Below are 71,644 nucleotides of genomic sequence, written 5' to 3'. Positions count from 1 at the left end.
ATTGATGTTACTGCCGCCCTTTCTTTGATAATGGACCAACAATCAGCATCTGCCAAGAAATCCAATGCATGCCTATACGAACTAGGAGTCTCCATAATTGACGCTACTTCTTTGCTGCGAGTTGTGACAACAATAGCATTTCCATTGTTTCTATTAGTATTTACCAGACGATTCTTTAATTTATCCCACGTCTCACGCGCAACTTTCCACACATCATCAAGAACAAGTAGAAACTTTCTCCCCTCCAATTGCTTTTTAAGCTCTTTAAGTATTGCATCCATGTTGGTCACTCCACCCGTGTTTACATTGAAAGTTTGCAACATTTCCCCCAAAATTTTTTGTTCATTAAAGTTATCAGAAACGCAAACCCATATTTTGTCGTCAAAAAGATTTCTTTCTATAGCTTTATGACACACCAGTTTAGCTAAGGCTGTCTTTCCCAAACCGCCCATCCCCACTATGGGAACAACGGTTAGAACTCGTTGGTCATAGGAACTCAGCAAGTTCACCATTTCAGAGACATCAGCTTCCCTCCCCACAACTTGGTTGTCAAGGATCGAGTCTGTCATTCGATCCGAGTTGATTTGAGACATTATTCCATCTCTAAATAGGACTCAAAGTACAAAAGTGAAAGGAGATGCACGTTTTTCCAAACGTGTTGGACCCATCAAAAAGAGAAAGCGTATAATTTTAAATTCAGACTTATGCAAAATTCAACTATAATTTTAAGCATTGAGATTCCTTGGAAAAATTTCTGATAATGTCACGACCCAAAATTCTGAACTGTGACTAGCGCAAAATTCTTAAATCATGCAAGCTTTATCAGAGTATCTTGAATGAATATATTGTCACTTACTAATCCAAAAATAGACAAAATGCTGAATAAATATCATAAATATCTCATAAGTAAACTGCGGAGTCTCTACAGATTTCAAATAAAAACTTAAACTGTTCGATAAACTAAATTAATTATTAGCCCGAGAACACATGAATTCGGGCATACCATGAGAATAAATCAAAGTTGTCCCCCTCCAGAAAATGGACTGAATATTTGGATCACCGCAATTCTCCGATTCAAACAGATAATGCATGACAGAAAACGTGGTTTGAGCTAGATGCTCAGTGAATGATAATTATAGCACACAACGAAATAGGAACAGGAAGACGCTTGATTAATTTCATAATAAATTTTCTATTCAATAAAATCATGCTCATGCTGTCAAAATCATTAATAAAATAACTTCATAAAACATATATATAAAAGAAATTCATTCAATAAAAATTTTATGGTACAGTGCATCAGGGTGATGATACCCCACATCACCAAAGGCCAGATGGTAAGCGCGCTACCAGATATTAGATACCTTCCTCCTCCTTCACAGATATCAATGCATATGATAATAATGCAAGCCATAGACTGCAATAATGCATGACTCGATAATGCAACCTAATACCGTGATAGTCCACACGACGGCCGGATAATGTAAATGACATCGGGCACAGTACCAATTCAAAACAGAAAATCAATTTGCACAAATCAATCAAAATCAATAAAAAATTTCAGATAGCAAATAATAACTGATAGTGCAATTCCAATAGTGTATTTCAATAGTTTCAGAGAGTCAATTAAATCAAATCAATCTCAAATCAATTCAATAAAATCAAATCAATCTCAAATCAATTCAGTAACACATCGGTAAATTTTATAGTCAAATATCAATCAATATAAATATATTAAAGGCCTGTTCCAGGAATCCTAATGGGTCTAATGCATAGATAGTTGGCAAAATCAATTATTTAATCAAAATTGAAATAAAATTCAATAATAAAATAAAACTCTAGAAAATCACATATAAAATCATTGTTAAAATATTGATTTAAAATTTCATTTAATAACAAACTTAATGCTAAGAAATTTTTAAAGGGACAAAAATAAACTATGTACTATAATTACCACTCACCTGGAACCTTCAAAATAATAGCTAGATTTAATAAAAGAGAGACAATTTCAGTTGACAGAATAATTATTTGAATCTCCTACATATAAAAGAAAAATATTAAATAATAATAAAATATAATAATTCTTGTTTATATATATATATATATATATATATATATATATATATATATATATATATATATGGACGGGACGATGGGACGGGACGAACGAACAGTTATACTTTTGTGTGTATAATAATAATAATAATAATAATAATAATAATAATAATAATAATAAATTATTATTATCTAATAATAATTATGATCAATCCAATTTAATACTAATGATCGAAAATAAATTTTTAGAGTAGTTGTAACAGATCAAGAAAATTAAATTAAATTAAATTCACCCATTATTGAATAAGGAATGAGAATTCTTACCTTGAAAACAGAATCAAAGGTGATGAATAGAGAAGTAAAAATTTAGGAATTCTCTATTTGATAGAAAAATGAGGTGACAAACAGGTTTTGAGAGTAAAGTTTAGCAGAAGAGATGATTATGATATATATATATTTCAAGAGTTCTATTAGGTGTAGAATGTGATAAGAGTTATCATTGAACTGGGTTGTTCAGATTGCAGATATATATTTAATTTCAAAAATAATATATATATATCTAAAAATAAATAAGCAGACCATCTAATAAAATAAATATATTTTTTATAAATATATTAGATTATTATTAGCTAATTAAAATAAAATAATAATAAATAATAAATGTATATGGGTTTCCACAGATAATCTTTTCCCAATTTGCATTTTGTTTAGGGAATGAATTTGTTCTGTTTTGTCATTGCAAAGTTCTGTCACATTCAAAGCATTCAGGAGCTGCACAAGTTCTCATAATATCAACAATGGGTGTCAGTTTTTCCAAACCAAAATCACATGAAACAAAAATTCAAATTGAATACTGCAATCACTGCTTCAATGCTACACAATCCCCAATCTGAACTACAAGGAACTTCAAATGCAAGTTCAAACTTCAAGATAAACACTCTCAAGGAAACACACTAATACATTATTAGTGATTCTAACAGATGGGCTATGGACAAGTAAACAGAAGATTGATAACTGGAATTTGGATAAAATTTGCAGGAGCATTAAACATGACAAAACAGATAAGAGGCTTCCGCATCCATCTGCAATTGAATTGAATCATCTTCATGTTCCAACAATCAGTTTCATCCGACTAAATGGCATTTGATTTGTTTTACCCCACCAAACTGCCACACAGGGCTCCCATAAGCGAAATCACTCTGTCTACTGTACAAGAATTGCAATCATAATGTACTACCCATCAAATTAACCTGAACCATCAAAAAGTACAAAGCATCAAAATGTGTCAAATTTTTAGAAAGATGCTACTGCCTAACCTATCTGTAGGAAGATCATTCATTTCTTTACATCATTGCCTTGAAAATATGTGAGAGATGATAAAAGGCATAAGAAAGAGGCCAATATATGAGAATTTAAATTTCACTTCACATCCAACTATTATCTTACTTGACAATTACTTTTCAAAGTTCTTTTTCTTTCATCCGTCTTCTTCATTTCCTTTCTTCATGGAATCTAGCTATCCATTGGGTCAAGTAGAAGTTCACCATCTCAAGAAAGTATATCTAACATGGAAGGTGGATTGAGAAGTCCTGCTCAAGGTACATAATTTAAACTTAAAATGAACAAAGAAAACATTGTCAAAGAAAGTAACTATGGTACAAGAAACTCACATCTTCATCAATAACAAGCCAAGTCCTAACCCTGTTTGACTGACTATCTGGATTCACTCTGCCTTTCCTCTGCTGCAACCTAAACCAGTCAAAATAAAAAGTCAGCATATATAAAAAAACTCAAATTTTCAAAGTACAAGATAGGAAACTGGTATAAGAAAATAAATTGCCTCATTTGTATCAGAGAAAGCATTAAATGACCATTCTGTCAACTTCCAGTGTTGGAACACTTGAAGATTTGGATATGAAATTATCAAGGGTCGTGTCATCACAAGATCCATTTGGAACTAATTAGGTGTGTATTATGTAAAATGTAAATTATCAATGGAGGAGATATAAATGCAAGAGTTATCACTAATATGTTTTCTGTTACGGCTTGAACTCACTAATTCTCTTCCATCTTCTATCGACTCCAAAAAGTGAGACTGCTTGGTCCTACAGTCAGTTTTAGCTGAAGAAAATTGGCAATTTCAGGAGAACTGGAGGCTCAAAGCTCAAGCTGTTGATGTGGACTTATCTCTATTTCAGTTCAGTCTTATTGCTAGAACTCGAAATTCAGCAGGTGTAGTCTCTTGAGGAGCTAATACCAATCTCCAAAGATTTTTTTGTCTTCCACTTGGGACAATGTTGACAGCACAAAAGACAATCTGAAAACACAACAAGAAAACAGTTCCTTGTGTAACCTCTTCACTGTAAATGAAGTTGAAATGTCTATGGGAAATCAAATAGAATGTCTCATTACCTTTCTACCAGTTAAACAATGTTTTAGCTTTACCAACCGGCTCAAATGAAAGCAGAAAATTCCAGAGAAAACATTGCAGTTGTATTTGAAATTACCTTGCATCCTGCAGTCTCTAACAAATAATACGATTATCAGAATTGTTCAAAATATTAAGTTTATAACAAATAGTAATATATTCCCATTAATAATCCTAATCTTGCATACAAACTAGAAGCTTAAAATGTCCCAATTAGATGGAACTGAAGGAATTGAACTTTGAAATGAAATAGGAGACATTTTGAAAATTAAAGAAAAATGATATTACTCATGAAAGGAATTGAATTAGCTAAAAGAACGGATGATTGAGAGAAATTTATATTTGTTTCCATTTTGGAGTAAGAACTTTGTACTGAAATAAGAGACAATTTGCACATTCCTGCCAAAAATAATTAATTACAAATGTATCTACTTATTTGCTATGGTTATATTTGGGATCAGAGCAGTCTTGGACCACCCAGACAGCCACTACCCTCGGCACAATTGTTCTCGAGGAGGGAAAGTATAATATACAGAAATGTAAAATTAGAGAGGTAGGATCTCTTTTCTTTACCTTTTGCTAAATTTAAGAGACCACTCAATATAAAATGCTTCTCTTTTCTTTCAGTTAACAAAAAAACACATTGACTTGTTCTTATTTTTCAAGATAACACATTCAACATGCAATCTTACTCAATTTCAATCCTAAGACTAAGAATTGAAATGATCAACATTTTTAATTACTAATATATGATTCTCTATATTACCGACAGGAACAATGGATGTCAACAGATGGAAGGAGTTGAAATACCAGAGGGTTCACAAATAAAGCTAGTTCAGCGTGCACGACCAAAGAGGAGGACAAATAAAAGGTAATTACCAGTGTCCTGAAAAAGAAAACAGAAAGAATGTATCAATGGGGAAATTTAGAATTTTTTTTGTTTGTAGTAAAATTCATCAACATTGACAACTGAAAATATAAGAAATTTTATATATTTGTCCCAAAAAAATAGCTTAAATTAGTTTGGAAGTTTTGGAGGAGAAAGGAAAACAGATGATTGGTAAGCTTACATGTTTATACGTATGGGATATGTGAAATCTTGGAGCACTCAGAGCCACTTCCCTCTGTACAAGTTTCTCTAAGAAGGGGACAATGACCCATATCGAGCTTCCTTAATTTGGAGAGGTGTTGCATGGCTTGAGCTGTAGGTAGATACTTCAAATCCATACAAAATTGATAATTAATCTACTGATAATGTTTTCTTAATTTAATGGTGCTGCAAAATTCAATTGTTACAAACTTCAAATACCATTTTAATATAATTGAATTGAATCATCTCAATTGCCCCTCCTTAGAGATGCTCAATATAAAAATTCACTTTATAATTCCATGTGAATATGAATAGTTAATTTGGGAGAATTAATTGGCGTAAGTTGATTCTAATTTGTCTCCCAACAATAAATTTATGAGATATTTAAAAATACATTAAATTAAAATTTAAAAATTATGGGTGATTATATTTTATTTTTTTTGTTATAATAAAATTTTCTTCTTTTCATTCTATCCATAGATAGAAACTTTGCGGTGAAATTATGTTTTATTTTTTTTTTTTGAGAATGCGAAATTATGTTAAATATTATGTTATTTTTATTATTTTTTTATACGTACATAATCAAAGAGAAAACATAAAATAATTTAGCATATAATAAATTCAATATGCATGCAACTTTAAGCTAAATGACAAAATAACATTTTAATTTAATTTTACGATTATCTGATAATTATTTATTAATTTTAATTTATATTATAAAAATATTAAAAAAATTTTAATTTCATAATACCTAAAATTCTTTTAGTCAGATTTTATTGGGTATTTCAATAAAAAAAATATGTATATATAGATCAAACGTGATAAAAAAATATTCCTCTCATATATAAGGAATAATCTTTTTAATTGTGGTTGAAATAATAATGATAATTTTTTCATCACATATAATTTTTTTTTTATCTTTAAACATATCAAATCTTAATTATTTTTTATTATGTCTAATTTATCTAGGTATATTCAGATAAACTTTTGACGAAGTACTGATAAAATCTAGTTAGAATGATATCTAGTTAGATTTTCTAAAATCAAAAGTAGAAGCAGTTTATTGTTTCTTTAAAATAATGAAACAAGAAAATAAAAATGTTACTGAACGCAATGGCAATTGGCAACCTTTTGTTCAGTTCAGTACAATTGATCGCTGTTTCCTCTGTTCTTCTTCTGAGCTGAATCCGTTAATTAGGCTTGCCAATCTTGTTTAACAGTTTCCTTCTCTGGAGGATCTGGGTCCATGGGCTTAGGCCTTAAACACACAAATCTACAATTTCAAGGCCTTAATTTATCAGTCAATGAAGAAGGGAAACTGGTCAGGTCCGGTAGTCACTTGCTAACAAGGATGGTACATTGTCCAATTGTCCATCTTTAACAGACCCAGGATCAAGTTGGCGTTGGGCTTGCAGGTCCTGAAACCACTTGTTGGCAGTCTCTGGACAGTCCATATGCTTGGTCTGAACATGGAGGTGTTCGACGAATTGGTTTGCAAACTTGCGAGTTGAGGAGTTAATTAGTCTTGCTATCTACAAGTGACATGGAACATAGTGTTTCACAATCACAGTGTAGCACACTGAAAGAAATATGTGTAATATGTATTTTACAACTCATATCATTAGGTAAGAAGCAACAAAGTTTAGCATCATACATTATAGAATTCCATAATCAAGATTATCCTGAAAATACTGCAAAAATTGAATTACTTCACATCCTTCTCATATCTAACAATATATACAACAACTTTAACAAGGAAAGCCGCTTGTGCACTATGGACAAAGTCCTGTTCCATCTTCTAATGGTTCTTATTGCAAAGCCAGTTCAATTGTTCATTCGATCAATCTTTAATTGAAGGATGCTTTCAAAATGGGAGTTTAAAGCTCAAGTTTAACAAACAACAGTTATCAATAGTTTTCTTTGCTCTTACTGATTGAACTCACTAATTCTCTTCCATCATCTGTCATCTGATGATTCCAATTGCAAAGTGACATTTCTTGGTCCTCTAGTCAGTTTTAGCTGAAGGATGTTGGCAACATGATGAGAACTCGAGGCTCAAAGCTCGAGTGTTTATGTAAACTTATCTCTATTTCTGTTTAGGCTTACAGCTTGAACTCAAAATTTAGCAATCATAATCCTGTAAGGAGCTAATAAAGGGGCATGATATCGACCTCCAAAGCATTATTTTTTTGTCTTTCATTTGGGGCAAAGTCGATAGCTCCAAAGACATGCTGAAAGCACAACAAAAACAGTTCATTTGTGATAATTGAAATTAGAGAAACAATGATTGAAATTCAAATAATTATGGGAAATAAAATAGAAGTCTCATTTACCTTTCTACTCAATTTCTAAAATTATCTTGCATCTTGCAATCTCTGATAAATAGTAAGATTATCTGAATTGATCTACATACAAGAATCATATAGTATCCCATTAGTAATCCTAATCTCCTAGGATGGATGGAGTAATTTTAATTTCTTTTCTTGTATAGGTTTGTTCATTTGAGATTACTGATTTTCAAATTCAAAATATTAAGAAATTGTGAAAAAGGATTTTTTATTTCATGGAATAACTATGGTGCTTGTGGATACCTTGGAAAGGAGAAGGGTGAATATTGCTTGCATTCAGGAGACTAAATGGGTAGGAGAGAAAAGTAAGGAAGTGGGTAATTCAGGGTACAAATTGTGGTTTACCGGAAAGGAGAGAAACAAGAACGGAGTGGGTATAATCATAGACAGGACATTGAAAGACGCAGCAGTAGCTGTGAAAAGAGTAGGAGATAGAATTATACTAGTAAAGCTAGTACTAGACGGAGAAACAATAAATATAGTTAGTGCTTATGCCCCACAAATAGGACTAGACAGTGAGAGTAAACAAAGGTTTTGGGAAGATATGGATGATTTAATGCAAAGCATACCGAATGAAGAGAATGTTTTCATTGGTGGAGATTTGAATGGACATGTAGGAAGTGATAGGCAAGGTTATGAGAATGTTCATGGAGGTTTTGGTTTTGGCAGTCGAAATGAGGAGGGAAAAAGTATCATGGATTTTGCTATGGCATACGACCTAATACTAGCAAATACCTACTTTATAAAAAGAGAGTCACATTTAGTGACTTTCAAAAGTGGGCAACATAGAAGCCAAATCGACTTCCTCTTAACCAGGAAGACAATTAGAGCTCTATGCAAGGATTGCAAGGTAATTCCAGTAGAAGCTTTAACATGTCTACATAGGTTGGTGGTCTTGGATGTCAAGTTTAGGAATAATTCAAGTAAGGTCAAGAAATAGTGTAGCTCGAACAAAGTGGTGGGAGTTCAAAGGAGTAAAGCAAGTGAAGTTCAAAAATGAGCTTCTTGAGTCCAAGTATGGAAGCTAGATATGGAGGCCAATGATATGTGGATACAGATGGCATCAAAGATTAGAGAAGTAGCTAGAAAAGTACTTGGGGAGTCTAAAGGACATGGACCACCCTCAAAAGAGAGATGGTGGTGGAATGAGGAAGTACAAAAGGCAGTGAAGAGAAAAAGGGAATGGTATAAGAAATTACCTAAATGTGATAATAATGAGGCATATGAACAGTACAAGATAGCAAAGAAAGAGGCAAAAAAGGCAGTTAGCCAAGCAAGAGCACAGGCCTTTGAAAAGTTATATGAGAAACTTGGAACTAAAGAAGGGGAGAAAGATATTTATAGATTAGCAAGGAGTAGAGAAAGGAAATGTCAAGATCTCAATCAAGTTAGGTGCATTAAGGATAAAGAAGGAAAAGTGTTGGTGAAAGATGAGGACATTAAAGAAAGATGGAGAAATTATTTTAATACTCAACTCAACTCAACTCAACTAAGCCTTTATCCCAAAAATTTGGGGTCGGCTATATGGAGAAATTATTTTAATGATCTCTTTAATAATAGTCAAAATGGAAATAGCGTGAATAGAGATTATAGAACAATAGAAAAGAATGTAAATTATACTAGAAGGATTAGATCTTTAGAAGTAAAGGAAGCACTTAAGAGAATGAAAGTAGGTAAAGCCTGTGGACCCGATGAAATACCAATTGAAGTGTGGAAGTATTTGGGAGATATGGGAGTGGCATGGTTAACTAAATTATTTAATAAGATTCTAAACTCAAAGAAAATGCCTGATGAATGGAGGAAGAGTATTTTAGTACCTATTTTTAAAAATAAGGGAGACATACAGAGTTGCTCAAACTATAGGGGAATTAAACTCATGAGCCATACTATGAAGTTGTGGGAGAGAGTTGTGGAGCATCGACTACGTCATGATACTTCTATCTCTCTCAATCAATTTGGTTTCATGCCTGGTCGTTCAACTATGGAAGCGATCTTTCTCATTAGATGCTTGATGGAGAAATATAGAGATGGGAAGAAAGATCTACACATGGTTTTTATTGATTTGGAGAAGCCTTATGATAGTGTTCCAAGAGAGATCTTATGGAATGCGTTAGAACAAAAGAGGGTATCTATTAGGTATATACAAGTATTGAAAGATATGTATGAAGGAGCAACTACTATTGTGAGAACACAGGGAGGCGACACAAGAGATTTTCCCATCTCAAATGGATTACACCAAGGATCAGCCATAAGCACTTACCTTATACATTAGTTTTAGATGAACTGACGAAACATATACAAGAGAGTATTCCTTGGTGCATGATGTTTGCGGATGATATTGTTCTGATAGATGAGACACGAGAAGGAGTCAATAGGAAACTAGAACTTTGGAGAAGTACTCTAGAGTCAAAGGGTTTTAAGTTAAGTAGAACGAAGACAGAATACATGCATTGCAAGTTCAGTGAAGGCCAAACTGGTGATAGGGAAGGAGTTAGTTTGAATGGAGTGGCACTGTCCCAAAGTAATCACTTTAAATATCTAGGCTCAGTCCTTCAAGTAGATGGGGGATGTGAGGAGGATGTTAGTCATAGGATTAAAGCCGGATGGTTGAAGTGGAGACGTGCCACGGGAGTTTTATGTGATCGTAAGATTCCCAATAAATTAAAAGGAAAATTTTACCGTACAGCCATACGACCGGCTATGCTATATGGTAGTGAGTGTTGGGCACTGAAAGAGTCCTACGCATCTAAGATAAGAGTTGCAGAGATGAGAATGTTAAGGTGGATGAGTGGCCATACTAGACTAGATAAAGTCCATAATGAAAGTATTAGAGAAAAGGTAGGAGTGGTGCCAATTGAAGATAAGTTGAGAGAAGGGAGATTGAGGTGGTTTGGTCATGTGAAGCGTAGACATACGGAGGCTCCAGTTAGACAAGTAGAGCACATTAGGCTAGAGGATAGAAAGAAAAAAAGGGGTAGACCTAAATTGACTTGGAGGAGAGTAGTACAGCATGACTTAGAAGCATTACACATTTCTGAGGATTTAACCCAAAATCGTTCAGAGTGGAAAAAGCGAATCCATATAGCCGACCCCAAATTTTTGGGATAAAGGCTTAGTTGAGTTGAGTTGAGTTGAATAACTATGGTCTACAGCTATATGAATTACCTCATGAAGGACTATGTGGAGGGTCATCTTCCAACATTTCCTCTTCCTTAAGTTCCATAGCTGCCTTGTGAAGGAAATCACTGAAAAAAAGGAAGCGGAAATGGAGCCAGCAAATTTAATGCTGCAACAATGAACTGATTTTCCAAGTAAGATTGTTTAAATGAGAGCAAAAACAATTTGGCTAGTTATTAATAAGTATACCAGTCTAAAGTATCTTCAAGTGTGCACGAGCTACACATAGAATTTGCAATTGAGTGAAACCTTCCAAAATGAGATCTTTCCCTGTGGCATATATATCATATGAAGATTTAACACATATTTACAAGTCTCAAGATTTGCAAACAGGTCTACAACTTCTGCACGTGAGTTAGCATGATCTTCTGCCCTTTGCTATGCAAGACAATGTAGAGAATCTAGAAATTATATCCATTTTCAACACTGACCACAAATAAATGCAGCTCACCTTTTCTTTTCTATTCCTTTCCTGGTGCAGTAAACTTATTCTTTTCTGAGTCATCACCATTCTCATTATCTGTCTCATCATTGTAGGAAATATTGCCAAGTCTTGCTTAAGGTAGATGATACAAACTTAAAATGCTTCAAGAAAATACATTCATGCACATAGTTTTAAGTAAATAAAAGTTGATAAATGGGAGGCATGAATACTGCACATTATTTTGGTGGACTTTCTGCATTCCCTTTGCTAGCCAGTGCCAAAATGGATATAGAAAACTTAGAATTTTTTGAAGTACTGTTTTCGGAAAATACTCAAATTGGAAAAAGAGCAAATGAAGGACTAAATGAGCATATTGGGAGCCTTACTTCCTTTATTGGAATAACTGTGGCTCAGCATCTATCTACAATTGAATCATCTTCATATCTCAATGATAAGTTTCGTCTGACTAAATGGCATTTGATGTGCTTTAATTGACCAAACTGCTACACAATCAAGGCTCTCCTGAAGTGAATCCATCTTTCTCCTATACAAGAATTTCAATCATAATGCAATACCCATCAAATTAACATGGAACCATCAAAGTACAAAATACGTGAGAGCTAATAAACAGGCATAAGAAAGAGACAGAGACCAGTAAATAAGAATTTGAATTTCACTTCACATCAACTATTATCTTACTTGATAAATGCTTTTCAAAGTTCTTTTTTCTTTCATTCTTCTGCCTCATTTCCATTCTATTCATGGAATCTAGCCATCCAATGGATCAAGTAGAACTTCACTGTCACAAATCACAAGAAATTATATCTAACATGGTAACTGGTACTTTGAAGTCCTGCTCAAGGTAGATAAGTTAAAATGAATGAAGAAAAACTTGTCAGAGAAAGTAAATAATTGGAGTACAAGAAACTCACACCTTTTTCATCAATAACAAGCCCTGTCCTAAACCTGTTTGACAGACTATCTACATTCATTTTGCCTTTCTGCCGCTGCAACATGAGCCAATCAAAATAAAATGTCAGCATATATCAAAAAACTCCAACTTGCAAAGTACAAGATAGGAAACTGGCGCGAGAAAATAAATTGCCTGATTCACATTAGAGAAAGGATTAAATGAGCATCCTGGAGGGTCAACTTCCATTGTTAGAAACTTGAAGATTCAGATCTCAAATTATCAATGATCATTAGGTATGCATTATGTACAACGGTAAATTATCAGTGGAAGAGTTATCACTAATTATATTTGGTCTTACAGCTTGAACTCACTAATTCTCTTCCATCTTCTAATGATTCCCAAAAGTGATATTGCTTGGTCCTCTACTCAATTTTAGCTGAAGGATGTTGGCAATGTCAGGAGAACAGGAGGCTCAAAGCTCAAGTTGGTCATGTCTAATCTCTATTTCAGTTCAGTCTTATAGCTCAAACTCAAAATTTAGCATGCATAATCCCTTGAGGATTTAATAACAATCTTCAAAGCTTTTTTGTATTCCACTTGAGACAATGTTGACAGCATCAAAGACATTCGAAAAGCACAACAACCAACAGTTACTAATGCAACCTCTTTACTGTAAATGTGTTTTGTAATCAATGTCACAAATCAACCTCAATTAATTAATACTAATTAGAGTTTACCAATGATTGAAATTCAAATATCTATGGGAAATAAAATAGAATGTCTCATTACCTTTCTACTTAGCTCAACAATTTTTTTGTCTTTCCCATGCGGCTCAAATGAACGTAGAAAATTCCAGAGAAAATGTTGCAGAAGTGTATCTGAAATTATCTTGCATCCTACAATCTCTAAGAATTAGTAAGATTATCAGAACTGCACAAAATAGTAAGTTTTTAACAAACAGTAACATATCCGCATTAGTAATCCTAATCTTGCATATGAACTAGGAGCTTAAAATGTCCCTATCACATGGAATTGGAGTGACTGGAACTGAAGCCAGCAACGTAGATGATGTCATGAGGGATTTTATAACATGGAATTACAATGAAATTATGCAGAGAGCTATCTTCCAACATTTTCTCTTCCTAAAATTACAAAGCTACCTTGTGAAGAAATCACCTCGAGAGTGAGTGGAACTGGAGCTAGCAAATTTAATGCGGCAAAAATAAACATGAAGTGATCTTTCAAGTAAGACTGTTTAATTGATAGTAAGGACAATTGGATAGCTAGTAATAATGATACCAGTTAACAGTATCTTCTAGTGCATGAACTTGCAAATAATTAGGTGTTTCCCTGGAACATATATGTCATTAGAAACTTCACCACAAACTTACAAACCTCAGTATTTGTAAACATCTCTGCAAGTTCTGCACAAAGGTCAGTATGATCTTCTGCCCTCTGCTATCCAAGATAACATAGAGAATCTAGAAAACAAGCTTCTTTCAATACTGACCACAAATGAAGACATACTTGTCTTCTTTAGTTGCAAGTCTTTATCTGTTCCATCATAAACAAATAAATGAAGCTTGCGGTCTTTTCTTTCTTGGTGTAGTAAACCCATTCTTACTCAAAATCTCCTTTTGTATCTGCATCATTCCCGTTATCTGTCTCAAAAAATTATATAATATTGTAAAGTCTTTCTTAAGGTAGAAAATACAAACTTAAAATTATTAAAGAAAATACATTCATGCACATAGTTCTTAGCAAATCAAAGTAAATAAATGGTGGTATAAAGATCACATCTTCCTTTGATGGGCTTTATGTATTCCCTTTGCTAAAGCTTCAGCCAGTGAACCATGGACTAAAAGGAATATAAACCACTTCAATTTTGGGAAGTACTAGTTTTAGAAAAAAAAATGGATAGGAAAAAGAACCTGCTATTTCCTGGAAAATGTAAATTATCCAATGAGCAACAAATGAAAGATTAAATGAATATATAGGGGACCCTTTCTTCCTTGATCAATGATCATATATTTGAGGATTTGGATATCAAATTACCAGTGATCATATAATCATAAGGTCTATTAATCCTAAATTGAACGCCTTTGCATGTAATTGACTGCTAAGGATATAGGAACACTAGGTCATCTATATGAACATAACATTTGATAAAGTAAACATGCCAAGGAAAAATATCTGCATTTTCTCACATTGCAGCCATTCCCCATTGAATTTCAGAAAGAATTATCAGCCATGCCACCATCAATGGGAAAGGTTACATAAATGGAAGTTGGTAGAAATCACTATTGTACAATGAACCTATACTGTGCAGTTCGTGAAATTCTAAATCAATACAAAATTACATAAAGGGAATGTATTGTAAAATTATGGAAAAAGCACAGCGTATGAGTCAACAAGTCAAGTCACACCTACTTAGTACCAATGGAAATGAAAAACACATTAAGTGCAGGAGATGGTAACATGTGAACGGGTGGCAGAGCGATAGCCTATGTGCTGTCCATTTGATTGCTTTATAATCCAAAAGTGTCCATTTTCTTGGGAAATAACTGAAAAGAGAGAGATCCCAGAAACTCATTAAAGTATTGGTGGAGTGCCAAAATATAATCAATGAAAGCATGAGGAATAGAAAAATGAAAAACAAATAGTATTTCTCACCTAAACTCTCTCTTATAATCTTTCGATCAATGCAAACGACCCTTGTGTAGACTTCAAAAACCATAAGATGATCATTTATTACTAAACAACATCCTGTGAGAAAATTTAGCAGAACAAAAAGACCAGATTATTTTCGAAAATTAAGAAATGCACATGAAAGGAATTGAATAAGCTAAAACATGATTTCGAAGAAAAAATAGGTTCAGTGTCCACTATGGTGATATTGGGATCTCTTTTTTTGACCTTTTGCTAAATTTAAGATTAAGCTAAATTTGCAATACCAGACTGAAAAATACCAAACTGCTTCTCTTTTCTTTCAGTTAAAAAGAAAACAGAATGATTTGTTCCTATTTTTCAAGATAACACAGTCAACATTTAATCTTACTCAATTTCAATCCTAAGACTGAGAACTGAAATGATCAACATTTTTAATTAATAATATATGATTCTCTATATTACCGACAGGAACAATGGATGTCAACAGATGGAACGAGTTGAAATGGCTGAGAATTCACAAATACAACCGTCCTGAAAAAGAAAACAGAGAGAATGTATCAATGGGGAAAAAGTGTCCCAAAAAAATAGCGTAAAATTAGTTTGGAGGAAAAAGGAAAACAAATGATTGGTAAACTTACTTATTTCTACATTTGGGATATGAGAAATCTTGGACCACTCAGAGCCACTCCCCTGGGTACAATTTTCACTAAGGGGACAATAATTAATCTCGAGCTTCCTTAATTTGGAGAGGCGTTGCACGGCTGTAGCTGTAGGTAGATACTTCAAATTCTTACAAAACCGTAATTTCAGGGTTTGAAGAGACGAAAGGTTGCCCAACCACTCCGGCAAAGCTTCCACTGCATTGAAATACGATAAAGACAATGAGATTAGGGCAGTGAGGCTTTGAAGTTGATCTGGCAGATACTTTATTCTACCTCCATCAACCAAAAAATTACTGTCGCCATATATAGTTAAGGATTGAAGGGATGGGAGGTCTTGGATTGCAATCAGATAAGGGAAAGAATCCAACTCCTCCGAGAAATTACCAATTCTTATTTCCCTTAATCGGGTGAGGCCGCCTAGTATTGTCTCTGGAAAGTAACTCAACCTTTTACAGTGTGTTATTTCTAAAAGACGAAGAGAATGCAAATCTCCCAAATATTCGGGAACAGATATTAGGCGGTTGCAATCACTTATTACCAATGATTCCAGAGAAGTGAAGGATTTCAGTCCACCTGGAAGACATATTAATTTATGACACACTCTAATTGCAATGCTTTTAAGAGAGGGGAAGGAGTGTACTTGCAGTTCTTCAAATAAGTAACTCAATTCGTTACAATTTTCGATTTCCAATGTCACAAGCGATGAACTATCACTTAATGGAATTTTTGCCACCAGAGGACAATTCTTTATGCACAATTCTTCAAGGCAAGAAAATACAGATGTTTCGCCTCCTTCATCTACTGGTGGTGCCTTCCATTCAACTAAATTCCACATATAATTAAAAGATAATTTCTTTAATGCCGTAAACATTTTCCCTCCATTGCTTGTGCTTCCACTGTCAATGCCATAGAATTCGTTCCCTATACACCTTATCTTGTGCATTTCATAAAACCGAACTTCTTTAAGACGAGGAAGATGTCCAAGCCTTGGGAGTTCTACACATCTATCACAGTTTATCAATTGAAGTTCCACCAAATTATTGAATTCTGTGAAAGAATCACCTTCACTCAGAATTTTCATCCTATAAAGCCACAGCGGGAACTTTGTACCCATATAATTCCTTACCTTTATTCTCTCTATGTTTGAGTGAGGCTCAAGGCCTTCCAACACTTCCTCATCATTGATGTTGCTTTCTCTTTCAAAACTCCATTGAAATTCAAGGGCTTTCAATTTCATTTTCCCCTGTAGATTTGATTTCTTAGCCTCTTCCTTGTTTCTTACCTCCTCGAGTTGATTTATTTCCAACTCCTCGCTTAATTGGTTTAAGTATTCTAGTTCTTCAATGCCGCCTCCCCTATCTGCACCCACAGCAAACAAGGATAATCTTTCAAGACTGGCTAACTTCCCCACATTAGATGGCATATGCTTATCATAAGAAAATTCAATGTGCCTCAAGCTGATCAGATTGCATATTTTATTTCTAGGAAGCTCTTCGAGTGACTTGCACCTAAGGAATCTCAATGTTTGCAAATTGTATAGCTTGGTGATGGATTCAGGCAACACTTTGATTTTACTTTCTGAGATGTCAAGATATCTCAAATGTTTCAACTTGCCGATAGAAGATGGCACCTTTTCAATATTAGCACCTTTCAATTTTAGAGTGTGCAAGCTTTTCGACTTCCAAGAATCATCAAAGACAATACCATTCGTGTATAAACTACGCAGCTTCTTAGAACCACCTTTTGGAAATGCCACTGAAGTTGTTGCATTTTGACAATCCACATATAAACGACGAGCGGAAGATAAATCATCACTAGTTGAAAAAATTTTCAAAGTCAATGTTTCATACTTTGAAAGAGATAATGCAAGATCATGCACAAGATCATGCATTTTGCACCGTTTAATATCCCCGTATTCATCCCTTACCACATCTAGGAAAAAAGAATTTTGAAGTAAGGCATTGAAATACTTGTTGCCTTCATCTTCACTACAAGGCACAACAAAACCTTCAGCCATCCAAAGCCAAATTAATTCTTCCTTTTCAAACTCAAAATCTTTCGGAAACATCGAACAGTATGCAAAACATCGCTTCAAATTTGAAGGCAAGTGATCACAACTCAGTTTTAATATAGACTCAATATTTTCCTTCTTATGTGATGCATTCAAAACATTATTATTTTGAATTGACAACCATGCTTTCTTATCCCTTCTAAAACCCATCGTCCCGCCTAAAACTTGAGCAGCTAATGGCACTCCTCTACATTTTTTTGCAATCTCCTTTCCAATGCCCTCTAAGTTTGAGGGTATTGATGTTGCTCCACTCTCAAATGCCCCTTCCTTCATAATGGACCAACATTCATCATCAGACAACAAATGCAGTGTATGCCTATGATTAGTAGAAGTCTCCACTGTTGATGCCACTTCCTCGCTACGAGTCGTGACAACAATAGCATTTCCATTGTTTTGGCTAATTCTTACCAAACGAGTCTTTAAGTCATCCCACCTATTTGATACCTCATTCCTCTCATTCCACACATCATCAAGAACAAGAAGGAATTTTTTCCCCTCCAATGCCTTTCGGAGCTCTTCAAGCATTGCATCTCTGTTGGTCATTCCACCCGCATTTACATTGACGGTTTGCAACATTTCCCCCAAAATTCTTTGTTCATTAAAGTTATCAGAAACGCAGACCCATATTTTGACATCAAAAAGCTTTCTTTCTATAACTTGTTCACACAGTAATTTAGCCAATGCTGTCTTTCCGATACCGCCCATGCCCACTATGGGAACAATGGTAAGAACTCGGTCACAGGAACTCAGCAAGTTTACAATTTTAACGAAATCAGCTTCCCTCCCCACAACTGGATTGTCAAGGATCGAGTCTGTCATTCGATCCAAGTTGATTTGAGGCATTGTTCCATCTCTAGATAGGACTTGAAGCCCAAAACCCATAGCTTCATTCTTAATCTTATTCAACGATTCATTTATTTTCCTAACTTTGTGAAGCATTTTGATATGCAATGCAGCCTTTCTTGCGTAACGAGTGCCTTTAGAGAAAGAAACAAGGCTGCTTACCTCCCTTCCAAGTTGGTCTTGCATCTGAACCTTCCGTCGAAGATCCTCGTACGATACCTCATCAAACACTTCTTCAGCATCATCAGCTACATCTTTGAGCTCCTTCAGCCAACGCTTCACAGGTTCTCTCTTGGTTTGTTGTTCCTCTGCATCTTGCAGCACATCACGGATCATGGTGAGGGATTCCTGTAGACCTTTCAAGTCGTCCTTGAGATTCCAAGCACCGATGACTTCATCTGTGATGAGCGAAGCCACCCTAGACAGAGTTGCATCCACCAAAAAACTGAGGATCATTTTTTCAGCCATTTTCTCTTCTTGCAAAGATGAAAGATAAGAGTTGAAGCAAACAAGCAGGAACCATAAGATGATTGCGGGAATATTTAAGAGTGAAATCAAGTCTTGAGTAAATTAAATTATATAAAAAATTCATCATTTGCATTATTGATGGTTTTAATATTAGCAAATGCGTTGGAGACAGCTGACTTGAAAGCGATGATGTTCTTAATACATCAACTTGTTACTTTTCTATTCCTAAGCGATAAATCCATTTCTGCACGCGCTACCCATTGCTTAATAGTTTTCTTTTCTTTTTTGTTGAGTTCAATACAAGAGTTTATCGTCTGTTGATCACTGTTTCCTCTGTATTTCTTACTAAATGAAATGATTTGCCTCCCTAATTTAGTATGTAAACATGGAGGTGTTTCCCGAATTCAGTATGTAAATTTGCAAGTTTAGGAGTTAATCAGTCTTCCTATCTACAACTGACATAAACAGAATCATAATCAATTTTCAATTACAACAAAGAAAAAAAATGGAGGAGAATCAATTTGATGATACCGTATAAGCGACTCTAACTCAACATTTCCCATGACAAGATACTCAAACATATAGCAAACAGAGAAGAATGGATTCACATTGAAAAGTAGTTATTCAATTCAATCATCTAGCAGTGAAGTTTTAAATATATGCATTCCAAGGTTTAGATGTAAGAAGTAGAAATTTTATAAACATACAGATGAATAATTAAGAATCAATATTTTCCTGAAATGGTGCAAAAACTAAGGATATGCCAATAAAAGTGAAAGATTGAAATGGATTATTAGAAACTCTGACAAGGCCTGTAAAAAACTGCAAAATGGGATGCTACTTGTGCGCTATCAATAAGTCTTGTTCCATCTTCCGATTTGCAAAGCAGGCTCAGTTGGCCCTTTTGTCAATCTTCAATTCAAAGCTCAAATTGTTCAAGCAAAATTATCAAAAATGTAATTGTAAGAATAGTCCTTTTGTACTTGTTTGATAAGATTGCTGGCCATAAACACGCACAAAAGCTTATATCTTAATTTTATATTATATTTTCTATTTTTATAAATTTAATTTTTATTAAATCTTAATTTCAATTTAAAATTTTGCGTAAACGTAAAAATAAATTTATTTTTTATTAAAATTAATTTTAAAAATAAATTTTATTTATTCAAATTTTCTGTTTCTCGCTAGGCGCGCGCATAAAGTGTCTTCATGTTTAGTAGATCCGCCGGACCCACTTCTTCTACCTCCGTCCATCAATTTCACCGCCGCCAGAAAGGCAGGATCGTCTTCCCCTGGGCGTGGCAAAGACAAGATCCTGATTCACGAACTCGATGTTTTCGGTGACATCGAAGCCGGTCTCAACCTTTCCATGGGTGGACGACTCGTTAAGCGACACAGTCGACAAAATGCTGGAGTCGTGGATGTTTGAGGAATAATCGTAATACTGCAAAAGGGGAAGGCCCGGCGAGTCAACCCGGTTTGAGGAAAACAATCGGAGTGCCAGACTTTGACGCCTTTCATATTTTGTATCCATTTGTGATTGAAATACAAATAATTGGTTCCTATATTACCTAATTAAAAAGATAATTAAACCCAAATTGTTGATCTCTCTAAGCTCAATTTTGTTTTAAATCCATAAATAAATTCAGACTAATGCAAAATTCAACTATAATTTTAAGCATTGAGATTCCTTGGAAAAATTTCTGATAATCTTTTCCCAATTTGCATTTTGTTTAGGGAATGAATTTGTTCTGTTTTGTCATTGCCAAGTTCCGTTACATTCAAAGCATTCAGGATCTGCACAAGTTCTCCCAAGAGCAAAAATGGGCGTCAGTTTTTCCAAACCAGAATCACATGAAACAAAAATTCAAATTGAACTACAAGGAACTTCAAATACAAGTTCAAACTTCAAGCTAAGCGTTCACAACAGATGGGCTATGGACAAGTAAACAGAAGGTCAAAAACTGGAATTTGGATAAAATTTGCAGGAGCATTAAACATGACAAAACAGATAAGAGGCTTCTGCATCCATCTGCAATTGAATGGAATCATCTTCATGTCCCAACAATTAGTTTCATCCGACTAAATGGCATTTGATTTGTTTTACCCCACCAAACTGCTACACAGGGTCCCCATAAGTGAAATAACTCTCTCTCCTGTACATCAATTGCAATCATAATCTATCCATCAAATTAACCTGAACCATCAAAAAGCACAAAGCATCAAAATGTGTCAAATTTTTAGATAGATGCTACTACCTAGCCTATCAGTAGGAAAATCAATCATTTCTTTACATCATTGCCTTGAAAATATGTGAGAGATGATAAAAAGGCATAAGAAAGAGGCCAGTACATGAGAATTTAAATTTCACTTCACATCCAGCTATTATCTTACTTGACAATTCATTTCCTTTCTTCATGGAATCTAGCTATCCATTGGGTCAAGTAGAACTTCACCATCACAAGAAAGCATATCTAACATGGTAGCTGGTATTGAGAAGTCCTGCTCAAGGTACATAATTTAAACTTAAAATGAATAAAGAAAAAATTGTCAAAGAAAGTAACTATAGTACAGGAAACTCACATCTTCATCAATAACAAGCCAAGTCCTAACCCTGTTTGACTGACTATCTGCATTCACTCTGCCTTTCCTCTGCTGCAACCTAAACCAATCAAAATAAAAAGTCAGCATATATCAAAAAAACTCAAATTTTCAAAGTACAAGATAGAAAACTGGTCTAAGAAAATAAATTGCCTTATTTGTATCAGAGAAAGCATTAAATGAGCATCCTGGAGGGTCGACTTCCATCGCTGGAATACTTGAAGATTTGGATATCAAATTATCAAGGGTCATGTCATCACAAGGTCCATTAGAAACTAATTAGGTATGTATTATGCAAAATGTAAGTTATCAATGGAAGAGTTATGTAAGCAAGAGTTATCACTAATATGTTTTCTCTTACAACTTCAACTCACTAATTCTCTTCCATCTTCTATTGACTCCAAAAAGTGAGACTGCTTGGTCCTCTAGTCAGTTTTAGCCAAAGGAAGTTGACAATTTCAGGAGAATTGGAGGCTCAAAGCTCAAGCTCTTGATGGGGACTTATCTCTATTTCAGTTCAGTCTTATTGCTAGAACTTGAAATTCAGCAGGTGTAGTCCCTTGAGGAGCTAATAACAATCTCCAAAGATTTTTCTGTCTTCCACCTGGGACAATGTTGGCAGCACCAAAGACATTCTGAAAAAACAAGAAGAAAACAGTTCCTTGGGTAACCTCTTCATTGTCAATGAAGTTGAATGTCTATGAGAAATAAAATAGAATGTCTCATACCTTTCTACTCAGTTGAACAATTTTTTGGCTTTACCAATCGGCTCAAATGAAAGCAGAAAATTTCAGAGAAAACATTGCAGTTGTATCTGAAATTATCTTGCATCCTGCAATCTCTAACAAATGATAAGATTATCAGAATTGGTCAAATAGTAACTTTGTAACAAATAGTAACATATTCCCATTAATAATCCTAAATCTTGCATACAACCATAGGCCTAAAATGTCCCTGTTAGACAGAACTGAAGGAATTGAATTTTGAACTGAAATAGGAGACATTTTGAAAATTAAGAAAAAATGATATTACACATGAAAGAAATGGTGGAGCACCAAAATATAATCAATGAAACCATGAGGAATAGAAAAATGAAAAACAAATAGTATTTCTCACCTAAAATCTCTAATATATTCTTTAGATCAATGCAAACGACCCTTGTGTGGACTTCAAACACCATAAGATGATCATTTATTACTAAACAACATCCTGTGAGAAAATTTAGCAGAACAAAAAGACTTGATTATTTTCAAAAATTAAAAAAAAAAAATGATATTACATATGAAAGGAACTGAATTAGCTAAAACATGATTTCTAAGAAAAAATAGGTTCAGTGTCTGCAACCTGTAAGGGAAAAAGGTAATCTGATATAATTAGGAAAAGAATCAGAAAATAGAATGGATGATTGAGAGAAATATATATTTGTTTCTATCTGGACTAAGAACTTTGAACTGAAATAAGGGACATTTTGCATATTCCAACCGAAAATAATTAATTACAAATGTATCTACTCATTTGCTATGGTGATATTGGGATCTCTTTTCTTTACCTTTTGCTAAATTCTAAATTTGCAATACCAGACTGAAAAATACCAAACTGCTTCTCTTTTCTTTCAGTTAAAAACAAAACAGAATGATTTGTTCCTATTTTTCAAGAAAACACAGTCAACATGTAATCTTACTCAATTTCAATCCTAAGAGTAAGAAATGAACATTTTTAATTACTAATATATAATTCTCTACATTACCGACAGGAACAATGGATGTCAACAGATGGAAGGAGTTGAAATACCTGAGAATTCACAAATGAAGCCAGTCCACGGTGCGCGCCCAAAGAGGAGAAAAAAAATGGTAATTACCTGCGTCCTGAAAAAGAAAACAGAAAGAATGTATCAATGGGGAAAAAGTGACGAGAAATTTAGAATTATTATTGTTTGTAGTAAAATTCATCAACCCTGACTACTGAAAATACAAGAAATTTTATATACTTGTCCCCAAAAAATAGCTTAAATTAGTTTGGGGGAGAAAGGAAAACAGATGATTGGTAAACTTACTTATATCTACGTCTGGGATATGAGAAATCTTGGACCACTCAGAGCCACTCCCCTTGGTACAATTTTCTCTAAGAGGACAATATGTAATCTCGAGCTTCCTTAATTTGGAGAGGCGTTGCATGGCTGTAGCTGTAGGTAGACACTTCAATTTCATACAAGACTGTAATTTCAGGGTTTGAAGAGACGAAAGGTTGCCCAACCGAGTATAGACAATGAGTATAGGGCAGTGAGGCGTTGAAGTTGATCTGCAGATACTTTATTCTACTTCTCCAACCTCCACATATAGTTAAGGATTCAATGGATGAGAGGTCTTGGATTGAAGTCAGATAAGGGAAAGAATCCAACTCCTCCGACAGACCACCAATTCTTAATTCCCTTAATCGGGTGAGGCCTCCTAATATTGTCTCTGGAAAGTAACTTAAACTTCCACAGTATGTTACTTCTAAAAGACGAAGAGAATGCAATTCTCCTAAATATTCGGGAACAGATGTTAGGCCGTGGCAATACCTTATTACCAGTGATTCCAGAGAAGTGAAGGATTTCAGTCCACTTGGAAGACAAATTAATTTATGACACTCTCTAATTGTAATGCTTTTAAGAGAGGAGAAGGAGTGTACTTGTTGTTCTTCAAATAAGTAATTCAATTGGTTACAATAATCGATTTCCAATGTCACAAGCGATGAACTATCACTTAATGGAATTTTTGCCAACCGAGGAGAATTCTTTATGGACAATTCTTCAAGGCAAGAAAATACAGATGTTTCGCCTCCTTCATCTACTGGTGGTGCCTTCCATTCAACTAAACTCCTCATATCATAAAAATATAATTTCTTTAATGCTGGAAACAGTCTCCCTCCATTGCTTGTGCTTCCACTGTCAATGCCATAGAATTCGTTCCCTATACATCTTATCTTGCCCATTCTTATTATTTCGAGCGTTTTAAGACGAGGAAGATGTCAAGCCTTGGGAGTTCTTCACACCACTCACACTTCTCCAATACAAGTTCCACCAAATTATCAAATACAGTTAAAGAATCATCTTCACTCAGAATTTTCATCCTATATAGCCACAGCGGGAACTTTTTGCCCGAATAATTCTCTACCTTTATTCTCTTTATGTTTGAGTGAGGCTCAAGACCTTCCAACACTTCCTTATCATTGTTGTCGCTTGCTCTCGCTTGCTCTTCCAGAAAATCTCCATCCAAAATGAAGGGCTTTCAATTTCGTTTTCCCCTGTGGATTTGATTTCTTAGCTTCTTCTTTGTTTCTCACCCCCTCAAGATAAATTATCTCCAACTCCCCGCTTAGTTGGTGTAATCATTCTAGTTCTTTAATGCTACCTCCCCTATCTGCACCCACAGCAAACAAGGATAATCTTTCAAGACTGGCTAACCGTCCCACCTTAGATGGCATATGCTGATCGTTAGATATATTCAATATTTCTCAAGCTGATCAGATTGCATATTTTATTTCTAGGAAGCTCTTCAAGTGACTCTCACCTAAGGAATCTCAATGTTTGCAAATTGTAGAGCTTGGTGATGGATTCAGGCAACACTTTGATTGTAGTGTCTGAGATTTCAATGTTAGATATATTCAAATGCCGTATTATGTGGATCTTATACTTAGTCTTATACTTGTAGTTAATCTCTCTTGTTGTATACTATAAATATGTTAATTATTCATTAATAAAAAGTAAGGCAATTATTCCTCCCAATCTCAAATTCTCACATGGTATCAGAGCATTAGACTCCTTAAGAAAATATGTCTTCCTCTCCCTTCGAAACCTCTATCACTCCATCATCTTCAGCCGCTCCTCTTACTCCAACAATGGCCACTTTTCCTCTTCCACAAATTTTATCTACTCACTCTTTTGCCGTAAAACTCACTCCCAAAAATTCTTTAGCCTGGAAGACACAATTTATTCCCCTTTTAAACTATCAAAACCTCCATGGATTCATTAATGGATCTTTTCCTGCTCCATCAGTCACTGTACCATCTTCAATCGACCCTTCCATCCAATAACCTAATCCAGAATTTGAGAATTGGTTTCGCAAAGACCAGATGCTTCTTTCTTAGTTACTTTCTTCTCTCACAGAGGAGCTTTATCCATATATTATTGGACTTACTTCTTCCAAAGCTGTCTGGGATGCTCTTACTAATGCCTTCGGAGTAGTTTCACAAAACTGACAGCTACAACTGCATATTGAATTGCAGGAATTACAGAAATATGATCTTTCTGTTTCTCAATTTTTACAAAAGGCTAAAGCTCTAACAGATGAGCTTAGCACTGTTGGACGCCCAATTTCCCAAGCAAAATTTAGTACGATTATCTATCGCAATATTGGGTCAGAATACCATGGCTTAATCGCAGCACTCAATCTACGCCTTGAACTCGTATCTTTTAATGAGCTCTGTGGTCAATTAGTGGCTCATGAAATTCTTCTAAAAGGATCACTGGACCCAGTTGCTAATCTGGTGTTAAAAGGTAATTCACCTACTCCTGTCAATCAGTTTCGATTTAATAATTCTACTTTTACACCACAGCAACAACAGAGCAACAACAATTATGGCAAACATCGTCAACGTGGCCATGTCAAATCTGCGGATTGTCCAATCATTCTGCTATTACTTGCCGCCAAAGATACCAGCCACGGAATCAAGGCAATAACATGCAACAACAAACCTTTGTTGCGCAACCCGTGGCCAATTACTCCAATAACAATCCGCAGTCTACCATGAATCAACCTATCACGTGGTATCTAGATATAGGGGCCAATGTTCACTTAACTCCTGATATACAATCACTCATTACAGTTAATGAATATCCAGGAACTGACCAACTTGATGTAGGTAATGGTCAAGGTCTTTCAATCACTCACACTGGTATGACTACACTCCATTCTCATGATAAAAATTTTCACTTGCGAAATGCTTTATGTGTTCCTCAAATAGTTAAGAATTTACTGTCGGTTCAAAAGTTTACCACTGACAATAACTATTATTTTGAATTTTGGCCTAACCATTTTGTTCTAAAGGATCAACAAACACACAAAATTCTGATGCGCGGACCAAGTGAGGCAGGCTTATACAAGCTCCAGTCCATGACAAAAACAGCAATGGCAACATCTGTGCCAACCCTTGATGAGTGGCATCAGTCTCTTGGTCATCCGAATTCTAAAAAACTTAAGTCTCTTGTTCATAACAATTTATTGTCAACTTCTTCAAATAATGTTAGTCCTTGTTCTAGTTACATCTTAGGAAAACTTTCTCGTTTGTCATTAGCTTCAGTTGAGCATACTAGTACTACTCCTTTTCATATTATTCATTCAGATGTATGGGGACTCGCCCCAGTACTTTCATCAATGGGACATCATTTCTTTGTGTTATTCATCGATGATTTTACTCGATTTACATGGATTTATTTTCTCAAACACAAGAGTGATGTGTATGACATTTTTCTCAATTTTGAAAAATTGGTGGAACGGCAATTCAAAACTAAAATACAAGCTTTTCATTCAGATTGGAGGGGAGAGTATCAAAAACTGAACTAATATTTTAAACAGTCAGGCATTATTCATAGAATTGCGTGTCCCTACACACATGAACAAAATGGTCTCTCAGAAAGAAATGCCTTTAAAATATTGGAATTTTGCAATGGAACACAGTACAATTTCAATTAATATTTTACCATCAAATGTTCTTAAGCAAAAATCTCCTTATCAATTAATCTATCACAAAAATCCAAAATTTCTAGAGTTCAAACCGTTTGGCTGTTCCATATTTCCATTACTACGTCCTTACAATGCACACAAGTATCACTTTAGGTCCACTCCTTATGTATATCTTGGTCAAAGTCTGACACATAGTGCATATAGATGTCTAGATAAACACACTGGTAGGATATATTTAACACGGCATGTTAGGTTTATCACTACTCAATTTGATGAGGAGACGCCACCACCGGAGCCACTTCCATTGTTCAAGGGTTCAATTACAAGAGAAAGGGCAAGGGAGTTGTAAAGCTTGATTAATAAACTTTGGAGCCGCCAAGAGGAATAGATTGGGCTTGGGCTTGGGCTTTTGGAGGATAAATGGATCAGCTTCACACAATTGGACCTTGGAGCCTAACCTCTAGAATATTCTATTTTTGTTTCTTTATGCCATGTGGCAGATTAGTTACTTGTAACTCATATAAATACTTGTCTTCTATATCAAATGGGGGATAGCTAATATCAAATATTGATAGAGCATTGATTTTCGGCCATTGCCATCAATTGTGAGAGTTCTATGATTTCTTTCTTGTTTCTTGAATAGAACTTGGACTTAAGCAAATTGACCACTTGCTTATTTTATCTTTATAATCAAGGTGCTCTAGCCTAGTTACTATTGTGCCTTGATTGGTTATCAATTCTGCCTTGTTTGTTGTTAAAAGATCTAATTCCATCTTTAGATGTTATGTCTCTAATTTGAATATTGGGGGTGTTCATCATTTGGTATCAGAGCAATTGGGCATCAAACAAGGTATTTATTCTTAGATCTACTCTTTTAATTTTTACCTAGAATCCTTTGTTCACATTCTGTTTGTTTTTCATCATAATAGCATTCGGCTAAAGTGATTTTTCTATGATTTTTTGTAGTAGCTTCAAATCTGTCTGAATTTTTTTTCATGTGCTTGGCTGAATATTTCTTATTTCCTTAGTGATTTTTCATTCAAATCTGACATTAATACATTATAGCCGAACACTCTACATTGGGTTTTAGATTTGATTTTTGCTTGAAATTGAGTTTTGTGTGTTTGTCTTGGGGCTGTAATCATTAAAGCTAATCTGTTTGTTCTTGCTATCTTTTACTTCTTTGATTTGAATATCAAGCTTGAGAAAATTATTGATGATGCATCTGATGATTAGGAATTGATGTTGATTGTTGGATTGAATTAAAATCTGAGTTTGAACAAAAATATGTGCTATTTGGCTGTATTTGGTTTGTGATTGTTACTGTTTGGCTGGAATTGGAAGATTGTGATAAGTTGCTTGCATTGATTTCTGGGGTTATACTTAGCTGCTGATTTTAAAATTTAATCTGTGATATTTTGAGGTATTTGGGACGTCACATATCAATTTTGGGGGGTAGATGATGCTGTTTGGCTATTGAATCAAATTTTACTCACAAACTGACTAATTTTTGGTTCACATAGTAAACCCATCCAGAAAAATATGAATATTTTCCCACTATTTAGATACTATCTCAGTAGCCTACAGATAAAATTTCAGCTTGAAATTCCATCATTTGGGTTGGAAACAAAATTTTTTGACACAAACTGGTCATTTTCTGGTTTATATAGTAAACCCATCCAGAAAAATCTGAAAATTTTTTCACTATTTAGATACCATTTTAGTAGCCTCCAAATAAAATTTCAGCCTTAAATTCCACCATTTAGGTTAGAAACAAAATTTTTTGATACAAACCAGTCATTTTTTGGTTTACATAGTAAGCCCACCCAGAAAAATTTGAAAATTTTCCCACTGTTTAGATATTATCTTAGTAGCCTCCAGATAAAATTTCAGCTCAAAATTCTATCATTTATGTTGGAAACAAAAAATTTTGACACAAGCTGGGCATTTTCTAGTTTACACAGCAAACCTACCCAGAAAATTCTGAAATTTTATCAGAAATTAGTCAGTTTTGAGATAGATTTGTCCACAAAATTTTAAAGAAAAACTCATTTATTTGACTGGTGAACTAAATTATTACATCTTATGGTGAAGTTGTGTGACTTGGCTATGATTTCTGAGATTTTGGCTTGATATTTGATCCTTAGGTTGTTAGTTTTTCCAGTCTATAAAATCTTTTCATTTATATTAATTGCTTTAATTTTGAAGTCTTCTTTTATTTGATTCTGTGTTTCATTGCATATTTTTATTTATGTTTTGTTTCGTCTCGTTCTTGAATATTTTGATAAAGCTTGTGAGTGTTTTGTTTGTTTTGTGTTTGGGTTCTTAAAAGAAGCGAAGGAAGGAATTTGAGTGGCAAAAGGCAAGAGTTGTGAGTGCATAAAAGGGTAAAAGCCTAATTGTGTGCTAAACACTTGAGAGGGTGAGCCATTTATTTTCTAACCTTGTTTTCTTTGCAGCAAAATGGAACAAAACACAAGTAGTAGTAGTAGAGTTGAGAGGAGGAATTTTGAAGATGAAAGGGTTTATAAGAAAGCTATGGCACAACAATTTGAGAGACTTTCTCTCCAAACAGCTACTCATAATGAAGAATTGCAAACTATGAGAAGAGACTTGAATGAGTTGAAGGGTTTGAGAGTTGATGTGAATAGGATGATGGAATATATAATGGATAATGAGAGGGAGAACAAAAATGGGCAAGAGGAAGTAGGTTTGCATGTGGGAGATGGAGGTAGAGTTGGAAGGGGAATTCGAGTAGAACCTAGGATGGAGCAGCAAAAAGAGTTGAATTGGTATGATGATGAGTTTGAGGAAGCATTTGAGTATGGGAACTATCACTTTGATGGTAGGAGGTTTCGACCACCAAGGGGGAGAGGTGTTAGAGGTAGGAGAGGAGGAAAACAACTTAGATTTGATGACTATGGTGAGAGAGAGATACAACATGAGAGAGTTGATGCCAATGTGGGAAGCATAAAGATAAAAATACCTCCTTTTCATGGCAAGGAGGATGCTGAAGCCTATATTGAATGGAAGAGACAAATTGAAATGATTTTTGAGTGCCACAATTATAGTGAGGAGAAGAAAGTTAAGTTGGCAGCAGTTGAGTTTAAGGATTATGCATTGGTTTGGTGGGATCAATTACTTGCAAGGAGGAGAAGACATGGCTTTAGGGACTACTTGGGCCAAAATGAAGGAGATCTTGAGGGAAAGGTTTGTGCCGCCACACTATGGAAGAGAGTTGAAGTTGAGGTTGCAGCAACTTACCCAAGGAAGTAGGAGTGTGGAGGAGTATTACAAAGCCATGCAAATTGCCATGATTAGGGCTGAAGTAGAGGAGGATGAAGAGGCCACCATGGTTCGGTTCTTGAATGGGTTGAATCCCGACATTGCTTACATGGTTGACTTGCAAAATTGTAGAACGGTAGAGCAAATGATGCAAGTAGCCATCAAAACAGAAAAAGAGATAAAGAGGAAGCGGGCTGCCAAAAGTAAATGGAACACTCAATCATAATACAATTCGGCTCCAATGCACCATGGAAACTGAATTGGAGTGGAACACCTGAAGTAGAAAAAGATGTGCTGAAAGTGAAGAAGGAGGAGTGGAAAGGAAAAAGGAAGATGGAAGGAAAGGTAGAAGAGAAAAATAAGAAGGTGGAAAATAGTGCAAGGGATGTGAAATGCTTCAAGTGTTTGGGAAGGGGGCATTATTCCAATGAGTGTCCAAACAGGAGAGTGATGTTTATTAGAGAAGATGGAGAATGGGAGAGTGGTGAAGAAAAGGCCAAAGAGAGTGCTAATGATGATAGCGGTGATGAGTATCTTGATGAGGGAGAGCAAGCTCCCATGGATGGTAATGTCCTTGTCACTATGCGCACCTTGAGTGCACAAGTCAGTTTGGGTGATGGAGATGAGGTGCAAAGGGACAAGATTTTCCATACTAGATGTTTAGTAAATGAGAAACTATGTAGTATGATTGTGGATAGTGGTAGTTACTGCAATGTTGTTAGTAGCTTATTAGTTGAGAAATTGAGATTGCCTACCACTTTGCATCCAAAGCCATATGGTCTCCAATGGCTTAATGATTGTGGGAAATTGAGAGTTATCAAACAGGTTTTAGTGCCTTTTAGCATTGGAAAGTACCATAATGAGGTAGTTTGTGATGTGGTGCCTATGGTAGCTACCCATTTGTTGTTGGGTCGTCCATGGCAATTTGATAGAAGTGTGGTTCATGATGGGAAAAAGAACAAGTATATAGTTTTGAAAGATGGCCGAACCTTATATAGTTTTGAAAGATGGCCGAACCTACAACTTGCTTCTTATGTCACCATCTCAAGTGAATAAAGACCAAGTGAGGATCTTAAAATTAGTTGAGGAAAAGAAAGATTGGAGAGAAAATTTGAGAGAGGCCGAGCTTGATGAGAGGAAAAATGAGAGGAGAGTGAAAGCAAAAGAAGTAAAAGAAAAATAAAAGAGTGAGGGCTCGGGGCAAAAGGAGAGTAGAGAGAAGAAAATGAGTTTGTATGTGAGAGGAAAGAAGAGAGGGAAGCCTTATAAGGGGGGAGACCTCTTTATGTGCTTATGTACCAGGAGGTGAATTTATGTTTATCTGACATTGACCAAAACTTGCCTAGTGGTGCTGTTTCTTTGTTGCAGGAATTTGAGGATGTGTTTCCAGATGATCTTCCTTCGGGTTTGCCACCAATTTAGGGGATAGAACACCAAATTGACCTCATTCCGGGTGCTCCAATTCCAAACAGACCAGCATATAGGAGTAATCCTAAGGAGACAAAAGAACTACAAAGGCAAGTGGAGAAACTTTTGGCAAAGGGCTATATGCGTGAAAGTATGAGTCCATGTGCGGTTCTAGTGCTCCTTGTACCAAAGAAGGATGGGACATTCAGAATGTGTGTAGATTGCCGTGCTATCAACAAAATCATGGTAAAGTATCGACATCCCACTCCTCGATTAGATGATATGCTTGATGAGTTGTTTGGTGCATGTGTGTTTACAAAGATTAACTTGAAAAGCGATTACCATCAGATTAGAATGAAAGAGGGGGATGAATGGAAAACCGCATTCAAGACAAAATATGGGTTGTATGAGTAGATGGTTATGCCATTTGGGCTAACCAATGCACCTAGTACTTTCATGAGATTAATGAACCATGAGCTTAGACAATTCATTGACAAATTTGTGGTAGTTTATTTTGATGACATCTTGATCTATAGCAAAAACATGGATGAGCATTTGCATCATTTGAGATATGTGTTTGATGTGTTGAGATCTCAAAAATTGTATGCTAATATAAAGAAGTGTTCTTTTTTGCTTAGATAGAGTTGTCTTTCTTGATTATGTTGTGAGTATCAAAGGTGTGGAAGGAGATGAGCAAAAGGTCATAGTTATTAGGGATTGGCCAACTCCTAAAAATGCATTTGAGGTTAGGAGTTTTCATGGATTGGCTAGTTTCTATAGGAGATTTGTGCCTACTGCTCCTTTGAATGAACTTATGAAAAAGGATGTTGTGTTTGAATGGAAAAAGAAGCATGAAAATGCATTTACTGAATTGAAAGAAAAATTATGTACTGCACCATTGTTGAGCTTACCTGATTTTGATAAAATGTTTGAGATTGAATGTGATGCTAGTGGTGTAGGTATAAGTGAGTTCTAATGCAAGAGAAATGCCCTATTGCATATTTTAGTGAGAAATTGAATGGTGCTGCCTTGAATTACTGTACTTATGATAAAGAATTGTATGCACTTGTTAGGGCCTTGGAAACTTGGCAATATTATTTGTGGCCTAAAGAGTTTGTCATACATTCTGATCATGAATCATTGAAACATCTTAAGAGTCAAAATAAGTTGAGTAAAAGGCATGCTAAATGGATTGCTTTTGTTGATTCATTTCTATATGTGATTAAATATAAGCAAGGAAAGGAAAATGTTAATGCTGATGCACTTTCTAGGAGGTACTCACTTTTGTTTACACTTGATGTAAAGTTGCTTGGGTTTGAATTCATGAAAGATTTGTATGCTAATGATAATGACTTTGCTGGTTTGTATGATGCTTGTTAGAAAGGTGCATTTCTAAAAATATTATAGACATGATGGGTACTTGTTTAAAGAGACTAAACTTTGTGTGCCTAAGTGTTCTATACGTGACTTGCTTGTGTTGGAATCGCATAGTGGGGGTTTAATGGGCCACTTTGGCGTGGCAAAAACTTTGGACATCTTGCATGAACATTTCTTTTGGCCTAAGATGAGAAAAGATGTTGAAAATTTGTGTTTTAGTTGTGTGCAATGTAAAAAGGCCAAGTCTACATGGGTTGTATACACCATTGCCTATGCCTAAGGAACCTTGGACTGACATTTCCATGGATTTCATATTAGGGTTACCTAGGACACAAAGAAAACATGACAGCATATTTGTGGTTGTTGATAGATTTTCTAAGATGGCACATTTTATTCCATGCCATAAAACTGATGATGCCACTCATATTGCTGATTTATTCTTTCGGGAGGTTGCAAATTGCATGGCATACTGAGGACGATAGTTAGTGATAGAGATGTTAAGTTCCTAAGTCACTTTTGGAAAGTCTTGTGGGGTAAGTTAGGCACTAAACTTCTATTTTCTACTACTTGTCATCCACAGACTGATGGACAAACTAAGGTAGTAAATAGGACACTAATCACTCTATTGCGTGCTATGATTCAAAAGAACTTGAAATCTTGGGAAGATTGTTTGCCATTTGTTGAATTTGCTTATAATCGTGTTGTGCATTCTTCCACAGGATTTTCACCTTTTCAGCTTATATATGGATATAATCCACTCACACCACTAGACTTGCTACCATTGCCTATGGATCATATTGATAGTCTAGATGGTAAGAAAAAGACTGAATTGGTTAAGAAATTACATGAGCAAGCTAGGGTACACATTGAAAAGAAAAATGCACAATATGCTTCTCATGCTAACAAAGGCTGCAAGGTACTTTTTTTTTAGCCAGGTGACTTGGTGTGGGTACATTTCAGGAAGGAACGGTTTCCAAACCAACAGAAATCGAAATTGCATCCAAGATATGATGGTCCATTCAAGGTGTTAGAACAGATCAACAATAACGCCTACAAAATTGAATTGCCAGGTGAGTATGACGTTAGTGCTACATTCAATATTTCTGATCTTTCTCCTTTTATTGATGCAGGTCCGAATTCGAGGACGAATTCTTTTCAAGAAGGAGGGAATGATGAGGAGATGCCACCACTAAAGCCAATTCCATTATTCAAGGGTCCAATTACGAGAGGAAGGGCAAGGGAGTTGCAAAGCTTGATTAGTAAACTTTAGAGCTGCCAAGAGGAATAGATTGGGCTTGGGCTTGGGCCTTTGGAGGATAAATGGATCAGCTTTACACAATTGGACCTTGGAGCTTAACCTCTAGAATATTCTATTTTTGTTTCTTTATGCCATGTGGCAGATTAGTTATTTGTAACTCATATAAATATTCGTCTTCTACATCAAATGGGGGATAGCTAATATCAAATATTGAGAGAGCATTGATTTTCGACCATCGCCGTCAATTATGAGAGTTCTATGATTTCTTCCTTGTTTCTTGAATAGAACTTAGACTTAAGCAAATTGACCACTTGCTTATTTTATCTTTATAATCAAGGTGCTCTAGCCTAATTACTATTGTGTCTTGATTGGTTATCAATTCTGCCTTATTTGTTGTTAAAAGATCTAATTCCATCTTTAGATGTTATGTCTCTAATCTGAATATTGGGGGTGTTCATCACAATTTCCCTACATGACATCATCTTCATCCACATCATCAAGGGCGGCCCCAGAGTCACCATGGATTCAGGTAACAACAACAGTTCAACCTCACTTGGTCTCTGCATCTGATTCGGGTACGAACACCTCCATCCCATCCTACTTTATCTCCTTCTTATCCGAATATCACCTTGACTCCACCTCAATCTCCTCAAGCTGGCTATTCACATTCAAAGAACACACCCACTTCCACTATATCACCTCAAATTCTATCCAGAATACCTCAACATTCACCAAATCCAATACCAACTCAAACACCTGGTTTACCACTCATTGTGGACTTCACCAAATACACATCAGCCAACAACACTAGTGAACCCAAAACCCAAAGTCCACAAGAACTTGAGCCCATAAACCCAAATGAACATGAGACCTCAAGCCCATTAATTCCCAAAATAAATGTCTCTAATCCGCCACCTAAACCACGCACCCATTCCATGGAGTTACGACCCAATCCACCCAAAAAACAATTTTACTTGTCCCAGGTAAAAACTAATTATCTATTGGAGGAACCTAAAACACCTTTGCAAGCAAACAAACATGTAGAATGGCGTGAAGCTATGCAAAGAGAGCTGGATGCATTGGCACAGAATCACACATGGAGCTTGGTCCCTCGATCCCCACACAAAAATAAAATTGGAAATAAATGGATCTTCAGGATCAAACCCCATGCCGATGGTAGTATTGAGTGATATAAGGCTCGATTGGTTGCAAAAGGGTACACTCAGCAATCGGGCATTGATTATCAAGAAACATTCTCCCCTGTTGTCAAATTCAACACTGTATGCATAGTTCTTTCCATCGCCACAGTTCATCAGTGGCCAATTCATCAGCTCGACATTTCCAATGCCTTTCTACATGGCCATGTTGACACTGAATTATATATGGAGCAACCTCATGGCTATGCAGATGTCACAAAACTGAATCATGTATGTAAACTGCACCGTTCTCTCTATGGACTAAAACAAGCTCCACGAGCATGGTTTCAACCTCTCTCAGAATTTTTAGAAGGCCTCAGATTTGTCGCTTCTAAAGCCGATACATCACTGTTCATTCTACTCTCAGGTGCACTCACATTTTACATACTTGTTTATGTCGATGACATCGTTGTTACATGTTCAGATAAAAACAAGCTACAGTGGTTTCTCAACAAAATCAAAGACATGTTTCCAATCCATGATCTTGGCTCATTACATTACTTTCTGGGTATTTAAGTCAAGAAAATTGGTGATGATCTTCTTCTTACTCAAAGTAAATATGTTGTGGATTTGTTAAAAGAGACAAAAATGCAAGATTCCAAGCCATGCGTTACTCCCATGGCTGCTTCTCCTCCACTTAGCAAAACACAGGGTATACCATTGCCTAACCTGGAGTAGTATCGGCAAATTGTGGGAGCTTTACAATACATGACTTTGACTCATCCTGACATAGCTTTCAGCGTCAACAAACTGGCCCAATTTCTTCACTGTACAACTGATGTGCACTGGCAAGCAGCCAAACGGCTCCTGCTTTATATAAATGGCACACCTCATGTGGGTTTGCACATCACCAAGCAATCTACCATGCAACTTCAGTGCGGATAGTGATTGGGTAGGCTGCCCTGATGATCAACGCTCTACCAATGGGTACTTAATTTATTTGGGGCGCAATTTAATATCATGGACATCAAAGAAGCAACCCACTATCTCTAGATCCTCTACTGAAAGTGAGTACAAGTCAATTACCAATACCACGGCTGAGGTTCTATGGGTCACCTATTTGCTGCGTGAATTTGGCTGTCCACCTATGGGTTCTGCGCATATGTGGTGTGATAACATAGGAGCAATTTATCTTAGCTCTAATCTAGTGTTTCATGCTTAAACTAAACATATTGAACTAGATTATCATTTTGTTCGTGAGCAAGTCAAGCTTGGCATAATACAAATCAAGTTTATTCGAAGTGGTGATTAGATTACCGACATCATGACCAAACCATTAGCACGGCATCTGTTTCAGCAACATTTTGACAAGCTAAGCCAGTGTGGAAGCTACGTCTTCGTTCCACACTGGCTTAGCTTGAGGGGGGGGGGGGGGTGTTAGATATATTCAAATGCCATATTATGTGGATCTTATACTTAGTCTTATACTTGTAATTAATCTCTCTTGTTGTACACTATGAATATGTTAATTATTCATTAATAAAAAGTAAGGCAATTATTCCTTCCAATCTCAAATTCTCACAGTCAAGATATCTCTAATGTTTCAACTTGCCGATAGAAAATGGCACCTCTTCGACATTAGAACCTTTCAATTTTCGAGTGCACAAGCTTTTCAACTTCCAACACCCATCAAACACAATACCATTCATGTATAAACTACGTAGCTTCTTAGAACCACCTTTTGGAAATGCCAGTGAAGTTATTGCATTTTGACAATCCACATATAAACGACGAGCGAAAGATAAATCATCACTAGTTGAACAATTTTTCAAAGTCAATGTTTCATACTTTGAAAGCGATAATGCAAGATCATGCACAAGATCATGCATTTTGCACTTTCCAGTATTCCCATATTCATCCCTCATCACATCTTGGAAAAATGAATTTTGAAGTAAGGCATTAAAATACTTGTTGCCCTCATCTTCACTAGATGGCACAACAAAACCTTCAACCATCCAAAGCCAAATTAATTCTTCCTTTTCAAACTCGAAATCTTTCGAAAACATTGAACAGTATGCAAAACATTGCTTCAAATTTGAAGGCAAGTGATCACAACTCAATTTTAGTTTAGACTCAACATTTTCCTTCTTATATGATGCATTCAAAACATTATTATTTTGAATTGACAACCATGCTTTCTCATCCCTTCTAAAACCCATCGTCCCACCTAAAACTTTTGTAGCTAATGGCACCCCTCTACATTTTTTTGCAATCTCCTTTCCAATGCCTTCTAAGTTTGAGGGGATTGATGTTGCTTCACTTCCAAATGTCCTTTCCTTCATAATGGACCAACATTCATCATCAGACAACAAATTTACCGTATGCCTATGATTAGTAGAAGTCTCCACTATTGATGCCACTTCCTCGCTACGAGTCGTGACAACAACAACATTGCCATTGTTTTTGCTAATACTTTCCAAACGAGTCTTAAAATCATCCCACCTATTTTATACCTCATTCCTCCCATTCCAAGAGTCATCAAGAACAAGTAGAAACTTTCTCCCCTCCAACTGCTTTTCAAGCTCTTTAAGTATTGCACCCATGTTGGTCACTCCACCCGCATTTACATTGAAAGTTTGCAACATTTCTCCCAAAATTTTTTGTTCATTAAAGTTATCAGAAACACAAACCCATATTTTGTTGTCAAAAAGATTTTACCATTGTTTCTTTCTTACAAAGATCAGAGAGGAGTGAGTTGAAATAAACTTTAAACAGCAGAATGTTATGGATCGCGGAAGCGTGTAAACAGAAAAGAAACAAAGTAAACATTCAAAACACTAATATTTACGTGGTTCACCCTCTTATTATAAAAAAACCACACCCACACAAAATAAAGAATATAAAATTTAACGTGGTTCGGCGTAAGCCTACTCCACCAAATACATTCACTATCAACAAAAAATAATTACAACCACTAATTACTTTTCTCACCCTTAAAATCACTCAAATAAAACTCACGGAATTCAACACACCTCTCCACTTTATGGGCTCTCTGCAATACATTCCATATAATGGCCAACCAACTATTCATATATATAGGCCACTAAAATCTAGTCCTTTTAGGACTCTAATTATTAAACTTTATAATTTAAATTCTACTAAACTTCCTAAACTAATTATACTTCCTAAATTAATTATACTTCCTAATTCCAATTGGACTTGGACTCAGACTCTAACAATCTCCACCTCTAAGTCAAATGGAATTAGCCTTCACAATTTCTGCAAAAGTCAATTTTCTCTTAGATACTTCCTTGCACTCTTGATTGTTGATGTTGCCTCTTGCTTTCACTTGCATTCTTCCAATCAATGTGCTTCATCCCAATTTATAGAGATTCTTTGTACTAATCTTCTCACCCTTCATGATCACAAGAGCACATCGGTTAACTCTCATGACTCCACAATGAATTGAACACCTATAACCCAAAGAATCCAATTTACCCAAGAAAATTAAGTTCCTTTCAAATTTATGAATATATCTCACTTCATCAAACACTTTTACTTGATCACTATGCAGCTTGATTTTCACTCTTCCAATACCTTCAACTTCTATCTTGTTCCCATTGGCTAACTTCACTTTTTCTCCTTTCTTTTCTTCAATCACATCAAACCACTCATTGTTTGAGCAAATATGGAATGGGCAAGCAGAATTCATTAACCACTCATCTTGTAATTGATTTTTTACCTTTTCCTTATCATCATCCACATTCAAACATTCACTATAAATATCATCATCCATTGCAATTGCAACAGTTTCTTCTTTTGTCTTTTCCTCAACTCCTTTTGAATTATTTAAATTCTATAAGATCTTCATTCATCTTCATACAATGGTATTGAATGTGGCCCTTCTCATGACAATAGTAACATTCTCTATCTTCATGGTCTACTCGTGGTTTTGAACTCGATCTACTATTCCTTCTCCAATTATTTCCACGTGAATTGCTTCTACCACAATTAAAACTAGTAACAAAAGCTCCACCCTCATTGCTACTACCTGTCTTTTTGAACTTCTCATTATCCAAGATAACTGCGGTAACCTCTTCCACCTTCAAAATCTCTTTCCCAACTGTTAGAGCTGTTACCAAGTTTTTATAAGAGTATGGGAGAGAGGTTAAAAGCAAGAGGCTTTATTTTCTTCATCAACCTTTACACCAATACTAGCTAATTGGGTAATTAATTTGTTAAAAATATTAAGATGATCCCTCACATCAGTACTTTAATCTATTTTGAGTTGGTATAACTCCTTCAAGTACAAATGATTTGTGAGTGATTTTGACATGTATAGACTCTCCAATTTCTTCCATAAAAACAACAGGCGAGGTCTTCTCCAAGATATTGTACTTCACGTCTGGGGCTAACGTCAATCTAATCGTACTCACAGTCATTTGTTGAAGCTCCTCCCAACCATTATCTTTCATGGTCGCTGGTTTCTTCTCGTTCAATGCTTTAATTAATCCTTGTTGTACAAGGACATCTTTCACGGTGCTTTGCCATAAACTTAAATTATTTTTTCCATCGAACGACTCCACCTCAAATTTTGTGCACGCCATCTTTGACATCTCGAACCAGGCTCTGATACTACTTGTTGTAAAAAAACCACACCTACACAAAATAAAGAAAACAAAATTTAATGTGGTTCGGCGTAAGCCTATTCCACCAAACAAATTCACTATTAAGGAAAAATAATTACAACCACTAATTATTTTTCTCACCCTCAAAATTACTCAAATAAAACTCACTGAATTCAACACATCTTACCACTTTATGGGCTCTCTGCAATACCTTCCATGTAATAGCCAACTAACTATTCATATATATAAGACACTAAAATCTAATCTTTTTATGACTCTAATTATTAAATTTCATAATTTAAATTTTACTAAACTTCCTAAACTAATTATACTTCCTAAATTAATTATACTTATTAATTCTAATTGGACTTGAACTCTAAAACAAAAGAAGATGATAATAGTGTTAAGGATGATTTAATCCACTTTCGTCCAAGCTTGGAAGCACAGTGTTGGTGGACCCAATGAAGTCAATTTTTCATTTTTGAAACTACGATAATTAAAAACAATTATCAGTAATTTAACATTGTAATAAAAAAAAAATTGTCACAAAAAATAATATACTTATCATTTTCCGCGAATGGAAGCTGAGATTCCATATTATTTCTCCGTCGACAGGTCCTCAAAATTCTTTAGAGCCCATCTGTACTCAAAATCGTGGTGGGCATGATCTTTTCTAGAAGGAATGTTTTTCAAAATTGATAATTAATCTACTGACAATGTTTTCTTAATTTAATGGTGCTGCAAAATTCAATTGTTACGAACTTCAAATACCATTTTAATATAATTGAATTGTATCATCTCAATTGCGCATACTTAGCAATGCTCAATATAAAAATTCATTTTATAATTCCATATGAATATGAACTTTAAGCTGAATGACAAATTAACAGTAATCATGATATTGATTACTCCCTTTACTTTAAGCAAAGTGAAAGCATATATATGCTTTTCCAAAGTAGTAGTTACCCTTTAAAATGAGAAAGCATATAATATTTTACCAAGACACATAGCAGACTAATGCCACTCGTGCGCTATCAGTAAGTCCACTTCCATCTTCTAATGGTTCATATTGCAAAGCAAGCACAGTTGTTCCTTCTGTCAGTCTTCAGCTCAAAGCTCCAATTGTACAAGCAAAATTATCCACTATTACAATTTTTAAGAGATAAAAATATGATATCCAAATTTACTTTATATTTAAAAGCGACCAAGCTATGTTAAATATGAACCCTATTTTCCCAGTATCCTAACCCGCAATTTATTCTATAGTTAATGAGCAACATATGTGGAAGATTAACATGAGAAATGCTCATATTCTTTACAATAATATTGAATACTTAATTTGGGAGAATTAATTGACCTGAGTTGATTCTAATTAGTCTTTAGATTTGTGAGATGAGTTTTTATTGTAGTAAATTTTTTTTTCCTTTCATCTTATTCATGAATATATACCGTATGATTAAATCATGTTAACTTTTTTATATTGTGTAATTGCATAATTATATATACACCTTAAATTTATGCGCATAGCAGTAACAAAAATGGGGTAGGAAAAAAAAAATAGAATTTTCAACATGATGAAGGTAAGGAATCTGCTTTTCCTTATCAACTTGTCTGCATAAATAAGGAGACATAAGCAAGTGGTTTATTGAAGGCAGTGTCAATATGAATTTTTTTTTTTAAACTTTAAGCTAAATGTCAAAACAACAGTAATCATGATATTGAGCATGCTTTTCCAACGTAGCAGTTGGACCCATTAAAAAGAGAAAGCACATAATAATTTACCATGACTTTTATCAAGATACATTGCAGACTAATGAATGTGGACAACTGAAACGAGCTTTTTTGAATCCAATGGCTATCAAGATACATAGCAGACTGCAATAGGAAGTTATGCACTGTCAATAAGTTCTGTTCCATCTTCTAATGGTTCTGATTGCAAAGCAAGGACAGTTGGTCCTTCTGTCTGTTTCAGCTCAAAGCTCCAATTGTACAAGCAAAAATATCACAAATGTATTTGCTATTACTGATTGAACTCGAAATTTTATTACCAGACACAGTCCAGAGCTAATTACTGGCCATAATCTCCAAGACTTCATGATGGCAAAGAGTCCTGATGAAAGCAAAAGAAACAGCGCTTCTGATTATTGATCTGATCCCTGTTAATGTCCAGCATCAGGATATTTTTGGTTTTGCTAGCTATGTCTAATGAATACAGAAAACTCCAGAGGATATCATCTGTGCACCCAAAATTATCTTGCATTTTCTTAAGCAAATGTTAAGATCATCAGACTCATTCTAAATAACAGAAACTTAAAATAGATCCACTAGCGGTCCTATAAACATATAAATTTAGGACTCTAGTGACATATAATACCTCAAAATGTTTTATAGTAGAGGACTGCCTTCCAACATTTTCTCATCCTGAGGTTCCAAAAACAAGTTGGTGCAACCTTCTTGAAAGAAATCACCATAAACGTGAGCAACCACGACTAAAATATCCTGATTTCAAAACTAGAGCTGTTAAATCAAACTTATTACTAGTTATCATTGGTCTAAGGAAAGGCCTTAGTAGTATAATATCAAGAGCTTCTAATCTTCCAGAAGGGACAAATCCTTGTTTTGTTTGATGAAAAAGTACTGCAGATGTAACTCGCATCTTGCAATCTCCTAACAAACCCCTTAGATGAAGTCATTTTTTCTTTTTCTATTTTTAGTTTCATAAATAAATCTCCCTCAGAAAGCAAATATCATCTTACAGTTGTTCTTCTTTTTAAAATTTCTGTTTCATTTGTATGACGTTGATGATCTTGAAATGTATTCAATTTCTAATGAGTCAAAACCAAGGTCCAACAAAGGAAAGGGAATTACAGATATGATAAAAGATAGTGCTAAAAGGTTTTTCTTGGTTCTTGAAATTTAATTCAGTCCTGGAAGTTGTAGCACAAAACATCACTTTGGGCCAAAACATCAGAACTGACTTATATATTAAAATTTCAACAATGGTTTGATTGATTTAATATTTAACAAAGAAAAAAAAAGGATGAGAAGCAAACGAGGGTTGAGGTTTCTCAATTTCAGAATTACGTCTGATGATAAATAATCTGGCCCTTCTGAAGATGACAGTCATTTCTTCAAGTAAAAAAAAAAAAAAATCAATTCGAGGATACCGCATGCCATGATATGAGGATATTAGGCCATTGAGTCTATTGATCTCTGTTTCCTTTGTTCTTGTTCCTGACCGAATCTGTGAAGCAGGCCACCAATCTTGTTTCACTGTTTCCTTCTCAGGAGTGTCCATGAAGAAGGGAAACTGGTCAGGTTCAGATTCAGTTGTCACTTGCTAAACATACCTGAATTTGTTGGGCCTCAGGTCTCACATTTGTCACAGGCCGAAGTTCAATTACCCTGGCCTGTTCCATTGTCACTTTAAACATGAATGGCCTATTGGACCTTAGGTCTCACACAAACTAAAGTCTAATTACCTTACTTAGGATCAATTTTAGCTGTTGGGGGCAGTTTCTAGAGGACCCAAAAACAAAGTGTTTCACTGTCTCATTTCATTTCATTTCATTTCATTTCCTTGTTCTTTCTTACAGTCTGTGAAACGGAGTTCAGTCTCAATGTAGCACGAAAGAAATCTACTGCAATATGTAATTTACAACTCATACCAATATGCAGGAAGTAAAAAAGTTAAACAAGCCACAGTTGTCTGGTCAATTATGTTTACTATTGCAGCTTGAACTCAGTATTGCTCTTCCATCTAATGGCTTCCAATTGCAAAGTGAGGCTTCTTGGTTCTCTAGTCGATTTTAGCGGAAGGATGTTGGCACCGTGATGAGAACTTGAGACTCAAAGCTCGAGTTGGTGATGCAAACTTATCTCTATTTCTGTTTAGTCTTATTGCTTTAACTCAAAATTTAGCAGTCATAATCCCAGAAGGAGCTAACAAAAGGCTAAATTTTTTGTCTATCAGTGGGACAAAGTTGAGACATGCTGAAAGCAGAACAACAAACAGTTCATCTGTGACCATTGTAATTAGAGTTTACTAATGACCGAAATTCAAATATCTTTTGGAAATAAAATAGAATGTCTCACTTACCTTTCTTCTCAGTTGAATGATTTTTTTTCTTTTCCAATTGGCATGAATAAAAGCAGAAATTTGCAGAGAAAATAATGCAGCTGTGCGTCTGGCATAATCTTGCATCTCGCAGTCTCTAATAAATAGTAATATTATCAGAATTGAGCCACATGCAAGAATTTTAAATTATCCCCATTAGTAATCCTAATATCCTTGAATGAATGCAGTCATTTTGATTTCTTTTCTTATATTAGTTTGGTATCCAGTTATGTAAATTACCTCGTGAAGTACTATATGGAAGACTATCTCCCAACATTCCCTTCATGAAGTTCCATAGCTACCTTGCAAAGGAAATCACCAAAATATTGAGTGGAAATGAAGCAAGCAAATTTAATGCTGAACCAATAAACATGAAGTGATTTGTCAAGGGAGATGGTTTAATGGAGTGCAAAAGCAATTTGGATATAAAGATACCAGTCCACAATATCTTCAAGCGCGCATGAAACTTTAAGACAATTTTACAAGCCCTAAGAGTTGGAAACAGATCTGCAACTTCTACACACAAGTCTGCAACAGTATCTTCTGCACCTACAGCACTTAAAAAAATATTCATGAAACAAAGTTATTCGAAATGCTAGAAAGTAGAAAACCAACATGAGGCTAATTCAAGACTTGCCAACTAACAAATACATCAAAAATATTCAAAATTAATTCTGCATTAAACATTAACATTGAAGTACAAAGCCCATATAGCTTCATTCTTAATCTTATTCAGCGATTCATTTATATTCTTAACTTCGTGGGCCATTTTGACATGAAATGCAAACCTTTTAACAAAACGAATGGCTTTGGAGAATGAAAAAAAGTTGCTTACCTCTGTTCCTGATTGGTCTAGCATCTCAACCATTTGTCGAATATCGTCGTTCTTTAACTTATTTAACACGGCTTCACCCTCATAAGCTACATCTTTGAGCTTCTTCAGCCAAAGCCTCACAGGTTCTCTCCTGTGTTGTTGTTCGTCTGCATCTTGAAGCACAGCACGAATCATGGTGAGAGAATCTTGAAGGCCCTTCGAGTCGTCATTGAGATTCCAAGCAAGGATGATTTGATATATGATGAGTGAAAGCACCCAGGACAGAGTTGCATCCACCAGGAGACTGAATATCTTGGGAGCCATGGCCCCTTTTCTGGCAAAGATGAGAGGAGTGAGTCGAAAAGTGTTACATAGGATTTACTATATGGAGGAGTGAGTCTATAAATAAGCACCGCAAGTCATGGAGAGGTAGACAGAATATACTCTCATCATTAATTTTGATAGAATTTACTTAAGAGTTCAGATGATGAACGAACATATTATAGCCGTTGTGCATAAAATTTTCCGTTTGGCAGGCACTGTTTACAGCTTCTTTCAAAGGACCAAACTGCACTGAAATATCAACTTTATTTCCCCTAGAGGTTTAATTTCACCGCGTACTTATTTTGGATGTTCAATTGAGTTTATTTTCAAATTTCTATTCAAATTAATCTAAAAATTTTAATTTAAACTCAATTTAATGCAAAAAATAAGAAATTGAACCTCTTAATTTTTGAACTAAATCAAAAAATTGAACTTCTTAATTTTTAATCTAGACCAACAAATCAAAAAGTTTAGAGCAAAAAGTTTAATTTTTGAGTTAAATTGAACTTAGATTAAAATTTATTGGCCAATTAGGATAAAAAGTTAAAAAGTGTTAAATTAAACACGTCCAACAAAATAGGTGAAATCGAGCATTAAGCCTTTTTAATGATTATTATTAGATAGAGGAATTGGATATTAGATCAGATTAAGTGCTATGCTTTCTTTCATTGAAGTAAACCAAGGCAGCTCTAGCTCTAGTTAGTCTCTACTAACGAGAGGGAGACCCCATAAGTCCTTTTACGTGCGTGGAAGATCAGCTTAATAACTAAAATAGCCAAATTCTTAGAAGGAAATGTTCAAATTCATTACGAAAAAGAATTTTCAGTCAATGAATCAACGTAAATTTAAAAGAAATTATAAATAGTTGAAAAGTATTGACTCATTATGTTAGAGTTAAAAGTCATATATTAATTAGTGGCAATAATAAAGTTAATGAGTTTTATTTAATATATATATATATATGAGAACAAAAACTTATCCTCTTAAAGTCACATATTGATCATTAGTAATAATAAGATTAATAAATTTTTATTTAATATATATATATATAGATTAATTATTATTTTTGATAAAAATGTACATTTTTTACGATTATAATTTATAAATATAGATAAAAATTATTTTCATTTAAACTTTTTTATGTTTTTTTTATCAGAACTTTTATATGTTAAGTAGTAAGAAATTAAAGTGTCACATATTAATTAATTAGTGGCAATAATAAGACTAATAAATTTATTTAATATATACATATTAATTATAATTAATATTAAAATATAAATATTTATCATTACTATTATTATTATTAATTATAAAAATGTATTTTTTTAATTAAAATTCATAAATATAAATATATATTAATTTCATTTAAATTTTTATGTCAAGCATTAATAAACTAAAATGTCATATATTAATAAGTGGCATTAATAAGGCTAATGAATTATATATATGTGTGTCATTTCACCATAATTAAAATATATATATATATATATATAAAGCTGAGCTTATTCTCCTAAAAAGTCATATATTGATTAGTTGTAATCCTAAGACTAAAATATAATATATACATATTAATTATTGTTAATGATAAAAATGAACAAAAATGTTAAGTATTAAAAAACTAAAAATTCACATGTTAAATAGTGACAATAATAAAATGTGAGTAAAATTGAAAAATAGGAAAAAAAAAATATAATAGAGTATCACTTATCACATTTAAATAAATTTATTTTTGAGGGTCAACTTTATTATATTTATATAAATGTTATCGATTTAAATAATTAAACTATACGGATGAAGATTTGAAGGCCATGGTCTCATTTGTCTTAGTTCAATATATGTAAATGAAATAAATAAATTTTAATATTGTTCTTTGTGAGCTTATGGCTATTGTTGCATATTGAGACATAAGCAAGTGGCTGATGTGAAGGTACCCAATACCATGTGGAGATGTAAGTTTTTCATAATTAAGCATGACACTGAAACACAACGGCACTAGCATTTTCAACACAGTGGAAACACAACGGCAGACTAAAAGATCTGCTTTTCTTTGTAAGATCCTCACTGTTACCCCACAATGGAGAGACACAACAAGTGGTTGATGTGAGGTTTCTATCAGAGATGGACCAAAGTTGTATGAAAATTCACTTCATAACTCCACATCAATGAAGTTTAAGCTCAATGACAAAATAACGATTTAATTTCATTCATTGTTCTTCAAATTTAAAATTATTTCATAATTATCCTTTAAATTTAATTTGTATTATAAAAATACTTAAAAACTTCAGTTTCATACTACGTAAAATTCCTCTAGCCAAATTTTGTTGAGTATTCCAGTTAGAAAGACACGTATATATAGAACAAATACAATAAAAAATATTTTTTCCATATGGAGAGAAAATCTTTTTAATTGTGGTTAAAACATTAATGATAATGTTTTCATTACATATATATATATTTTTTTTTTCTTTTTTTTTTTTTTTTCGTTGGATAGATCAAATTGTGAATTATTTTTTATTATGTCTGATTCACCTAGATATATTCAGATCAGCTTCTGGCGAAGTACCTAATGAAATCTAGTTAGTATGAAGGAAACAATATATGGTTTGGATATCTTGAAGGCATGCATGTAAACATCAGAATGGGGAGGGTAGTTTGTGAAGTTTACAATCAATATGATCTGAAGTTTATCGGTGGTACAAATGGGTGATAATTTGATGAGTTCTAAAGGGCCAATGTTAATGATTGGTCTCAAATATTGGCAGTATGTATTGATTGTGAAAAAATAGGTAAAATTTCATAGTTGATTAACCTATCGAAATGGACAAATAACAAATGATTGAGAATAAGAAAATCAAAAAAAAGCGTTTTTCCTTTTTCAAAAAACCAAAAGAAAAAATAGTTTATTGTTTCTTTAAAATAAATATTAAAAAAAAAAAAAAGGAAGGGAAACTGTTCAGATGATGTTGGCATATTGAGACATAAGCAAGTGGTTGATGCGAAGGTACCCACTACCATATGGAGACGTAAGTTTTTCTACCAGAGGATTGAAAAAATGAAAACTTAAATTTAATACTTATTAAGTGAATGATATGCTTTTAATTATTGACTTAATCAGACTAATCACTACCATTTCTAATATATAGTTTGTATATCCTGAAGGCATGCATATAAACATCAGGTAGTTTGTGAAGTTTACAATCAATTTGATCTGAAGTTTATCGGTGGTACAAATGGGTGATAATTTGATGAGTTGTAAAAGGGTAATGTTAATAATTGGCCTCAGTTATTGGTAGTATGTATTGATTGTGAAAAAATAGGTAAAATTTTATGGTTGATTTAACTATCGAAAATAACAAATGATTGAGAATAAGAAAATCAAGACACGCGTTTTTAGATTTTCAAAAACCAAAAGTAAAAACAGTTTATTGTTTCTTTAAAATTAAAAAAAAAAAAAAAAGGAAGGGGAACTGTTCGGCACAATGTAGCACAAAAGAAATCTACTGCAATATGTAATTTACAACTCATACCAATATGCAGGAAGTAACAAAGTTAAACAAGCAACAGTTGTCTAGTCAATTATGTTTACTTTTGCAGCTTGAACTCAGTATTTCTCTCCCATCTAATGGCTTCCAATTGCAAAGTGAGGCTTCTTGGTTCTCTAGTCAATTTTAGCGGAAGGATGTTGGCAACGTGACGAGAACTTGAGACTCAATGCTTGAGTTGGTGATATAAACTTATCTCTATTTCTGTTTAGTCTTATGGCTTGAACTCAAAATTTAGCTGTCATAATCCCGTAAGGAGCTAGCAAAAGCCCAAATTTTTTGTCTTTCAGTTGGGACAAAGTTGAGACATGCTGAAAGAACAACAACAAACAGTTCATTTGTGACCATTGTAATTATAGTTTACTAATGACTGAAATTCAAATATCTTTTAGAAATAAAATAGAATGTCTCACTTACCTTTCTACTCAGTTGAATGATATTTTTCTCCCCCAGTTGGCTCGAATAAAAGCAGAAATTTGCAGAGAAAATGATGCAGCTGTGCATCTGGCATAATCTTGCATCTGGCAGTCTCTAATAAATAGTAAGATTATCAGAATTGATCATACAAGAATTTTAAATTATCCCCATTAATAATCCTAATCTCCTTGAAGGAAAGCAGTCATTTTAATTTCTTTTATTATATTAGTTTGGTATCCAGTTATATAAATTACCTCATGAAGCACTATATGGAGGACTATCTCCCAACATTCTCTTCATGAAGTTCCATAGCTACCTTGCGAAGGAAATCACCAAAAAAGTGAGTTTAAATGAAGCAAGCAAATTTAGTGCTGAAACAATAAACATGAAGTGATTTTTCAAGTGAGATGGTTTAAGTGAGTGCAAGAGCAATTTGGATATAATAATAGCAGTCCACAGTATCTTCAAGTGTGCATGAAACTTTAAGACAATTTTACAAGTCCGAAGAATTGAAAACAGATCTGCAACAGTATCTTCTGCAAACAAGTCTGCAACAGTATCTTCTGCAACTACAGCACTAACAAAATATTCATGAAACAACCTTATTAAAAATGCCAGAAAGTAGGAAACTAACATATGGCTAATTCAAGACTTGCCAACTAACAAATACATAAAAAATATTCAAAATTAATTCTGCATTAAACATTAACGTTGAAGTACAAAGCCCATATAGCTTCATTCTTAATCTTATTCAGCGATTCATTTATATTCTTAACTTCGTGGGCCATTTTGACGTGAAATGCAAACCTTTTAACAAAACGAATGGCTTTGGAGAATGAAAAAAAGTTGCTTACCTCTGTTCCTGATTGGTCTAGCATCTCAACCCTTTGTCGAATATCGTCGATCCGCAACTTATTTAACACGGCTTCACCCTCATAAGCTACATCTCTGAGCTTCTTCAGCCAAAGCCTCACAGGTTCTCTCCTGGTTTGTCGTAAGTCTGCATCTCGAAGCACAGCATGAATCATGGTGAGGGAATCTTGAAGGCATTTAGAGTCATCATTGAGATTCCAAGCAAGGATGATTTCATATATGATAAGTGAAAACACCGAGGACAGAGTTGCATCCACCATGAAGCTGAATATCATGTGAGCCATGGCCTCTTTTCTGGCAAAGATGAGAGGAGTGAGTCGAAAAGTAGGATTCTATAAATAAGCACCGTATATCATGGAGAGGTAGACAGAATATACTCTGATAACCGTCATGCATAAAATTTTCCGTTTGGGAAGGCACTGTTTACAGCTTATTTCAAAGGACCAAACAGTGTTGAAATATCAACTTTATTCCATTTTTTTTCTAAAGGTTTAATTTCACCGTATACTTGTTTGGGATGTTCAATTGAATTCATTTTCAAATTCCTATTCAAATTAATTTAAAAGATTTAATTTAAACTCAATTTAATTCAAAAAATAAGAAATTGAGCTTATTAATTTTTAACTAAATTAAAAAAATTAAACTTTTTAATCTAAATCAACAAATCAAAAAGTTTAGCACAAAAAGTTTATATTAGAGTTAAAAAGTCCTATATTAATTAATGGTAATGTTAAGACTAATGAGTTATATATATATATATATATATATATATATATATATATATATATATATATATATATATATATATATATGAGCCGAGCTTATTTTCCTAAAAAGTCCCATATTGATTAGTAAAAATATTAAAAGTCTGTTTGGTAATACTATTTAAATTACTGATAAGAAAATTACTCTTTTAAATATATTAATTTAAAAATATTAAAAAATAATATAAAATTAAATTTAATAAATTTTAATTATAAAAATATTAAAATTATAAAATAATTTTTTTAATAATATTTAAAATTATATTTTTATTCAGAAAAAATAATTTAAACCTTCAATCTCAATACCAAACAGATATTAAAATTAATATTTAATATGTACATATTAATTATTGTTAATAAAAAAAGGAATAAAAATATTTGGTATTAAGGAATTAAAAAATCACATATTAAATAATGATAATAATAAAATATGAGTAAAATTAATAAATATATAAAAAAATATAATAAAATATTACTTATCAACTTTAAATAAATTTATTTTTGAAGATTAATTTTATTATATTTATATACATATTATCGATTTAAATAATTAAACTAAATGTCCGTTTTTTAGTAAAACGTAAATTATACGGATGAAGATTTGAAATCCATGGTCTTATTTGTCTCAGTTCAATATATGTAAATGAAAAAACTAAATAAATAAATTTTAATATTGTTATTTATGAGCTTATAGCTATAGTGGCATATTGAGAAATAAGCAAGCGGTTGATGTGACGGTGCCCAGTACCATATGGACACGTAAGTTTTTTACAATTAAGCATGACATTGAAATCCACCTGGCACTAACATTTTTTTTATGAGACAATTAAAGCAATAAATACTTAAATCTAATATTTATTAAATAAATAATATAAGGCACTATGATTTTTAATATAGTGGAAACACAACGGAAAACTAAAAGTTACCATTGAGAGGTTGATGTGATAGTACAAACAAGTGGTTGATGGGAAGTTACTATTAGAGAGGGACCAAAGTTGCGTGAAAATTCACTTTATAATTCCACGTGAATGAACTTTAAGCTAAATGACAAAATAACGATTTAATTTCATTCATCCTTCTTTAATTTTAAAATTATTTTATAATCATTCTTTAAATTTAATTTATATTACACAAATACTTAAAATGTTCAGTTTCATACTACCTAAAATTCCTCTTGATGAGTTGTAAAAGGGTGATGTTAATAATTGGCCTCAATTATTGGTAGTATGTATTGATTGTAAAATATTATAGTTGATTTAAGCATCGAAAGAATAAATAACAAATACTTGAGAATAAGAAAATCAAGACATGCGTTTTTAGGATTTCAAAAATGTTACACGAGAAAATAAAAATGTTACTGAACGCAATGGCAATTGGCAACTTTCTGTTCAGTTCAATACTTTAGAGTCTGTTGATCTCTGTTTCCTCTGTTGTAGCTTTGAGCTGAATCTGTTAATTAGGCTTACCAATCTTGTTTAAGTGTTTCCTTCTCTGGAGGGTCTGGGTCCATAGGCTTAGGCCTTAAACACACAAATCTACAATTATAAGGCCTTAATTTATCAGTCAATGAAGAAGAGAAACTGGTCGGTGCTAACAAGTCCGTACATATGTCCAATTGTCCATCCTTAACATATCTAGGATCAACATGGGGCGCTGGGTTGCATGTCCTGAAACTACTTGTTGGCAGTCTCTGGACAGTCCATAGGCTTGGTTTAAACATGGAGGCGTTTCACGAATTTAGTTTGTAAACTTGCAAGTTGAGTAGTTAATTAGTCTTGCCATCTACAGGGGACATGGAACACAGTGTTTCACAATCTCAGTGTAGCACACTGAAAGAAATGTGTGTAATATGTATTTTACAACTCAAATCATTTGGTAGGAATCAACAAATTTTAGCAACATATATTATAGAATTCCATAATCAAGATTATCCTCAAATACTGCAAAAATTGAATCCACATTCTTCTCATATCAAATGAGGTATACAACAACTGCAACAAGGAAAGCCGCTTTTGCACTATGGACAAAGTCCCATTCCATCTTCTAATGGTTCTAATCCCAAAGCGAATTCAATTGTTCATTTAGTCAAATCTTTAATTGAAGGATGTTTCAAAATATTTCATGGCTCAAGCTTCACAAGCAACAGTTATCACTAGTTTTGTTTGCTCTTACAGATTGAACTCACTAATTCTCTTCCATCTTCTAATGGTTCCAATTGCCAAGTGACATTTCTTGCTCGTCTAGTCAGTTTAATGTGATGAGAACTCGAGGCTCAAAGCTCCAGTGGGGGGATGTAAACTTATATCTATTTCTGTTCAGGCTTACAGCTTGAACTCAAAATTTAGCAGTCATAATCCTGTAAGGAGCTAATAAAAGGGCATGATATCAACCTCCAAAACATTTTTTTGTCTTTCACTTGGGGCAAAGTAGATAGCTCCAAAGAAATGCTGAAAGCACAAAAAAAACAGTTCATTTGTGATATTTGTAATTAAAGAAACAATGACTGAAATTCAAATAATTATGCGAAATCAAATAGAAGTCTCATTTACCTTTATACTCAATTGAATAATTTTGTGGAGAAAACAATGCAGCTGTGCATCTAATATTATCTTGCATCTTGCAATGTCTAATTAACAGTAAGATTATCTGAATTGATCTACATACAAGAATCATAAAGTATCCCATTAGTAATCCCAATATCCTAGAATGGATGGAGTAATTTTAATTTCTTTTCTTATATTGGTTTGGTCATTAGAGATTACTGATTTGCAAATTCAAAATATTAAGAAAATGTTAAAAAGGATTTTTATATCGTGGAATAACAATGGTCTACAGGTATATGAATTACCTCATGAAGTGCTATGTGGAGGCTCATCTTCCAACATTTTCTCTTCCTGACGTTCCATAGCTGCCTTGTGAAGGAAATCACCTAAGAAAAAGGAAGTAGAAATGGAACCAGCAAATTTAATGCTGCAACAATAAACATGAACTGATTTTCCAAGTAAGATTGTTTAAATGAGAGCAAAAACAATTTGGCTAGTTATTAATAAGCATACCAGTCTACAGTATCTTCAAGTGTGCATGAGCTACACATAGAATTTGCAATTGATTGAAACCTTCCAAAATGAGATCTTTCCCTGTGGCATATATACCATATGAAGATTTAACACAAATTTACAAGTCTCAAGATTTGCAAACAGGTCTACAACTTCTGCACATGAGTTAGCATGATCTTCTGCCCTCTGCTATGCAAGACAATGTAGAGAATCTAGAAATTATATCCACTTTCAATACTGACCACAAATAAATGCAGCTCACCTTCTCTTTTCTTTTCCTTTCCTGGTGCAGTAAACTTATTCTTTTCTGAGTCATCACCATTACCATTATCTGTCTCATCATTGTAGGAAATATTGCCAAGTCTTGCTCAAGGTAGATAATACAAACTTAAAATGCTTAAAGAAAATACGTTCATGCACATAATTTTAGGTAAATAAAAGTTGATAAATGGGAGGCATGAATACCGCACCTTATTTGGTGGACTTTCTGCATTCCCTTTGCTAGCCAGTGCCAAAAGGGATATAGAAAACTTAGAATTTTTTGAACTACTGGTTTTGGAAAATACTCAATAGGAAAAAGAGCAAATGAAGGACTAAACAAGCATATTGGAAGCCTTACTTCCTTTATTTAAGTAACTGAGGCTCAGCATCCATCTGCAATTGAATCATCTTCATATCTCAATGATCAGTTTTGTCTGACTAAATGGCATTTGATGTGCTTTAACTGACCAAACTGCTACACAATCAAGGCTCTCCTGAAGTGAATCCATCTTTCTCCCGTACAAGAATTTCAATCATAATGTAATACCCATCAAATTAACATGAACCATCAAAGAGTACAAAATACGTGAGAGCTAATAAACAGGCATAAGAAAGAGACCAGTAAATAAGAATTTGAATTTCACTTCACATCAACTATTATCTTACTAGATAAATACTTTTCAAAGTTCTTTTTTCTTTCATTCTTCTGCCTCATTTCCATTCTATTCATGGAATCTAGCCATCCAATGGGTCAAGTAGAACTTCACTGTCACAAGAAAGTATATCGAACATGGTAACTGGTATTGTGAAGTCCTTCTCAAGGTAGATAAGTTAAAATGAATAAAGAAAAAATTGTCAGAGAAGGTAAATTGGAGGACAAGAAACTCACATCTTCATCAATAACAAGCCATGTCCTAACCCTGTTTGACAGACTATCTGCATTCACTTTGCCTTTCCGCTTCTGCAACACGAGCCAATGAAAATAAAATGTCAGCATATATCAAAAAAACTTTTATTTGCAAAGTACAAGATAGGAAACTGGCGTGAGAAAATAAATTGCCTGATTTGCGTCAGAGAAAGGATTAAATGAGACTTCCATTGTTAGAAACTTGGAGATTCATGTATTAAATTATCAATGATCATTAGGTATGCATTATGTAAAATGGTCAATCATCAGTGAAAGAGTTATCATTAATTACATTTGGTCTTACATCTTGAACTCACTAATTCTCTTCCATCTTCTAATGATTCCCAAAAGTGATATTGCTTGGTCCTCTAGTCAATTTTAGCTGAAGGATGTTGGCAATGGCAAGAGAACTGGAGGCTCAAAGCTCAAGTTGGTCATGTGAAATCTCTATTTCAGTTCAGTCTTATAGCTCAAACTCAAAATTTAGCAGGCATAGCTTTTTGTCTTCCACTTGGGACAATGTTGACAGCATCAAAGACATTCTAAAAGCACAACAACAAATGGTTACTTATGTAACCTCTTTATTGTAAATGTGCCTCGTAATCAATGTCATGAGTCAACCTCAATTAATTAATACTAATTAGAGTTTACCAATGATTGAAATTCCAATATCAATGGGAAATAAAATAGAATGTCTCATTACATTTCTACATAGTTGAACAAATTTTTTGCCTTTCCCATTGGCTCAAATGAAAGTAGAAAATTCCAGAGAAAATGTTTCAGAAGTGTATCTGAAATTATCTTGCATCCTACAATCTCAAACAATTAGCAAGATTATCACAGCTGCTCAAAATAGTAAGTTTTTAACAAATAGTAACATATCCGCATTAGTAATCCTACTCTTGCATGTGAACTAGAAGCTTAAAATGTCGCTATAACGTGGATGATGTCATGAGGGATTTTATAACATGGAATTACAATGAAGGTGTTAGAGTAAGGACCTGTTCTTCAACAATTATAATTTCCACAAAAGAAAAAAAAAGAAATAGAATGGAGAAGAAGAGAAGGAATTTTGATTAATTAGGAAAACAATCTCAATACAAGAATATCTTTTCCTCTAGCAGAGTCTCTCTGCCCACCCAGCTTACAAAAGCTGGTAATTCAGAATTACAAATCCACACCTCTTTATTCTACTATTAACACATATATATAGAGTTCCCTCACTTTACAAAATTGTTAACCACTCCAGCTGTATTTGCTAAATATTCGCCCCATTCTGTTGAGCAGCCACTGTCCACCTATTTTCTTGATCCTTGAGTCTTCTAGAATACACCTTCCATTCCCTTTTTGCTCTACCTCTTCCTTCAGTCAGCATCTGGTGTGTATCATTGCCACCTGCTACTGAAACAGCCTTGTCCTCAAGGCTGAAATCTGGAAATTGGCCGTGAAAATCACTCACATCAATCCAAGTGGCTTCCTCAATAGGATGTCCTAGCCAACGAACCAATACTTGGTGAACTGTAGTACCATTTTGAACAAAGTCCCTATGAGCCAAAATAGTTTCAGGAAGAGTAGGAATAGGTTCATCAACAGCCAGTGTAGCAGGGAGGTCTGTTACTACAGGACGATCTCCTATTACCCGTTTCAATTGAGATACATGAAAAATAGGATGAATTCTAGTAGTAGCAGGTAGCTGTAAACGGTAAGCAACAGGCCCAATGCGAGCTGTAATACGAAAAGGCCCATAAAATCTTGCAGCAAGTTTTGGATTGATGCGAAAATGCACTGTGTGCTGCCTATAAGGCCGTAATTTCAAGAAAACGATTTCGCCTACATGAAACTCAAGATCACAACGTTTTTTATTAGCTTGCTGCACCATCATAACTTGTGCTTGCTGTAAATTGTATCACAATTGCCTAAGTATCTCATCTCTATCCATCAAAGCATGAGAAACAGCTTCCACCCTTGTTTCTCCTGGAAAATACTGAATGAGTGAGGGAGGAGGTTTACCATATACAATCTGAAAGGGAGTGAGATTTGCAGCCCCTTGAAAACTAGTATTATACCAATACTCAGCCCAATGAAGCCATTTAACCCAACCTTTGGGTTGTTCAGAAGCAAAACACCGAAGATATTGTTCCACACTCTGATTTAAGACTTCAGTCTGACCATCAGTCTGCGGATGATAGGCAGAACTCATTCGTAACTGGGTACCCATCAATCTGAAAATTTCAGTCCAAAAATTACTAACAAACACCGGATCGTGATCACTGACAATAGAATGAGGAACACCATGGAGCTTGATGATTCCTCGAACAAAAAGATCAGCAACAGTAGCAGCTGTAAAAGGATGCCGCAGAGGGAGGAAGTGGTCGTATTTAGAAAGTCGATCAACCACAACTAATATACAGTCCACACCTCGAGATTTTGACAATCCAGTAATAAAATCCAAAGAGATATCTTCCCAGATATTTGTTGCAATAGGAAGAGGATGTAAGAGGCCAGCAGGAGAGAGAGTCTCATACTTGTGCTGTTGACAAATAAGACAAGAAGCAACAAATTGTTGGACTGATTTCATCATCTCACGTCAATATAACCCTGTAGCCAACCTTCTATATGTTCGGAATGCCCCAGAATGACCTCCAATAGGAGTGGAATGAAACTCTGAAATAAGACGGTGCACCCAAGAAGAGGTTGATGGAATGACCAAACGGCCTCTATAAAATAAATGCTGCTGGATGAGAGAATACGGGGGCCTAGAATGAGCATCTTGTCATAAGGCCGCAATAATGGGTTGCATGTCTGGATCTTGTTGTACGCATGAGATACAGCATCTAAATCGAGCCAGTGAGGTTGACTTATAGCAACTAATTGCATATTATCAAAATCACCTCGACTAGATAAAGCATCAGCAGCAGACTTCGATTTGCCGGGTTTATAATGCACCTCAAATTGAAACCCCAATAACTTAGAAACCCAGCATTGTTGGGCGGGGGTGATAATGTGCTGCTCCAAGATATGTTTCAAGCTTCGTTGATCTATTTTAACAATAAATTTCTGGCCTAACAAATAAGGTCTCCAATGCCGAATAGCCAACACTAGGGCCATTAATTCCTTCTCATAAGCCGAATTAGATAAAGTGTGGGAAGAAAGAGCACGACTAAAATAGGCAACTGGGCGACCGCCCTGCATAAGAACGGCCCCAATACCGTTACCTGATGCATCACATTTGATTTCAAATTGTTGTTGAAAATTGGGCATCACCAAAACTAGAGCAGAGACAATGGCTATCTTGAGCTTCTCAAAAGCAATGTGAGCTTGAGAATTCCATTGAAAGTGATGTTGAGCTGTTTTAGTAGTCAATGAAGTGAGGGGTTGAGCAATTTTGCCATACCCATTAATAAATCAACAGTAATAGCCTGTAAGACCAAGAAAACCTTGAACACCTCGAACTGATTTAGGAATAGGCCATTGAAGTATAACAGATCTTTTCAGGATCCATTGCGATACCCTTGGGAGAAATGATATGCCCTAAATATTCAATGGTACGACGGCCCATTGCACATTTCTTTTTATTGACATGAAACTGGTGTCGTTGTAGGGTCTGAAAAACTATTTCCAAATGATGAAAATGATCTAACCATGTTTTACTGTAAATAAGAATATCATTGAAAAAAACCAGCACAAAGCGTCTCAAAAACGAGCGAAATATATCATTCATAGTGGCTTGGAAGGTGGCAAGGGCATTGGTTAACCTGAATAGCATAACGAGGAACTCGTAGTGGCCAGAATGCCTCTGAAAAGCCGTTTTGGGAATGTCCTCAGTCTTGACCCGAATTTGATGGTAGCCCGAACACAGGTCAATTTTGAAAAAATAAGTTGCCCCATGTAATTCATCAAGCAACTCCTAAATCACCAGAATAGGGTACTTATTAGGAACCGTGGCTTTGTTCAATTTGCGATAGTCTACACAAAACCTCCAACTCCCATCTTTTTTTCAAACAAGTAAGACCGAACTAGAAAACGGGCTAGTGCTGGGGCGTATAATACCGGCTGCTAACATTTCTGAAACCAATCGTTCTATCTCATCCTTCTGATAGTGGCCATAACGGTAAGGTTTGACTAAAATTGGACCAACCCCAGCTTGTAATGGAATACCATGGTCAGTTACCCGAGAAGGTGGTAAAGTACTAGATTCAGTAAACACAAAAGAATACCTAGCCAATAATGCATTAAGTTGATCAGTTTGAGAAGAGGAGAGAGACCGAAAAAATTCCTCAAATGTAGGCATCAAAGAAGAGCAATTCAAAAGCAAAATACCATATTCAACATCTGCCATTTTAATAAGAGACGGATCCCTAGTGAGAGTAATTTCGCATCCTCCTTGTGAAAATTTCACAGACATTTTCTGCTAATTAACACAAACATCACCTAGCGTTTCCAACCAAGAAATACCCAAAATGATGTCGACACCTCCCAACGGAAATACATAGCAGTCAGTGGAGACAGAAAAATCACTTAGAATAATAGAGAGAGCCTTACAAAGCCCAGAAGAAGTTTCACAACGCCCATCCCCCAATCGCACCACAAAAGGAGAAGTCACCTGAGTTTGCAATTGCAAAGTGGTAACCAATTTTTCAGAAACAAAACAGTGGCTAGCGCCACTATCCACCATTACAATGACTGGAGTATTCGCTACCGTGCCCTGTAATTTCATAGTCCGAGGATGACTGATGTCTCCCACCGAAAACAAAGGAAGGTCCATTTGAGTGAAATGGGACTCAATTACCGTTGGAGAATCGGATAAAGAAGCAGAAATGTCAACAGAGTCCAGATCCTCAATACCTGATAGGTCATCATCTTCGCCAGCAATTAACAAACGCAAGGACTTGTTAGGGCATTGGTGCAATGGAGAATATGGAAGCTTACAGCGAAAATAGAGGCCCTTAGCACGAAGATCTTGAAGTTCCTGATTGGAATATTGGCGATAGTTTCTGCCCTTGAGACTCTCTGGTGGTGTTAGTGTAAGAGACGATGGTGAAGAAGAAGTGGAAGGTCGGAGACTAGACCCAGGGGGCTTATCCACAGGTGTGGGCTTATGGACTGAAGAAACAGATTGGGTAGGAGTAAAATGGGCCTGATATTTTGCACCTGAGCTCAAGAATGACTTAGAGCCAGATCCAAAAGAATTACCCATCTTCCCCAAAGGAGAGGAAGTACGTCGGGGTTCTGAAAATGCCGACGAGATTTGGAGAGCATGCTCAACCTCTCGAGCAAGAGTCATGGTGCGTGATAGATCTGTAGTTTCATGACTGCGTAATTGAGCCCGGATGTCGTCACAAAGACCATTCAAAAAATAACCCAAATAATGGGGATTTGTCAAGTGAGGGACCTACGCCGCTCTGGCCACAAAATCATCAATGTATGCATCGACGGTACCAGTCTGTTTGACTGCGGCCATCCGTTCATAAGGACTGGTAATACCATCAGACCCATAACGATTCAATGGCTCCATTGAAAATTGCTCCCATGTCAGTGTTGGAAGTCGTTGACGAAGCCAGCGAAGCCAATGAACGGTATTGCCATCCATGCATATAACGGCCAAATGGATCTTGTGCTCCGATCGAGTACCATTTAACTCAAAGAATTGTTCAGCCCTAGTGAGCCAACCCAAAAGATCAGTACCATCAAAAAGTGGAAGTTCAATACGACGAGCTGTAAGAAGAGTTTGATCCAAATTTTGGAATTCTTTTGGGCAACATACAAAACCATCACTAAAAGACGCGGGCGCAGATGGCAAGGGAATTGAGGTTGGGGAAGGAGTAACCTCACTTTCAGGTAGCACAGTTTTTCCCCTCGCAATAGTGCTTAATAGATCCTCAATAGCAGCAAATTTGGAATGAAAAAGCTCATGATCAGTGTGAAGTTTAGCGAATCCATCTTCGAGAGTGGAAACGGTCCCCTCTAACGAATCAAATCTGGTGTCCATTCGTGTATTGGGCATTCGAACGGCAGGTCGGACCAATTTGTTAGAGTAAGGACATGTTCTTCACCAATTATAATTTCCACAAAAGAAAAAAAAAAAGAAATAGAATGGAGAAGAAGAGAAGGAATTTTGATTAATCAGGAAAACAATCTCAATACAAGAATATGTTTTCCTCCAGCAGAGTCTCTCTGCCCACCAAGCTTACAAAAGCTGGTAATTCAGTATTACAAACCCACACCCCTTTATTCTACTATTAACACATATATAAAGAGTTCCCTCCCTTTACAAAATTGTTAACCACTCCAGCTGTATTTCCTAAATATTCGCCCCATTCTGTTGAGCAGCCACTGTCCACCTATTTTCTTGATCCTTGAGTCTTCTAGAATACACCTTCCATTCCCTTTTGCTCTACCTCTTCCTTCAGTCAGCATCTGGTGCGTATCAGAAGGCCTCCAGCTACTTAAATGACCTCATGAATTATGCAGAGAGCTATCTACCAACATTTTCTCTTCCTAAAATTACAAAGCTACCTTGTGAAGAAATCACCACGAAAGCGAGTGGAACTGGAGCTAGCAAATTTAATGCGGCAAAAAATAAACACGAAGTGATCTTTCATGTAAGATTGTTTAATTGATAGTAAGGACAATTGGATAGGTATTAGTAATGATACCAGTTAACAGTATCTTCAAGTGCATGAACTTGCAAATAATTAGGCGTTTCCCCGCAACATATATATCATAAGAAACTTCATCACAAACTTACAAAACTCAACATTTGTAAACAGCTCTGCAAGTTCTGCACACAAGTCAGTATGATCTTCTGCCCCCTGCAATCCAAGATAACTTAAAGAATCTAGAAAACAAACTTCATTCAATAGTGACCACAAATGAAGACATACTTGTCTTCTTTAGTTGTAAGTCTTTATCTGTTCCATCACAAACAAACAGATGAAGCTAGCGTTTTTGACTTTCTTGGTGCAGTAAACCCTTTCTTACTCAAAATCTCCTTTTGTATCTGCATCACTCCCGTTATCTGTCTCAAAAAATTATATAATACTGTAAAGCCTTGCTTAAGTTAGAAAATACAAACTTAAAATGGTTAAAGAAAATACATTCATGCACATAGTTCTTAGCAAATCAAAGTAAATAAATGGGGGTATAAAGATCACATCTTCTTTTGAGGGACTATATGTATTCGCTTTGCTAATGCTTCAGCCAGTGAACAATGGACTAAAAGGAATATAAACCACTTCAATTTTGGGAAGTACTAGTTTTAGAAAAAAAAAATGGATAGGAAAAAGAGCCTGCTATTTCCTAGAAAATGTAAATTATCCAATGAGAAGCAAATGAAAGATTAAAAAATATATTGGGGACCCTAACTTCCCTGATCAACGATCATTTATTTGAGGATTTGGATATCAAATTATCAATGGTCATATAATCATAAGGTCTATTAATCCTAAATTGAACACTGCCTTTGCAAGTAATTGACTGCTAAGGATATAGGAACACTCGGTCATCTATATGAACAGAACATTTGATAAAGTAAACATGCCAAGGAAAAATACCTGCATTTTCTCACATTGCAGCCATTCCTCATTGAATTTCAGAAAGAATTATCAGCCACGCCACCATCAATGGGAAAGGTTACATAAATGGAAGTTGGCAGACATCACTATTGCAAAATAAACCTATACTGTGGAGTTCCTGAAATTTTAAGTCAATACAAAATTACATAAAGGGAATGTACTGTAAAATTATGGAAAAAGCACAGCGTATGAGTCAATAAGGTAAGTCACACCCACTGGGTACCAATGGAAATGAAAAATACATTAAGTGCAGGAGATGGTAACATGTGAACGGGTGGCAGAGTAATAGCCTATGTGTTGTCCATTTGATTGCTTTATAATCCAAAAGTGTCCATTTTCTTGGAAACTAACTGAAAAGAGAGAGATCCCAGAAACTCATTAAAGAATTGGTGGAGCGCCAAAATATAATCAATGAAACCATGGGGAATAGAAAAATGAAAAACAAATAGTATTTCTCACCTAAACTCTCTCTTATAATAATTAGATCAATGCAAACGACCCATGTGTGGACTGCAAACGACCCATAAGATGATCATTTATTACTAAACAACATCCTGTGAGAAAATTTAGCAGAACAAAAAGACCTGATTATTTTCAAAAATTAAAAAAAAATGATATTACACATGAAAGGAATTGAATTAGCTAAAACATGATTTCTAAGAAAAAAATAGGTTCAGTGTCTGCAACATGCAAGGGGGCAATCGATATAATTAGGAAAAGAATCAGAAAATAGAATGGATGATTGAGAAAAATTTATAGTTGTTTCCATCTGAAGTAAGAACTTTGAACTGAAATAAGAGACATTTTGCATATTCCTGCCGAAAATAATTAATTAAAATGTATCTACTCATTTGCTATGGTGATATTGGGATCTCTTTTCTTTACCTTTTGCTAAATTTAAGATTAAGCTAAATTTGCAATACCAGACTGAAAAATACCAAACTGCTTCTCTTTTCTTTCAGTTAAAAACAAAACAGAATGATTTGTTCCTATTTTTCAAAATAACACAGTCAACATGTAATCTTACTCAATTTCAATCCTAAGTGTAAGAATTGAAATGATCAACATTTTTAATTAATAATATACGATTCTCTACAATGGATGTCAACAGACGGAAGGAGTTGAAATACCCAAGAATTCACAAATAAAGCTAGTTCAGCGAGCACGCCCAAAGAGGAGAAAAAAGTGGTAATTATCCTGAAAAAGAAAACAGAAAGAATGTATCAATGGGAAAAAAGTGACGAGAAATTTAGAATTATTTTTGTTTGTAGTAAAATTCATCAACCCTGACTACTGAAAGTACAAGAAATTTTATATATTTGACCCAAAAAAATAGCTTAAATTAGTTTGGAGGAGAAAAGGAAAACAGATGATTGGTAAACTTACCTATTTCTACGTCTGGGATATGAGAAATCTTGGACCACTCAGAGCCACTCCCCTCGCTACAATTTTCTCCAAGATAAGGACAATATGTAATCTCGAGCTTCCTTAATTTGGAGAGGCGTTGCATGGCTGTAGCTGTAGGTAGATACTTCAAATTCATACAAAACTGTAATTGCAGGATTTGAAGAGACGAAAGGTTGCCCAACCACTCCGGCAAAGCTTCTAATCCATGGAAATAGCATATAGACAATGAGTTTAGGGCAGTGAGGCGTTGAAGTTGATCTGGCAGATACTTTATTCTACCTTCAGAATCCCCAAATATAGCTAGGGATTGAAGGGATGGCAGGTCTTGGATTGAATTCAGATAAGGGAAAGAATCCAACTCCTCCGAGAAATTACCAATTCTTGATTCCCTTAATCGTGTGAGACCTCCTAATATTTTCTCCGGAAAGCAACTCAACATTTCACAGTCTCTTATTTCTAAAAGACGAAGAGAATGCAATTCTCCTAAATATTCGGGAACAGACGTTAGGCCTCGACAATACCTTATTACCAGTGATTCCAGAGAAGTGAAGGATTTCAGTCCACTTGGAAGACAAATTAATTTATGACACCATCTAATTGTAATGCTTTTAAGAGAGGGGAAGGAGTGTACTTGTAGTTCTTCAAATAAGTAACTCAATTCTTCACATTCTACGATTTCCAATGCGACAAGCGATGAACTATCACTTAATGGAATTTTTGCCAACAGAGGACAATACTTTATGGACAATTCTTCAAGACAAGAAAATACCGATGTTTCGCCTCCTTCATCTACTGGTGGTGCCTTCCATTCAACTAAACTCATCATATAATTAAAATATAATTTCTTTAATGCTGGAAACAGTCTCCCTCCATTACCTGTGCTTCCACTGTCAATGCCATAGAATTCGTTCCCTATACATCTTATCTTACCCATTGTTATTATTTCGAGCGTTTTAAGACGAGGAAGATGTCCAAGCCTTGGGAGTTCTTCGCACCACTCACACTTCTCCAATACAAGTTCCACCAAATTATCAAATACAGTGAAAGAATCATCTTCACTAAGAATTTTCATCCCATATAGCCACAGCGGGAACTTTTTGCCCGAATAATTCTCTACCTTTATTCTCTCTATGTTTGAGTGAGGCTCAAGACCTTCCAACACTTCCTCATCATTGCTGTTGCTTTCTCTTTCAAAATTCCATTCAAATCTCCATCTAAAATGAAGGGCTTTCAATTTCGTTTTCCCCTGTAGATTTGATTTCTTTGCTTCTTCTTTGTTTCTCACCTCCTCAAGATAACTTATCTCCAACTCGCCGCTTAGTTGGTTTAAGCATTCTAGTTCTTCAATGCTACCTCCCCTATCTGTGCCCACGGCAAACAAGGATAATCTTTCAAGACAGGTTAACCTCCCCACCTTAGATGGCATATGTCTATCATAAGAAAATTCAATATGCCTCAAGCTGATCAGATTGCATATTTTATTTCCAGGAAGCTCTTCAAGTGACTTGCACCTAAGGAATCTCAATGTTTGCAAATTGTAGAGCTTGGTGATGGATTCAGGCAACACTTTGATTTTAGTGTCTGAGACGTCAAGATATCTCAAATGTTTCAACTTGCCAATAGAAGATGGCACCTTCTCAATATTAGAACCTTTCAATTTTAGAGTGCGCAAGCTTTTCGACTTCCAAGACCCATCAAAGACAATACCATTCATGTATAAACTACGCAGCTTCTTAGAACCACCTTTTGGAAATGCCGCTGAAGCTTTTGCATTTTGACAATCCACATATAAACGGCGAGCGGAAGACAAATCATCACTAGTTGAACAATTTTTCAAAGTCACTGTTTCGTACTTTGAAAGAGATAATGCAAGATCATGTACAAGATCATGCATTTTGCACTTTCCAATATTACCGTATTCATCCCTCACCACATCTTGGAAAAAAGAATTTTGAAGTAAGGCATTAGAATACTTGTTGCCCTCATCTTCACTAGATGGCACAACAAAACCTTCAGCCATCCAAAGCCAAATTAATTCTTCCTTTTCAAAATCAAAATCTTTTGGAAACATCGAACAGTATGCAAAACATTGCTTCAAATTTGAAGGCAAGTGATCACAACTCAATTTTAATATAGATTCAATATTTTCCTTCTTATATGATGCATTCAAAACATTATTATTTTGAATTGACAACCATGCTTTCTCATCCTTTCTAAAACCCATTGTCCCACCTAAAACTTTTGCTGCTAATGGCACTCCCCTACATTTTTTTGCAATCTCCTTTCCAATGTCCTCTAAGTTTGAGGGGATTGATGCTGTTTCACTTCCAAATGCCCTTTCCTTCATAATGGACCAACATTCATCATCAGACAGCAAATGTAGTGTATGCCTATGATTTGTAGAAGTCTCCACTATTGATGCCACTTCCTCGCTACGAGTCGTGACAACAATAGCATTGCCATTGTTTTTGCTAATTCTTACCAAACGAGTCTTAAAATCATCCCACCTATTTGATACCTCATTCCTCTCATTCCACACGTCATCAAGAACAAGTAGAAACTTTCTCCCCTCCAACTGCTTTTCAAGCTCTTTAAGTATTGCATCCATGTTGGTCACTCCACCCGCATTTACATTGAAAGTTTGCAACATTTCTCCCAAAATTTTTTGTTCATTAAAGTTATCAGAAACGCAAACCCATATTTTGTCGTCAAAAAGATTTCTTTCTATGGCTTTATGACACACCAGTTTAGCTAAGGCTGTCTTTCCCAAACCGCCCATCCCCACTATGGGAACAACGGTTAGAACTCGTTGGTCACAGGAACTCAGCAAGTGCACGATTTCAGAGACATCAGCTTTCCTCCCCACAATTGGGTTGTCAAGGATCGAATCTGTCGTTCGATCGAAGTTGATTTGAGACATTATTCCATCTCTAGATAGGACTCGAAGTCCAAAATCCGTAGCTTCGTTCTTAATCTTTTTCAACAACTTAATTGTTTTCCTAACTTTGTGGACCATTTTGACATGCAATTCAGCCTTCTTGACACAACGAGTGCCTTTAGAGAATGAAAAAAGGCAGCTTACCTCCCTTCCAAGTTGTTCTTGCATCTCAACCTTTCGTCGAAGATCCTCGTACGCTAACTCATCAAACAAGACATCAGCATCATCAGCTACATCTTTGAGCTTCTTCAGCCAACGCTTCACAGGTTCTCTCTCTGTTTGTTGTTCCTCTGCATCCTGTAGCACACCACGGATCAGGGTGAGGGATTCCTCGAGGCCTTTCAAGTCGTTCTTGAGATTCCAAGCGCCGGTGATTTCATTGGTGATGAGCGAAGCCACCCTGTACAGAGTTGCATCCACCACAAAACTGAGGATCATTTCAGCCATGGTACCCTTCTCGCAAAGATAAAAGAAATAAGTTGAAGCAACAGTAGAAACCGTAAAATGATTGCAGGAATATTAAAGGGTGAAATCAAAGTCTTGAGTAAATTATATATATATATATATCTATATATATATAATCATCATTTGCATAATTAATTTTAATATTATTTTTAATGCATCAACTTGTTACTTTTCTGTTAATAAGCGACAAAACTATTTCTGTATATATAGTCAACAGCAACATGCGCAAGCTATCCATTGCCATATTTCATCAGGATTTTGACAAAAAAAAAGGTGTAATAAAAAAAATTATAAAAAAAAAGTTTGAAAGTAATTGCTAAAAAAAAAGTGAATTATGCTGTGTATGTGAAATATTAATTATAATAGTATTTTTAAAATTCGAATGCTATTTATAATAGATATCGCATTAAAGATTTTAAAAAAAAATTTTACGCCAGTAAAAAATAACGTTCAACTTTTTTTTATGTAATAAATAATTAAAAAAAAATTAAAGGTTTGATGCTACTTATAGTAGTATTTAATTTTTTTTTAATTTTTAATTATTTTATTTTATATTTTAAATAAAATATAAATATTATTTTAATAAATAAAATTATAATATTTAATATTATAATATTTTTATTATAAATATTATTTTTTAATTTAAAATTAAATTAAAATTTAATGAAATAAAAAATTAAAATTAAAAAAATAAATAATTAAAAAAATTTAAGAAAAGTTGGACTTCCAACTTTTTTTTTAATTTTTAATTATTTTATTTTATATTTTAAATAAATTAAAAATATTATTTTAATAAATAAAATTATAATAATTAATATTAAATAATTATTTTTTTATTTTATTAATTTTAATAAAATAAAAAAATAATTATTTAATATTAATTATTATAATTTTATTTATTAAAATAATATTTTTAATTTATTTAAAATATAAAATAAAATAATTAAAAAAAATTAGGCGCTGGCATCCAATTTTTCTTAAATTTTTTTAATTAATTATTTTTTTAATTTTAATTTTTTATTTTATTAAATTTTAATTTAATTTTAAATTAAAAAATAATATTTATGTAACACCCCTGATTTTTTATATATTATTATTGGGGTTCGTGTAGGTATCCTCAATTCGAAAAGTCTGGATCGAGGTTTTGGCTACCTCACCATTGTCGTGCATCCCGAGCGTTCAGAATCGGCAAAGGTAAACCCGAACCTTGCTTTTTCGTAATTTTCTAGTGCTTAAATAGGATTAAAAATCCATAAAATATTCGTGGTAGCTTAGAAAATTACGATTCTTTTTGCAATAGCTTAGTAATATTGCTAAGGACCGTGGGGCAAAGTTTTATAATTTTTAGAGCTTGTTTTTTGCAAAAATGATCAATAATAAGGACTAAATTGAAATTTTTCGTATTGTGATGGATGATTGATTTGATGGGCGAGGGGTGTGATATGATTGAACTGTTGATATATGGATTGTGAATATAGAAGTGCGTTTTTAGCCCTTTTTCAGTTGGGTAGGTCCTAGGTATAGGGAGACTCTGGCGATTTTCGGCATGACTTAGGACGTGATCTTTTTCTTTGTTTGTATTGAGTCGATTAAATAATTGTAATATAATTGTCGTGTGGCCGAATGCCTTCTTCCTCCGCCCACCACATTTGTCACAAGTTTGTGAGTAAAATATTAATTTTAATCGTAATTTCGATATTATTATATGTTCATGCCCATGCATCACTTATATGCATATATTTATGTAGTTAAACTCTAGGCACGAATTATGTTGCATTGATAATAATGTGCCATGAGTGTTGTTGTGGTAATTTGGAGCGGTGTGCGTGCGTTGGCGTGTGATGTGGTGTGGACTATGGATAGGACGGGTAGACACGGCTTGAGTTCTTGACCCGTCCTTCGGGTAGACACGGCTTGAGTTCTTCCCGATTTGGTATTTAAGTGGAAGTCAGAAATGAGTTCTTTTGGATTTAAGAGAGTCGTATAGGATCACTCCCATATACTATGAATGATGTTACAGGGTGTGAGTGCTCCAAATTACCTTTTGATGCTATGATGTGAATATGATGTTAATGTTGCATTTCACTCTACAAAGTTGCATTAGTTTGAGATAGTTATAGAGATTATAGTTAAGATTGATATTTTACTCTCGAGTCGAACGCTCACTCTGTTCAAAAATTTTTACGAGGATATTTTGTTGTTAACTCGCTTTTATCCTTCGCAGTTGTTTATCCATGTTAGTGTAATTTTAATTACTCCTAGAATTTTATCAATTGTTAGAAGTATTTATTTGAATTTTGTCTGTAATATATTTATCATGTTGGACTGTAAACTTAAATATGTTATGTATGTTTGATGGATTGGATGAGGAGCCGAGCTCCCATTTATTTTATGTTGATGAGTATGTGGAGGGTGAGGCTCCCCAATTGAGTATTTATTGTGTTTACAGTCGGGTGAGTCAAAAACTCCCGTTGGAAAGTCCATTTTATGGCGGACTCATCCGCTTGGTTTCTTGAATTTGGGCCCAATGGGCCTCGAGTGGGTAAATGAACAGTTAAGGCTTACTACGGGCCTCGGGGCTTTAGGTGGCCTGTGTCCTAGTCATAGGTTGGGTCGTGACAAATGTGGTATCGAGCTTAGGCTTTCTTAGGGAATGTTGTCTAAAGTGTTGGGAAGAGTCTAATAGAGTCACATGCGGAAATATAGGGTCCACATTCGTCTTGCATTGTCATCTTTGCTTCTAGTTTACACTCCATATGTTATGTATAAATATGAGTCTATAGAGTCGTATAATGTGCGCTTTGAATGTTGTGGGCTAATGCTGAATTTCGGAAAATGCGTAGAAGCGGGAGAGATGTGCTGACGAGGTGTGATGAGGCGCCGAGGAGGCGGGGTAGGAGGCCTAGAGCTGCCAAGTAGAGCAAAGACATCCTTTATGGCACAGGTCCCATGGACCCCATGGCAGAGAACCATCGACATGATGGCTCAAGATATGGTCCATCCTCCAACCGCACCGAGAGAGGAATCTTACAAATGCATCATCAACTTCAAGAAGTTGGTGCTACCTATGATGTGTCGACGATGCATATCGGTTTTGGATTCGATAGAAGACCGATAGAGTGTATGCAAGACGTCATGGGGCCCATGCCTAGACAATGGATGAATGACTACGTGTTACCTCGGATGGAGGTTTGACATGGGCTCGGTTGTGGAACTTTTCATCAATCGGTTCGTGCGAAAGCTTGAGATCGGGCCTTTGAGGCCTTAAGACGATGAATATGCTAATTGAGCAGATATGCCCCAAAGATGAAGGTGAAAAGATTCCTAAAGGGGCTTGACAGAGGTATGCGAACTGGCCATGATATACCGTCTTTTGATGTGGTGGTTGATAGAGATCGATGACGAAGAGCAAAGAAGAACAAAGCAGGGTTCTCAGTGTCCCACCCATGGCTACTTGGTGGTCAAACTACTTAGGAAGAAGCAATAAGAGGAGTGGTTTTAGACACAAATCCCGAGGGTTCGCACTGTGGCGGATCCAGCAAGAAGGGGTACAGTGGCAAGGCGATTCTGGCGTTCAGATCCTCTTGGCACCGAAGAGGACATTCAGACCTTGTTTGATGG

General features: G+C 34.9%; 5 protein-coding genes and 1 long non-coding RNA gene across 41 annotated transcripts in view; 1 reads left to right on the top strand and 5 right to left on the bottom strand.

The window, feature by feature from the left end:
* Nucleotides 1-593, bottom strand: part of LOC131173098 (putative disease resistance protein RGA3) — a 1,620-nt gene extending 1,027 nt beyond the window's left edge. Inside the window, exon 1 of the mRNA XM_058134758.1 lies at nt 1-593. This exon is cut by the window's left edge and continues 456 nt beyond it. Within this exon, the coding sequence (XP_057990741.1) occupies nt 1-593 (593 nt within the window).
* A 6,569-nt stretch (nt 594-7,162) lies between these two features.
* Nucleotides 7,163-19,149, bottom strand: LOC110652097 (putative disease resistance protein RGA3). The gene is made up of 12 exons (XM_058134757.1): nt 15,744-19,149; nt 15,568-15,636; nt 15,109-15,201; nt 13,225-14,999; nt 12,457-12,529; nt 12,222-12,375; nt 11,909-12,066; nt 11,550-11,618; nt 11,288-11,368; nt 11,087-11,166; nt 7,907-7,978; nt 7,163-7,804 (listed from the first exon to the last, which is right to left on the bottom strand). The coding sequence occupies exons 1-2, from the start codon at nt 19,147-19,149 to the stop codon at nt 15,620-15,622; spliced, it is 3,423 nt and encodes a 1,140-aa protein (XP_057990740.1). The 3' UTR covers nt 7,163-7,804; nt 7,907-7,978; nt 11,087-11,166; nt 11,288-11,368; nt 11,550-11,618; nt 11,909-12,066; nt 12,222-12,375; nt 12,457-12,529; nt 13,225-14,999; nt 15,109-15,201; nt 15,568-15,619.
* A 2,401-nt stretch (nt 19,150-21,550) lies between these two features.
* LOC110652756 (uncharacterized) lies at nt 21,551-25,345 on the bottom strand. 2 transcript variants are annotated; one of them, XR_009143154.1, is made up of 7 exons: nt 23,804-25,345; nt 23,542-23,615; nt 22,867-22,959; nt 22,479-22,591; nt 22,112-22,385; nt 21,733-21,811; nt 21,551-21,651 (listed from the first exon to the last, which is right to left on the bottom strand). It is a non-coding gene; the product is annotated as an uncharacterized LOC110652756 (long non-coding RNA). The 2 variants fall into 2 exon arrangements; XR_009143153.1 differs by having other exon boundaries at nt 22,125-22,385.
* A 5,429-nt stretch (nt 25,346-30,774) lies between these two features.
* On the top strand, nt 30,775-34,812 carry LOC110655165 (uncharacterized). The gene is made up of 8 exons (XM_058134756.1): nt 30,775-30,961; nt 31,042-31,720; nt 32,231-32,472; nt 32,804-33,124; nt 33,220-33,525; nt 34,262-34,374; nt 34,474-34,612; nt 34,673-34,812. The coding sequence occupies exons 1-8, from the start codon at nt 30,775-30,777 to the stop codon at nt 34,810-34,812; spliced, it is 2,127 nt and encodes a 708-aa protein (XP_057990739.1).
* A 9,375-nt stretch (nt 34,813-44,187) lies between these two features.
* Nucleotides 44,188-51,036, bottom strand: LOC110651185 (disease resistance protein RGA2-like). 19 transcript variants are annotated; one of them, XR_009143147.1, is made up of 7 exons: nt 50,633-51,028; nt 50,033-50,094; nt 49,779-49,892; nt 45,517-45,829; nt 45,117-45,230; nt 44,922-44,983; nt 44,188-44,778 (listed from the first exon to the last, which is right to left on the bottom strand). XR_009143147.1 is itself a non-coding variant. In XM_058133853.1 (7 exons), exons 4-7 carry the CDS (start codon nt 45,817-45,819, stop codon nt 44,534-44,536), a joined length of 498 nt encoding a protein of 165 aa, XP_057989836.1. In that variant the 5' UTR covers nt 45,820-45,829; nt 49,779-49,892; nt 50,033-50,094; nt 50,633-51,029; the 3' UTR covers nt 44,188-44,533. The 19 variants fall into 19 exon arrangements, 11 of the variants coding, with proteins under 11 accessions (XP_057989836.1, XP_057989833.1, XP_057989828.1 ...); XR_009143149.1 differs by having other exon boundaries at nt 44,922-44,979; XR_009143148.1 differs by lacking the exon at nt 45,117-45,230 and having other exon boundaries at nt 44,188-44,584; nt 44,664-44,778; nt 50,633-51,023.
* Nucleotides 51,037-53,286: 2,250 nt separating this feature from the next.
* LOC110651183 (putative disease resistance protein RGA3) lies at nt 53,287-68,081 on the bottom strand. 17 transcript variants are annotated; one of them, XM_058133836.1, is made up of 14 exons: nt 64,600-68,081; nt 64,344-64,410; nt 63,673-63,767; nt 63,430-63,563; nt 62,296-63,331; nt 56,343-56,448; nt 55,622-55,693; nt 55,091-55,498; nt 54,942-54,972; nt 54,734-54,802; nt 54,472-54,552; nt 54,264-54,385; nt 53,965-54,071; nt 53,287-53,862 (listed from the first exon to the last, which is right to left on the bottom strand). In XM_058133836.1, exons 1-2 carry the CDS (start codon nt 68,003-68,005, stop codon nt 64,406-64,408), a joined length of 3,411 nt encoding a protein of 1,136 aa, XP_057989819.1. In that variant the 5' UTR covers nt 68,006-68,081; the 3' UTR covers nt 53,287-53,862; nt 53,965-54,071; nt 54,264-54,385; nt 54,472-54,552; nt 54,734-54,802; nt 54,942-54,972; nt 55,091-55,498; nt 55,622-55,693; nt 56,343-56,448; nt 62,296-63,331; nt 63,430-63,563; nt 63,673-63,767; nt 64,344-64,405. The 17 variants fall into 17 exon arrangements, with proteins under 17 accessions (XP_057989819.1, XP_057989817.1, XP_057989821.1 ...); XM_058133834.1 differs by having other exon boundaries at nt 54,264-54,344; XM_058133838.1 differs by having other exon boundaries at nt 54,264-54,344; nt 54,472-54,802; nt 55,091-55,241; nt 55,399-55,498.
* Between the last annotated feature and the right edge of the window lie 3,563 nt (nt 68,082-71,644).

This window comes from Hevea brasiliensis, chromosome 14, assembly GCF_030052815.1.
Source record: "Hevea brasiliensis isolate MT/VB/25A 57/8 chromosome 14, ASM3005281v1, whole genome shotgun sequence".
In the NCBI taxonomy this organism is placed as follows: domain Eukaryota; kingdom Viridiplantae; phylum Streptophyta; class Magnoliopsida; order Malpighiales; family Euphorbiaceae; genus Hevea; species Hevea brasiliensis.
The sequence above is the reverse complement of the archived record's forward strand: the minus strand, read 5'-3'. Positions and strand labels throughout refer to the sequence as shown.

What these genes read in the sequence shown, in the direction of transcription:
- LOC110651183 (XM_058133829.1), bottom strand. Translation starts at nt 68,005, where the DNA reads ATGGCTGAAATGATCCTCAGTTTTGTGGTGGATGCAACTCTGTACAGG.
- LOC110652097 (XM_058134757.1), bottom strand. Translation starts at nt 19,149, where the DNA reads ATGGCTGAAAAAATGATCCTCAGTTTTTTGGTGGATGCAACTCTGTCT.
- LOC110651185 (XM_058133845.1), bottom strand. Translation starts at nt 45,819, where the DNA reads ATGGCTCCCAAGATATTCAGTCTCCTGGTGGATGCAACTCTGTCCTGG. An exon ending in TAGACCAATCAGGAACAGAG is followed by an intron (nt 44,980 to 45,516) that starts GTAAGCAACTTT and finishes TTTGCAAGGTAG; the next exon opens with CTATGGAACTTCATGAAGGG. An exon ending in TCCATATAGTACTTCACGAG is followed by an intron (nt 44,777 to 44,921) that starts GTAATTTACATA and finishes TATTTATTAGAG; the next exon opens with ACTGCGAGATGCAAGATTAT.
- LOC110655165 (XM_058134756.1), top strand. Translation starts at nt 30,775, where the DNA reads ATGCAAATTGCCATGATTAGGGCTGAAGTAGAGGAGGATGAAGAGGCC. An exon ending in ATGTGATGCTAGTGGTGTAG is followed by an intron (nt 33,125 to 33,219) that starts GTATAAGTGAGT and finishes CTTATGATAAAG; the next exon opens with AATTGTATGCACTTGTTAGG. An exon ending in TAATGATAATGACTTTGCTG is followed by an intron (nt 33,526 to 34,261) that starts GTTTGTATGATG and finishes ATTCTTCCACAG; the next exon opens with GATTTTCACCTTTTCAGCTT.